At 42.6% G+C, this 71,445-nt stretch overlaps 4 protein-coding genes and 1 non-coding gene across 6 annotated transcripts in view; 3 read left to right on the top strand and 2 right to left on the bottom strand.

Annotated features, from left to right (window-relative positions):
* The window catches only part of Svs3a (seminal vesicle secretory protein 3A), a 2,234-nt gene extending 1,835 nt beyond the window's left edge, over nucleotides 1-399 (top strand). For both annotated transcript variants that reach the window (NM_001311114.1, NM_021363.2), the window contains exon 3: nucleotides 59-399. The gene's annotated coding sequence lies outside the window, so the exon portion shown is untranslated. The remainder of the gene's footprint in view (nucleotides 1-58) is intronic.
* Nucleotides 400-25,649: 25,250 nt separating this feature from the next.
* Svs6 (seminal vesicle secretory protein 6) lies at nucleotides 25,650-27,349 on the top strand. The gene is made up of 4 exons (NM_013679.2): nucleotides 25,650-25,742; nucleotides 26,205-26,251; nucleotides 26,341-26,557; nucleotides 27,175-27,349. Exons 1-3 carry the CDS (start codon nucleotides 25,667-25,669, stop codon nucleotides 26,515-26,517), a joined length of 300 nt encoding a protein of 99 aa, NP_038707.2. The 5' UTR covers nucleotides 25,650-25,666; the 3' UTR covers nucleotides 26,518-26,557; nucleotides 27,175-27,349.
* A 14,314-nt stretch (nucleotides 27,350-41,663) lies between these two features.
* Nucleotides 41,664-43,293, top strand: Svs5 (seminal vesicle secretory protein 5). Its single transcript, NM_009301.2, has 3 exons — nucleotides 41,664-41,754; nucleotides 42,199-42,537; nucleotides 43,123-43,293. Exons 1-2 carry the CDS (start codon nucleotides 41,685-41,687, stop codon nucleotides 42,495-42,497), a joined length of 369 nt encoding a protein of 122 aa, NP_033327.1. The 5' UTR covers nucleotides 41,664-41,684; the 3' UTR covers nucleotides 42,498-42,537; nucleotides 43,123-43,293.
* Nucleotides 43,294-62,968: 19,675 nt separating this feature from the next.
* Slpi (secretory leukocyte peptidase inhibitor) lies at nucleotides 62,969-65,406 on the bottom strand. The gene is made up of 4 exons (NM_011414.3): nucleotides 65,087-65,406; nucleotides 64,350-64,511; nucleotides 63,775-63,924; nucleotides 62,969-63,212 (listed from the first exon to the last, which is right to left on the bottom strand). The coding sequence occupies exons 1-3, from the start codon at nucleotides 65,169-65,171 to the stop codon at nucleotides 63,776-63,778; spliced, it is 396 nt and encodes a 131-aa protein (NP_035544.1). The 5' UTR covers nucleotides 65,172-65,406; the 3' UTR covers nucleotides 62,969-63,212; nucleotide 63,775.
* Mir7678 (microRNA 7678) lies at nucleotides 63,212-63,282 on the bottom strand. Its single transcript, NR_106143.1, has one exon. It is a non-coding gene; the product is annotated as a microRNA 7678 (primary transcript).
* Nucleotides 65,407-71,445: the final 6,039 nt, after the last annotated feature.

A 71,445-nucleotide genomic window follows, 5' to 3' on the forward strand; every position in this document is an offset into this window, starting at 1 on the left:
TGTCCCTGTCTGGCAGCCCTCACTGACCTGTGTTACCATCCATGTCCTTTCGCCATAGGAGTCACCTGACCTGTGTGGACTGTGATGTCCTGAAGATGCTGACCACTCTCTAGTCCTCAACACCTTGCACGGATGCCATGACCCACTCACACATTCCTTCCTGAGACTTTCTAATGTTGGAGCAACCTCACACAGGTGCTCTCTAATAAGCAGAGCCTTGCTGACATCATTTGCTTTTGACTGTTGAAATCTCCAAGTTCCTAGTGGTTTCGGTGCTTGGGTGGCACATTTTCAAATGATCAACTCACACTGAAACATCCGTACACTCTTGTAGTGTTACACATACTAGAAAACAAGTGTTTCCCAATAAAGATATTGCTTTGGCATCAATTGCTTTTTAATTTTTTAATATATTTTAATTTTGTGTCTATGTATGTGTGCGTGTGGGTGAATGCTCTTTCCCGCTGGAACATGCCTATGGAGTTTAGAAGATGACCTTTGGGAGTTGGTTTCTTTCCTCTCCCATGGGACACAGAGACTGAACTTGCGTCATCAGGCACTAAGAGTGACTGTCCTGTCTCACTCAGCCCCCTGTTCAAGCATCTATTCTCTTGCCTATATAGATCCTTTGGTTCCTACAAGTGTAGGGGTCTGGAGGGCATACCTCCCTGTGATATTCCAATTACAGATAATAGCAGTCCCAGCCTGTATCTAGATCTCTTTCTAGAAAAGCAACAACGGAAGTAGTAATGAGCTCTCCTGTTACTCTCCGCACATACTGAGTACATCTCCCCACCCTGAGACCCTTTTGCTAGTGGGATTTCAGAAACTGTGTACTCAGAAATGTCCTATGAACCGTATTCTGGCAGGCGATGCAGGTTTCTGTGCTACACTGGCACCCTTATTTGTATTGGCCAACAATAGCTTACTCTTGTTTCAAGAGCATTTTCTTCTATTCCAGCTATTCTATTCTATTCTATTCTATTCTATTCTATTCCTTTCAGAAGCAAATTTCTCATATACTGATATGTTAAGCCTCTACCACTCCAGTGAGATAGAGTGTGTTGATAGAGTCTATCACTGTGGACAGATAGAATGACAGACCAAATATAATAGTTGGGAGGGATGTCTTCTAAGTGGCAACTTCCTGCCTAAATGATCTATTTTCTGGTATCTTGGAAGCTTCCAGAGAATGCAAATTCTTTAGGAACAAAAGATAACATGGAAAAATAAAGAAAGCTTTCCAGTTCCAGGTCTGCCACAGGAACCACCTATCATCAGTAAAAGTTTACATCCTATCATTTGTATGCAGGAAAAGTTCAGGTAGTAACCTTCAGCCTCATTTCCTATCTGCTGGCTGAGATGAGGCAGGGCTTTCCTCATTCTGTGATTCTATGACAGGAATTAACTGACTTATTTATTCTTGAGTCTGTCTGAAGCTTTTGGAAAAGGAAAGAGCAACTCTCAGTGTGGTCAAATATCAACACACCTTCCTCTGACACCACAAGCCTGAAGTAATGTGACCAGGAGTCAGAGCCATCCCTTTGATTTTAGAAAGTATAATCCTTCTAGCTATGAACATAAGGCAGTGACCCCTTTGTTGGGCATTTACAAGGGGTAGCCCCATTTCTCTGTGCACAGCCAATAGGGAGAGCATGAAAATGGAGGAATACCCAAGTTTTAGAAGATAAGAAAATTGGTTTTTTTCTGAGGTCTGGCAATTTGGAGGCTATGAGTCTGTACTGGCTAGTTTTGTGTCAACTTGACACAGCTGGAGTTATCACAGAGAAAGGAGCTTCAGTTGAGGAAATGCCTCTATGAGATCCAACTGTAAGGCATTTTCTCAATTAGTGAGCAAGGGGGAAAGGCCCCTTGTGGGTGGGACCATCTCTGGGCTGGTAGTCTTGAGTTCTATAAGAGAGCAGGCTGAGCAAGCCAGGGGAAGCAAGCCAGTAAAGAACATCCCTCCATGGCCTCTGCATCAGCTCCTGCTTCCTGACCTGCTTGAGTTCCAGTCCTGACTTCCTTGGTGATCAACAGCAGTATGGAAATGTAAGCCGAATAAACCCTTTCCTCCCCAACTTGCTTCTTGGTCATGATGCTTGTGCAGGAATAGAAACCCTGACTAAGACAGAGTCCATCTTTCCTTTTAAGTTTCTCTTTCGAAAACTACAATCGGAAGCGCATTACATGTGTAGGTGACACCAAGATATTGTTAAGGTGCAGCCAAGGGTAGAATAAGGCAGACTTTTAAGGTTTAGTCATAGAATGAGCATATTTTATATGTGGTAAGGACAGATAGCAGAAGACAGAATAGATTGTTATAGGTTTAATTAGAGTCTCTGCCAAACACAGTATTGACTTCTAAGTCATGGACACTCTAAACGGGAGAGTATTTAGAAGTAGAATCCTTGAGAAAGTTTATCATCACTCAGACATGATCAGAGAGTGGTTCCACTCAGATCCAGTCATAACTGGTATCCTTGAATCTTCCTTTTTATTGATTTTAGCATTTCATACATGCTCGTAATACTTTCAACTGAATCCGTTGCCTGGTCCACTTCCTCCAGATTCTCTCCCATCTTCTCACCACTGTTGTTCCATCCCAACTCTATGTGTTGTTTCATTTCTTTTAATCTACTGAGTCTACTTAGTGTGCACTGGTGTAGGCCAATCTTCTGAACCGTGGGTTGACTCTCAGGGGTTACAACCCTGAAGACAACAGATTCTCCCTCTCCCAGCAGGCATAACGTGACAATAGTTGCTTGTATAGAGATGGCCATCATGACTCTCCCTGCCCCCATCCATGATGAGATTTGGGCTGGTTTGATGTTGTTCAGGTCTTATGCATGTAGTCACAGCTGCTGTGAGTTTGCGCGTGCAACAGCACTGTCATGTCTGGCAAAGACAACTTCTCTGCAGAGTCCACCTGACTCTCAGCATCCTTCCTCTTCCATCTTGAATGATGCTCCCTGAGCCTTGTGGGGAGGGAGTGTAATATTTGTTGGGAGTTGGTCTGGTCCTGCTATACACTCAAATGCTACATTCTAGCTCCCAAGATTGGGTTGCCCCCAATGAGCAAATCCTCCTATACACCAAGAAATGCTATGTAAATCCACTCCCCAATTTTAAAACTATTGGCTAAATAAAACTGGCAACAGCCAATTGCTGGGGGGTGGGGAATGGAGAGAGGTGGGGTTTGTGTTACCAGGCTGGGAGTCAAAGGTAGGGACCACAAAGAGAAAGGGAAGGGGAGATAGAGAGAAGAAGTGTGGAGGAGGAGGAGAAGAAGAGAACAGGAGGTCTTCATTAGCCATGATGAACCAGCAGCCTGTGCCCACGTGAAATGCCTCCCCAGGACACCCCACTGCTGAAGCAGGCAATTCCCAACAGCAAGTATTTGGGGAGCACAGTTGGAGAAGTAGTGAGACCAGTGTTAGAGAATTAAATGAGAGGTAATCTCCAATTGCACAGGGCCTAATAAATAAATCCTAGTTTTAGTCTCATTCATTTGCAAGTTAGGTGGGTATAAGCATAACTCGTATTAATTTACAGATATTACTTTCCCATTTAGAAATGAGTTCAACAATCTCTCTCCATTGTGGGTCTCTGCATGAATCATACCCTATGGTTAAAAAGGAGCTTCTTTGCTGAGGCTTGAGAGATGTGCTACCTATGCCAGAAAAGAAATTTGGGTGCAGTTTATGATGATGATGATGTTGATGATGATGTCCATTTAGCAGAATGAAGACGTTAGTTTCTTCTCTAGAGCCTATGATCTAGCCAGACATGGATTCTGAAAACAGTTAAGAATGCCAGGCATGAGCCTTCTTCCTTCACCCCACCCCTTTGTGCCAGCCACTAGTATACAGAGGCATACTCTACCCAGGAGCCCACTGGCCCTGCCAGTGTGGGAATCAGGCAGGTGATCGTCATTTTCCTTCCAGTTCTCCATTTTGAACTCCCTAGTCTCATACCCAGACCTGTAGCAGATGATTTTCATGGGGCTGTGTCCCCCCTCTAACTCAAATCCCTGCAGACTCCATCAAACATTGCAGTAACCCAGTTTTTCTCCTTTGGGTCAGTCCCCAAGACCTAGAAACCCCTAAGGACTCCACCCCACCCCAGTCTACACACCTAGCAGGGACTCACAAGCACTCTCAGGCAATCCACAGCCATTAAAATCTCCTAAGATCAGAAGGATCATAGAAAGACCAAGGAACAGAATACCCACTCAACAAAGACAGGACTAGATATCAACATCAAGGACCACAATCATGGGCTGGAGAGATGGCTCAGTGGTTAAGAGCCCTGACTGCTGTTCCAGAGGTCCTGAGTTCAATTCCCAGCCACCACATGGTGGCTCACAACCATCTGTAATGGGATCTGATGCCCTTTTCTGGTGTGTCTGAAGATAGCTATGGTGTACTCATATACATAAAATAAACAATTTTTTTTAAAAAAAGAAAAGAAAAGAACCACAATCATCCCAAATGCAGATGCCTAGATACCAGTGCAAAAACATAATCATTAACACTAACGGGACAATATGTCTCCACCAAAAACCCACAGTAGACCCTGAGAAATAGCTGAAGTACAAGACAAAGACTTCACAAGAGTGATTATGGATATGTTCAAGGGCCTCAAGGAGGATAATGCATAAACCCCTTAAGTCTGTGAAAACACATATAAACAGTGGGATGAAGCGAAATGTTAAATCCAAAATAATCCAGACACAAAACATTCAGGAAACTTGGGATACTATAAAAAAAGGCCAAATCTAGGAACAATAGGAAGAGAAGAATAAAAGTCCAAACTCACAGACAACATTGTCAACAAAATTACAAAAGAAAAATTTCCTAACCTAGAAAAGGAGATGCTTCATACACAATACCAAATAGACAGGACTGGAAAGGAAATTGTCCATTGCACATAATAATGAAACTCTAAATCTACAGAACAAAGAAAGAATATTAAAATATGCAAGTGAAAAAGGCCAGGTAATATATAAAGGCAGACTCATTACAAAAATGCCTCACTTCTCAATGCAGAGCCTTAAAGGCAGAGGGGGGTGAATAGATGTTCTTCAAACTCTAAGAGACCACAGATGTCAGCCCTACTAAATGCTACTCTACCCAGCAAAATATTGATCACAATAAACAAAGAAAAACATCCCACCGCTCCCCCAAACACACACACACACACACACACACACACACACACACACACCAAATTAACGAAGTATCTATCTACAAATCCAATTCTATAGAAGGCACTAGAAGAAAACTTTAATCTGAAGAGGTTAGCCACACCCAAGAATAAATAATCCCAGACCAGGAAATTAAAAGAGGGGAGCAAACCCACAGGACAGCATCTGTGAGAGCCCAGTCCAGTCTGTTTTTGTTTTTTTTTTTTTTCAGGTCCTCTCTTGAAGATAACCAAGGGGGAGGAGCATCTGTGGGGAGGGGCAAGACTTGAACTTGAGAGGTATTTAGGGCTGCCTTTTCTTTCTTTCTTTCTTTCTTCCTTTCTTTCTTTCTTTCTTTCTTTCTTTCTTTCTTTCTTTCTTTTATTGGGTATTTATTTCTTTTACATTTCCAATGCTATCCCAAAAGTCCCCCACACACTCCCCCACCCACTCCCCCACCCACCCACTCCCACTTCTTGGCCCTGTTGTTCCCCTGTACTGAGGCATATAAAGTTTGCATGACCAATGGGCCTCTCTTTCCACTGATGGCCGACTGGGCCATCTTCTGATTCATATGCAGCTAGAGACATGAGCTCCGGGGGAGGGGGGGTATTAGTTAGTTCATATTGTTGCTCCACCTATAGGATTGCAGATCCCTTCAGCTCCTTGGGTACTTTCTCTAGCTCCTCTATTGGGGGCCCTGTGATCCATCCAATAGCTGACTGTGAGCATCCACTTCTGTGTTTGCCAGGCACTGGCATAGTCTCACAAGAGACAGCTATATCAGGGTTCTTTCAGCAAAATCTTGTTAGTGTATGCAATGGTGTCAGCATTTGGAAGCTGATTATGGGATGGATCCCCGGATATGGCAGTCTCTAGATGGTCCATCCTTTCATCTCAGCTCCAAACTTTGTCTCTGTAACTCCCCCCATGGGTGTTTTGTTCCCAATTCTAAGAAGGGGCAAAGTGTCCACACTTTGGTCTTCGTTCTTCTTGAGTTTCATGCGTTTAGCAAATTGTATCTTATATCGTGGGTATTCTAAGTTTCTGAGCTAATATCCACTTATCAGTGAGTACATATTGTGTGAGTTCTTTTGTGATTGGGTTACCTCACTCAGGATGATGCCCTCCAGGTCCATCCATTTGCCTAGGAAATTCATAAATTCATTCTTTTTAATAGCTGAGTAGTACTCCATTGTGTAAATGCACCACATTTTCTGTATCCATTCCTCTGTTGAGGGGCATCTGGGTTCTTTTCAGCTTCTGGCTATTATAAATAAGGCTGCTATGAACATAGTGGAGCATGTGTCCTTCTTACCAGTTGGAACATCTTCTGGATATATGCCCAGGAGAGGTATTGCGAGATCCTCCAGTAGTACTATGTCCAATTTTCTGAGGAACCGCCAAAATGATTTCCAGAGTGGTTTTTCTATACTAAAATGTTTACCTTTTGTAAGTCTAAGTTACTTTGCAGTTGTAGCTGACCTGCCTGAGTTCCTCTGAGGCCACAAAGTGCAGTCTCTGGCATTTAGCACTTCCAAGTAAAACAGGGGGGTGGGGGTGGGGGGCTAAGTAAAAGGATTTATTGCTAGTGCTCCTTTCTCTGGTCAATCAACCAGAGGCCTGACTAAGCTGGTTAACTCTTTGTAAGCCAGAGAGGAAGGAAAGGAAAAGAATTAAGATGCTTTACAGGCAAATACGCAAAGGCATATATACACTCAAACCTTCACACACCCACACTCTGGCCGGGACCTACCGTCTGTCACAATCAACTCCACAATTATTCACGCATGCTTACATAAAAACACATACCTACAAACATATGTATAGAAAAACAGACATGCACATTTGGAGGGATGAGTGGAGGGCTGGACAGATGGATGGACAGATAGGACAAAGCTCCCGAAGCCAAACCATTCAGCCAAAACTTTATTGCTTTTCTCTGGTCTTTTTATACCTTCTTAGACAAAAAGTTCTTTAGAAAATTTTCTCAGAGGTAAAACGTTACATAGAATGGGAGTTACAGAAGGACACTGATATTAAGTTCAAAGCAGTGTTTCATCATTATGACATGCTTATTAGAAGTTCAAAGCAACATTTTTTTAAAAAAAGAAAATGGCCTTTATCATTCAGCCTTTACGTACTATTAGGAGGAGCAGAATTAAATTAGAATCAATCAATTCTATTATTGATTCTAACTTTATTACATATTTCTAATAAGGCAACTAAGATCATCTCTAAAAACTTTCTTCCTAAAACTATTTGAATCAAATCAGGAATGCTACAAAATCATTATCTATTTGTCTATATAGCATCACTACAAGATAGTACATCTTTGTAGGTCTGTAGAAATCTGCTCAAAAGTGTGGGTCAATACCTAGTTATTGCTATATATTTAGTGATAATAGGAAAAATATATTAATAGCAAGAATCTTTCCTCAAATATAATCTCCTCAGCCTTGCCTAAAGAAGCAAATCCATCATAGCTTTACAATCCATGGCAGAACCATCTCAGGAAGATGCATAATAAGAAATACAGGGAGCTTTCATAATTACACTAAAAAGAGAAACAGCCTTGGGAGACAAATTTCTGTGCGAGGAAAAACATTTAGGTCCAAGGATAAAGTCACAAGTGTGCACTATGATAAGGCTAGGCCATGTAAGCTGTTGTTCTTAGCATCTCTTAGATGGCTCTTAGCAAGCAACAAAATAAGAGAAATCAGTAAATGCTGCTTATTGATAACTCTCAATATTGATGGCCTCGGTTCCCCAATAAAAAGACATACTAACCAATTGTGTCAAAAATGGGATCCATCCTTCGGCTTCACCCAAGAAATACTTTTCCATCAAGGATAGTCATAGCTTCTTGGTAAAAAGACAGATGAAAATATTACAAGCAACAAACTGGTGTAGCCATTTAAAACCTGGCAAAGCAGACTTCATTCCAAAACTAATCAGAAGAGATAAGGAAAGACACTGCAGATTCATCAGTGGAAAAAAATCAACCAAGAGGACATTGCAATTCTAAGGATTTATGTACCAAACATGAGGGCACACATATTCGTAAAAGAAACACTAGAGCAACTAAAATTATATATTGATATTACACAGTGATACCCAGTGACTTTGATACCTGACTCTGTCCAATAGATATGTCATCTAGACAAATCCTAAACAGAGAAGTGATGAAGTTAAATAATACCATAAATCAAATTGGCCTAGCAAATATTTATAGAACATTTCACCCAAACACAAAATAATATACCTTCTTCTCAGACGCTCCTGAAACTTTCTCCAAAGTAGATCGTATCCTTGGACACAAAGTAAGTCTCAACTGAAACAAGAAAATTGAAACAATGTCCTGCATTCTATCTGGCCACCATGGATAAAAACTGAAGAGCAACAACAACATAAAGTGTACAACTTTATGGAAACTTATCAACTCACTACTGAACTAAAAATGGCTCAAAACAGAAATTAGGAAAAACTGAAAAACTTTCTAGAACTGAATAAAAATGAAACAGAATGTACTCAGAATTATGGGACACAATTAAGGTGGTTCTAAGAGGCAAGTTCATAGCACTAAAGGCCTAAAAAAATAATTGAAGAGATCTCATATTAGTAACTTAACAACACACCTGAAATCTCTAGAACAAAAAGAAGAAACATAATCCAAAAGGATTAAATGAAATAATCAACCTTATGACTGAAATCAATAACATAGAACACGCAAACAAACAAAAGAAATCCAACAGACAAACTATACAAGGAATCAATGAAATAAAGAGTTAATTCTTTTGAGAAAATTAGTAAGTCTAATAAAACTCTTAGTCCAATTAACTTCAAAATAGAAAGTGAGGATCCAAATTAACAAAACTAAAAATGAAAAGAGGGACATCACAACAAACACAGAGGAAACCTAGAGAATTATAAGAACATAATATAAAAAATGTGGTTGTCATCAAACTGGAAAACCAAAAGGAGGAGGAAGAAGAAGAGGAGGGGGAGGAGGAGGAGGGGGAGGAGGAGGAAGAGGAGACAAAGAAGAAGGCAAAGAATATATATACAATAAATATCTCAGTATATACTAAATTAATTTAAACAAACTTATAATACCTAGCAAAGTAGAAATAGTAATTAAAAGTCTCTTGACCAAAAAAAAAAAAAAAAAAAAAAAAAAGCTACAACAAGATGGATGATTCAGGGCAGAATTCTGTCAGACTTCTGAAGAGAAATTAGCAACATTATGACTCAAATTATTCTGAAATATAAAAACAGAAGAAATGTTCTCAAATTCTTTTTATAAGGCCATAGTTATCATGACTCCAAAACACATAAAGACAAAGAAAGAGAATTATAAAACAATTTCCCTTAAGATACAAAAGTTCTCAACAAAATATGTGCAAACCAAATCCAAGAACACATCAAAAAGTATATGCGTTGTGCCAACTAGGCTTCATCCAGGAGATACAGGGATGGTTCAACATATGCAAATGGATAAATGTAATCAATCATATAAATGGACTGAAAGACAAGAGCATATGATTGATTACATGCAGAAAAGGCTTTCGACGAAATCCAAAACCCCTTCATAATAAAAGTTCGGAACAGACTAGGGATATAAGGGACAACATAATAAAAGTAATTTGCAGCAAAACCACAGCCAACATGAACCTAAAAAGAGGAAAAAAATAAAAGCACTTTCACTAAATTAGGAACAACACAAGGTTTCCCACTCTCTCCATACCTGTTCATATTGTACTTGAAATCTTAGCTAGAGCAATAAAACAACTGAAGGAGACCAAGGGACTACAAACAGGAAGAGAAGGTGATATGATTGCATACACAAACGAACCTAAAAGTTCCACCAGAAAACTCCACAGCTGATAAACACTTTTAACCAAGCAGCATGGTACAAAACTAATACACAAATATTAATACCATTCCTATACACAAATTTAAAATAGACTGTAGAAAAATCAAGAAAACAATATCTTTCACAATAAACTCAAAAAATATTTTGGGGTAACACTAACTAAGCAAGTAAAAAACTACATAGTATGGACCAAATCAGTGAAGGCAGAGACTCTATGCTTAAGGTTTTGGACCACAAAGATCAGGCCCTGAAGCTCCTTAACAAGAATGGGACGCTCAAGAAAGTGTCAGAATTGAAGCGAAAGGAGGTGTAGACCTGAAAGAATCAGGACTTAGAAAGAGGATGTATGAAGAATGATGCTGCAGCAGGGGTGGGGGTGGGGGAGGGCTTTGCTACGTTGACAATGGAGCACTAAATGCAGGACTCTTTCCTTCATTCACTTGAGGAAGCAGATCTGATGGCACAGAAGGATCAGAACCGGAGTGACGTGCCAAGTCCTCCTTCCTCCAGGCACACGCCTATTACCCCTCAGTTTTCAGGAACCCCAGACTCTCAGTGACACAGATGGCCAGCTGAGTTTTCAGCCATTCAGTTCATAGACTGTATTCATCTGGTGGATTCCTGAGCTGAGCCTGGTGGTGTGATGCTGTTAATCATATGTACTAGGCATCTCCAAACGTGAAAAGGGACTAGAAGAGGTTTTTGTAAACAAACAAACAAACTTACATAATAAAACCCTTAAGACTTTGAAGAAAGAAACGGAAGAAGATATCATAGGATGGAAAGACCTCCCGTGAGCATAGACCAGTGGGGTTAATATAGTAAAAATGGTCATCCTACCAAAAGCAATTGACAGATTCAATGCAATTCTATCAAAATTACAGAATTTGAAATGGCAATTTTAAGCAAACAAAATATTAATTTAATTTTGTGTTATTTTTAACACAAAAAAAGCACATTAACTGAAATAATTCTGAATATTGACAGATCTGCTGGAGGTATCACCACCCTTAACCTCAAATTGTACTACAGAGCTGTAATAATAAAAACAGCATGGTATTGGCATAAAAATGGACACATTGATCAATGGAATCAAATCAAAAGTCCAGAAATAAGTCCATATACCTATGGATACCTGGTTTTTTTATAAGGAAACCAAAACACACACTAGAAAAAAACAAGACAACATTTTCAACAACAAACAGTGCTGCTCAGGCTGGAGAGCTGCTGTAGAAAAGAATGCAAGCAGCTCCAGAGTTCTCACCCTGCACCAAACTCAACTCCAAATGGATCAGGGGCCTCAGCATAAGATTAAACACACTGAATCTGATAGAAGAGAAAGTGGGGCATAGTCTTGAACTCATTGGCACAGGAAAAGATTTTCTAAACAAGACACCAACAGCACTGGCACGAAGAGCAGCAATTAATAAATGGGACCTTGTGAAACTGGAAAGCTTCTGAGTGGCAGAGGTCGCCATCATTCAGACAAAGCAGCATCCGAGAGAGGGCTAGTACTCAAAATACAGAAAGAACAACAATAACAACAACCAAAAAGCCCCACAAAACTGGACACCAGGAAAGTAAATAAGCCAATTTAACAATGAGATACACATCTGAGCAGAGAATTCTCCAAAGAGGAAACACCAGTGGCTGAGAAGCTCTTAAAGAAACGTTCAACATCCTTAGTCATCAGGGAAATGCAAATCAAAATGGCTTTGAGACTCCATTTTACACCAGTCAAAATGGCCAACCAATGCCAGCTCATGCTGGTGAGGACGTGGGGTCAGGGAGCACTCATCCATCGCTGGTGTGAGTGTGAACTTGTACAGCCACGATGGAAATCAGTGTTGATTCCTCAGGAAGCTGGGAACAGATCTACCTCAAGACCCAGCTATGTCTCTGTTGGGAAGATTCCCATAGGGCCTACATTTTACACAAGGGCGCTTGTTGCCGCTCCACCCTGTTCTTTGATGCTCTGTCATAATAACCAGAAAATGGAAACTTCCTAGGTAACCATCGACAGGTAAAGAAAATGTAGTGCATTTAGACAATGTAAATGTTTTTCTAAAAACTAAATCATGAAATTTGCATGTAACTAGATGGAACTAGAGAAACAACCATCCTGAGTGAGGTAACTACATTCAGAGAAATATGGATTGTATTTGCTCATGTGTGGGTGTTAGGTGTTAAGTCTTGAATACGTAAGCCACAGCCTGTATAACCATAGCAGCTTGGTATAGAGTGATGTGTTCATGGGAAGAGAAAGATCTTCTGAGGAAGGGAATTCGGAAACATAGTTATGGATGGATGGAGGGCAGGGAGACTGAAATAGGAAGAGAAAGGGAAAGGGATGATGGGGAAGAATATGGGGAAGGACAGCTAAAGCTTAATGTCCTTTGAGAGGTTCTATGGAAAGACAATTCAGTAGAAACTTCTTAAAACATATGCATATATGAAAGAAATCTAAATGAAGTCACCAAATAATAGGAGAGACAATGCCCCAACTAGACACCTCTCACCACCAAGCGAAGTATCCAGTGCTGGGAATGGCTAAATCTAATTGAATTGTTGGTCAAAGGACCCCATGGAAGCTCCCAAGCAGTCCAGGTGATGGCCAAGGCTTTCGGTTGCTCTCCACAAATGGGTGGATGGTGAGGCTCTGTTGCTGAGGACTGTACCTGCACATCTCACTGAACACAGAGAAGTCAAGCTGTTGCCTACCTAGACCCCTCACCTATACTGACTCCATTCAGTTAATGGTACTGTAAGGTGATCGGTGTGCTACTGAAGGAGAAAGGTAAACACTGACCGAGCTACAGCCCCTTCAGCCTATGATGGTGACCTGACTGCAGGATGTGCTTGTACAATAGTACCATGACAGATCTGGGCATAACCATCCATTTCTGACTGGATGTAAGGACCGCTCTAGGACATGTGCTTATCTCCAACACTGTTTGGGTGGCCAAGAACCTGAGACTACATTAGCCATGGATATAAGGGAAAACCAAATACTACCACGGCCAATAACTCATAACAAAAAATCTTGTGCCTGGCACTGAGATTTTAATTTAATAACTTATGTCTTCTGTGGACAGCTGTGTCCAAAAGTGCAGGGTACCTCTCACAGAGACACATACATATTGGTGAGGTTGCAGCACTATTTACAATAGCAAAAATGTCGAATCAACCCAGATGTCTACCAAAAATGATTGGATAGTATATAGTGCAGTTTTATTCAATCATAAAGAGAACAAAATTACAACATTTGTGTGTGATAGAGAATTGAACTTGATATCACTATGCTAAATGAAATAAGCCAGAGTCATAAAGATAGACATATTCTTTCTCTTGCATAAGAAATAGTGTGTGTGTGTGTGTGTGTGTGTGTGTGTGTGTGTGTGTGTGTGTGTGCATATAGACCCAGAATATGGACAACAGGGTGAAGGACAGTGAACAGTGAGAGGTGGAAGAGAGAACAAGACAAGATAAGTGGGGGGGATGAGTCAGAGCCAAGTACATGAAATGTCACATAAGGAAATGTCACAAGGAAATCCATTCTTTTGTACTGTGCTGAAGAAGAAGAAACATGGATAAAAATACCAGATTGTCAAGTCTGAGATAGGAGAGCTATGTGGTCTCCGAGAGTCTGTCTAATCCTTTTCCATTTCCCTCATGCAGGCTTCAGAGATTAGACTTTGAGAATATGCATCTGACATGGACCATTGTGCCTTGTGACCTCAGTGCTTTCCATATGCCAAGAACGAGGTCTTACTGAGCTTAATAATAAAAAGATATGGTAATGTCGATCTTATTTATGGGTCAAAGAAGAAAATCCATGTCCAATTCTCCGTATCAAGGACACGGATATCAAAAAGGAGATTAAGATTGGGGGTGGGCCTAGAGAGGGAGCTGGGAGAAGCAGCTCGAGTCAGTTGATCGGCATAGGCGGCAGGCAGAGCTAGTGAAGCTGTCTCCATGCTCATGCCAGCCGTAGAGGGAAGTGTGGTGAAGGGAAAGCTACCATTGGGAGTACCCATCTTAGTGGATCTTAGTGGGATGGCTTTGTTCTTGGATTTCTTAAAGACTTGTGGGTAAAACTGAACAAGTTTTACTATCTAATGTTTTGTTTCTAGATCTCAAACCTCAGATTCTTTAGAGCAAGTGGACCCTCATGCCACATACCCTCACTTTCTGCTACTGGGATTGTGGCCTCTTTTTGTCCCTGGCCTGATCAGATCTCTCCATAGACTCTCCTAGGAATTGATAGAGGCTGTAGGCAGGTCCTCCCTCCCCGCACCCCTTTCCAGGAAAGGTTCTAGTAGTTCTTACTGGACTCAGAAAATGTTAACTAATCTAGAAGCTGACACTAGCTCATGCGTGGCCACAAGCTGTTCACATGTGGCCTATTGTGTGGGAAAATTTTTGTTGACCACGACGTGGCTTAGATGTGAAGAGAACCTTTGTGTGATACAGAGGAGATACTGACATCATAGTTATGAGATTAGGAACCCTTTCCCACCTCTCCCCTCCACTTCCTGTAAGGGTGTGTAGAGGAGCCACACTTTTGTGGGTCTGGGAAGTGATTGCTTAGGAAAGTCCCTAATGCGTTTAATGCTGACCCTGGATCATTCCCTGGGTTGGTATGCTAAGGAAGCTCACGTTCCCTGTTCACCAAAGGGAATATGCAAAGTAAGGAGGGGTAGGACCTTATGCTGCAAGGAAGAAGGAGGTAAGGTGTTGACCGTGGTGAGGAACATGCATGCAGTCTGAGAGGATTAGTACAGACTGCTCTGAGCTTCCCTTGGTAGCATTGTGGGCACCTGCACTTGGCTTTCCTTGTTTCGCAGGGGTTTTTGGAAGCAGTGTGATGATGAGTTCAAGCACGGGTGGGATTGTTTTGGACACTGGGTCACTGTTCCCCAGATGTAGTGTGTTCTGAAAAATGAAGAGCCCTGAGTGTTTTGGCTCCTCAACAGGAGCTGCCTGTAGGAGGGAGAACTGTGCGTACTTCTTAGGTCGACCGTGACGTCTGTTCACCATCAGCCTCCAGTGCCCTCAGAAGGGGCAGCTCTGTCTTGCCAACGTTTGTTTGACTTTGTTGAAGGGAGGAAAGTAACTAATACCCTGACAAAACGCAAGACAGTTCTTACAAGTTACTTAAAGGTCATTTTTCATGTTGATATTTTAAAAAAATTCTTTATGCTGATTGCAACAGCTCAAAGCAAAGAAAATCTTTTAAAAATCTCTTGTGTATATTTTCAGTTCTAATAAAACACCAGGCACTTTCAATTATTTTGAAAGTTTTTACTAGGTTCAAAACACATTTTGACACACTCTGCTAGCCTGTATACAGTGCAAATCAAAAAGGAGCAAAAAACATGTCCTGACATGAGCTTGAGACATTGTGGTTAGCATTATTACACTCGTTGCTGTCGTGAAGAAAATGATTTTCCTGGGAGAGGTTGCAGTTGGAGGTTTGAATTCATGAACACATAACAGTCTGAGGCTACACTTTTATGGTTGAAGTGATTGTTGTCAGCAAAGCTTTTGTTGTTGGGTTTTTTAGTTGTTGTTGTTTGTTTTCCTGTTAGATTATCATGGCACAACTTGAGGACATGGGCATGTGGCTGAGGTGCTGAGTGTAGGTGCACACTTAAAGAATGACACAGCATTCTATGGAAGATAATTCATTGAAGAGGAAATTGAAATATATTGTAAAGTGGGGTTTGAACAGTAAGTAGGTTTGCTTAAGTTCACATATGCTTACTTAGCAAATTTGTTCCTGTTGCTTCAAGGAAGGTTCTAGAATTACTATAAAGACTGTACTTGCCATACTTGTGGTGGTTTCACCCATGTCCTATCATTGAGAGCCTTGGGTTTGTAGGAGTTGGCCTGATAGGAAGAAAAGGAGGAAACTGTGGTGGGTCTCACCTGGTTCCATATGCAGATGGATAGGAAACCTCTGTAAACCAAACCTACCACTTACCTCCGCTTCACCTCCAGCCCCAAGGACATGGCCCAGACTGGCCCAGACCAGCTCAGCCCAGACCAGGAGTAGCTCAGTCAGGGCAGAGAGTAGAGAAGGAAAGGCTGTGGGGGGAAGTAGATGCCCAGAGCTACCCCAACCTTGGTTTTTCAATATGGATTAGAAGAAATGTCAGGTGACATTTGACTGCAAAGATATTTCTAAACAGCCTTCTTAAATTTTAGTATAAAAGCTGTGAACTTCATAACTTTGTAAGTGAGATATAAAGCAAGTACAAGAAGAAAATAAAGTACTTTTACTAAGGAAAAAAAAAGATTGGGGGTGGGGAAGCAAAATGAAAGAAACAAACAAATCAAACATGAAACTAACTGCATAATATTATAGCAACAGAATTCAAGGAAATCTGGAAAAAGCATCTGAACATAGAAAGTTAATGTACTGATATTGATGAGACCCATGACAGAAAAAGGAACTGGGTATCAGCTGAAGAATGAGCTGCAAACATGCTGTCTTCATGCTGAAAGGAAGAGGTGATCCTGAAACAATGGAGAAAGGGAATTTGAGAAAGACTGAAAGTCAAGGTTACCAAGCGTTTGCCAAACTAAAATATTGTGATTGAAACATTAGCTGAAGCAATAATGTAAGCAGAGGAAATTAAAGGGATACAAACTATCCATGTTTGCAGAACACATGATACTATACATTAGAGATCCCCAAAATCCTACCAGAAATGTCTACTAATCATAAACTACCCTAAAACTAAGATGAAATCACAAAGACCCCAGAGAATCAAAAAAAAAAATTCTGAACCAAAAAAAGCTGTGCCAGAGGGGTTACAATTGCAGATCAGAAGCTATGTCGCAGAGCCTCCTTAATTACAGAAACACCACCATACAGCCACAGAAACAGAAAAGGAGACCAATGATACAAATCTGAGGTCCCATACACGAGTACCCATAACTGCAGCCACTTAATAGTTGACAAAGTTGTCAAAGCATAAGCTGGAGTAGAGAAAGCATCTTCAACGCTCGGCCCTGGGAAAACCAGAAGTCCCCATGCAGAGGAGTGAGGTCAGCTCCATCTCTGCCATTAAATGAGACCTAATTAAGATGTCAGCTGTGCATCATGGTTCCAAATTCCCCGGCACCACAGAGAGTGCTCTGTGTTTAGGAAAATTCTTCAGGTACCTCTTCTGGAACTTCATTTCCATCTTTTTCATTGTAGCGACATGGTTTCTAATAAAATCGAGTTAAACTTCCTCTTCTAAATTAGATGAAAAGCTGTGTGATACAGGCAGGGGCAATGTCCAGAGCTTGTGAACACCGAGTGCCCGATTTTACCTCCTAGTTCTACTGCATGTTTACCCTGAGTGGGCTTAGCAAGAGGGTCTGGGTAGAAAATGGATGTGGCGTCTGGTTCCAGGCAAGAGCTATGATTGAGAATCAGGTGGATGCCTATGGAGCCAGAAAGGAGCAGAGCGGTTCTGCAGACAATAGACCAGGTCCAGATGCTGCCCTATGGGTCCAGGAATGAAAGGTAAACAGGAAGTGAATATTTATATCCCGTTGCTACTGGATGCTGAGTGTCAGTCTCTGTGAAACTGGGAAACTCAAATGCTAACTTATGTGACATTTATCTCATGATGCTTTTAGACATAAAATCATAACTCTGCTCCAATTTCGGACTTTTTCCCCAATATTACTCAGTAATCAGAAGTGAGTTGCTGAGATGCCATTAAAAAATCCCAGGAAACTCGACGTTCTCTAGCCTTCTGATGTGCCTGAGGCTTAGAGAGAGCAGGGAACTTGGCCCCTTCCTTCCTTGTCCACGGAGAGTACAGATTTGGTCTGGAAGATGGTTCGCTGCTGTGATTTCCTGGAATCTAGAAGAGAGTCAGAACACAGGGTGCTTTGTAGTAGCAGGGGGGTGGAGACGCGGTGGAGATAAAGGCCATGCCTCCCTGCCCAGGTACACAGTCTCCTAGGTAAGCAAGACCAGGTCCACATGGGATCCAAAGACAGTGGACATTTGGTCTAAGGCCATGCTTCCCAGGGGCTCTCATAAAACTGTGATATGCTTATGTCTTTAAAGTACTACTATCTTTTAAAGCTATGACTGCAAAGTAACGGTTGGCTGTAAATAGTGAGAGATACAAGACTAGGTATGACATTATAGAAACCCTATGGCCAACAATCTGATGGAGTAGGTCATTATAATTTAAAGATAGAAGGAACCTGGACCTGGAGGTGTGGCAGTGTGGGGACCAGTCAGGTGTGTCTCTGAAACTGAGAAGACATTTCCCTTAAAGAGCCAGGAAAATTCTCATAAAGCAATGGGAGAGATTACATCTCTCAGTACTCACTTTCTTGTCATTTCTGCCCTTCAAGATCAGAAAAGGCTGTATATCACACTCCTGCCACAGGCTCAGGGGCTAATTGGAGAGAGAGGCTAGAAAGATTGTAAGGCCGAGGTAGTGGACATTCCCAGTGAGACAGTGTTTTCTGGGCACAGCAGGGCTGTCAGTCACACGAACCCACAGCAGCTGTGACCATGTGACTGAGTCACACTCAAGATCAAATTACTCAAGATCCCAGCATGGACAAAGAAGGTCTCATGAAGTTCCACCAGTACCTGAGGAGCCCTGGGCAATTGATGTCAGCTGGTGGGGTGGGAGTCAGTCTTCAGGAATGTGTTCCCAGAGAGGGCACATAAGCTCCAGGAGATGCTCCTACCCCAGGCTAGCAAGAAGGGAAGGAAAGGTGTCAGGGTAGTGAAGGAATTGGGAGGTAGGAAAAGTGTGTGGCTTTTGTCAGAAATACTGAGCACATTTCTAGACATTTCTTAGCCATGTTTTTCTTCTTTTTGAGAACTCTCTATTCAGGACCCAGGCCCACTTTTCAAATGGATCATTTTTTTAATTAGGTATTTTCTTCATTTACATTTCAAATGCTAGCCCAAAAGTCCCCCATACCCCCCACCCCCCTACCCACCCACTCCCAATTCTTGGCCCTGGTGTTCCCCTGTACTAAGGCATATAAAGTTTGCAAGACCAAGGGGCCTCTCTTTCCAATGATGGCCGACTAGGCCATCTTCTGCTACATATGCAGCTAGAGACACGAGCTCTGGGGGTACTGGTTAGTTCGGGTATCATCCTGAGTGAGGTAACCCAATCACAAAAGAACTCACATGATAAGTACTCACTGATAAGTGGATATTAGCCCAGAAACTTAGAATACCCAAGATACAAGTTGCAAAACACATGAAACTCAAGAAGAACGAAGGAGCTAAAGGGATCTGCAACCCTATAGGTGGAACAACAATATGAACTAACCAGTACCCCCCTGGAGCTCATGTCTCTAGCTGTATATATATCAGAAGATGGCCTAGTCGGCCATCAGTGCAAAGAGAGGCCCATAGGTCGTGCAAACTTTATATGCCTCAGTATAGGGGAATGCCAGAGCCAAGAAGTGGAAGTGGGTGGGTAGGGGAGTGGGTGGGGGAGGGTATGGGGAACTCTTGGGATAGCACTGGAAATGTAAATGAAGAAAATACCTAATAAAAAAAGAAAGAGAGAGGTGTACACACCAAATGGATCAAAGACCTAAACATGACTCTTAAAATGCCTAAGTGATATATGTGTATGAAGGTCTTCAAAAATAGGACTTCATTTGCCCAAGGATTAAGGCCAAAGGTTGAGAAGTTTTCATACAACTAAAAAGGCTATGCATAGCTAAAGACAAAAAATCACCTGGGTAAAGAGAAAGCCCACAGGATGAGAGCAAATTGTTGTCAGCTAGACATCAGACAGAGGCTTAATATTCAGAGTATAAAAATAATTCAAGAGATGAAGATACAAGAGAAAAGAAAAGAAAATCCACCCAAACAAATTTAGGGGTGGGAGAGATGGCTCTGTAATTAAAAGCAGTGGCTGCTCTTCCAGAGGATCCAAGTTCAATTCCTGGCACCCACTTGGCAGCTCACAACTGTTTCTTACAGTAGTCCCAGGTGATCCAATGCCCTCTGCTGGCCTCTGTGGATACCAGGCATGCATGTGGTAGACAGATTTACATTCAGACCAAACACTCATACACATAAAAATAAATAAGTTAAAAAAAATGATCCACCTATAGTGTTGCAGACCCCTTTAGCTACTTGGGTACTTTCTCTAGCTCCTCCATTGGGAGCCCTGTGTTCCATCCAATAGCTGACTGTGAGCATCCACTTCTGTGTTTGCCAGGCACTGGCATAGTCTCACAAGAGACAGCTATATCAGGGTCCTTTCAGCAAAATCTTGCTGGCGTATGCAATGGGGTCTGCGTTTGGAGGCTGATTATGGGATGGATCCCCGGGTGTGACAGTCTCTAGATGGTCCGTCCTTTCGTCTCAGCTCTAAACTTTGTCTATGTAACTCCTTCCATGGGTGTTTTGTTCCCAATTCTAAGAAGGGGCAAAGTGTCCACACTTTGGCCTTCGTTCTTCTTTAGTTTCATGAGTTTCACAAATTGTATCTTATATCTTGTGAATTCTAAGTATCTAGGCTAACATCCACTTATCAGTGAGTACATATCATGTGAGTTCTTTTGTGATTGGGTTACCTCACTCAGGATGATGCCCTCCAGGTCCATCCATTTGCCTAGGAATTTCATAAATTCATTCTTTTTAATAGCTGAGTAGTACTCCGTTGTGTAAATGTACCACATTTTCTGTATCCATTTCTCTGTTGAGGGGCATCTGGGTTCTTTCCAGCTTCTGGCTATTATAAATAAGGCTGCTATGAACATAGTGGAGCATGTGTCCTTCTTACCAGTTGGAACATCTTCTGGATATATGCCCAGGAGAGGTATTGCGGGATCCTCCGGTAGTACTATGTCCAATTTTCTGAGGAACCGCCAGACTGATTTCCAGAGTGATTATACAAGCTTGCAATCCCACCAACAATGGAGTAGTGTTCCTCTTTCTCCACATCCTTGCCAGCATCTGCTGTGGTCACCTGGGCTTTTGATCTTAGCCAGTCTGACTGGTGTGAGGTGGAATCTCAGGGCTGTTTTGATTTGCATTTCCCTAATGATTCTCTCTCTCTCTCTCTCTCTCTCTCTCTCTCTCTCTCTCTCTCTCTCTCTCTCTCTCTCTCTCTCTGCCTCTGTGTGTGTGTGTGCGCGCACGCGCGCACACTTGCTCGCGTGCACACGCAAGATGAAAATACAGGTCTAATCTCATTTTTCTATATGTGAACCTCCAGGTTTCCTGTCCAACACCTTCCATGACTCCCCAACTCCCTCTAAAACTTATAGCCTTTTTTAATTTATCTGATTAGATATAGATATAGACGTAGATGTAGATGTAGACGTAGACATAGATACAACCTGATGAGGCCTAACCACCTGGTATTGGATAACTACTTAGAGGGCTCATTCCTGGGAAGGAATAATTTTCCCTCTCTCAGCATCCCCCTTACAAGTAAACATCTCTATTGGCAGTGTCCTTGTTCAGGTCTTTTTAAGCAGCCATGTTGTTGACATACCATGGCGGAGACTGTCCTGCCGTTTACAGGAGACCCAGTCTCACAGCAGATTTTCCTGTCCTCTAGCCCTTGCAGTCCTTCTGTCTCTCCTTGGCAGTGTTCACTGAGCCTTGGGTGTAGTGTTATATTATGGATGAGTCATTTGGAACTGAGCACCCCCCCCCAGTCTCTGTGTGTTTACCAGATGTAGATTTCTGAAATAGTCTCCATACATTGCAAGGAGCAGCTTTGATGAGAGATGAGAATTACCATTATCTGACGATGTAAAGATAAGTACGTGGACCTCAGAATTCGGGTAGGACTCATGCTGGCTGAGGAGAGTGTCCACGGAAGGGTCTCCTCTAAGACCCACCCTCTCACTAGCCCGTGGTGGTTGGCTAGGTTTCCAGCATCAGGCATGATTGTTGAGTGGGCCTTAAGTCCATTTAGTCAGCTTTTGGTTATGGAAGGTAAAGATATACTGCATCCTTAGGTATATTTTGCAGTGCCAGTCATTTCTGTGACTCATGGGCATTACAGCAGGCAGTTCTTAGCAGCTTGCATGGCACATTTGTCTGGACTGTGTGCTTAGCTATGCTCATTGCCGCCTATTCATAATAGACAGGAAATGAAGACAACCCAAAGCCAACTGGCAAATGGACAATGAAAATGTAGGGTATAGATGCTATGCAATACTAGTCAGGTGTAAGGAAAATGAAATCAGTAGGGACTGGAAAGATTGCTCAGTGGTTAAGAGCACTGACTGCTCTTCCAGAGGTCCTGAGTTCAATTCCCAGCAACCACATGGTGGCTCATAACCATCTGTAAAGAGACCTGGTGTGTCTGAAGACAGCTACAGTGTACTTGTATACATAAAATGAGTAGATCTTTTTAAAAGAAAGAAATCATAGAATTTATAGGTAAATAGGTGGAACTAGAAAACCCAGGCTCAGAAAGACAAATGCTATGTGAGTTCCCTTAGCTGTGGTTCCTAGCTCTGAATCTTCAGGTGAGAGTGTATATCCTTGGGTAACCATAGAAATGAAGAAAGTGGAAAAAAGACAGCATTTTCAACAAATGGTGCTGGCACAACTGGCGGTTATCATGTAGAAGAATGCGAATTGATCCATTTCTATCTCCTTGTACTAAGGTCAAATCTAAGTGGATTAAGGAACTCCACATAAAACCAGAGACACTGAAACTTATAGAGGAGAAAGTAGGGAAAAGCCTTGAAGATATGGGTACAGGGGAAAAATTCCTGAATAGAACAGCAATGGCTTGTGCTGTAAGATCAAGAATTGATAAATGGGACCTCATAAAATTGCAAAGCTTCTGCAAAGCAAAAGACACCGTCAATAAGACAAAAAGGCCACCAACAGATTGGGAAAGGATCTTTACCTATCCCAAATCGGATAGGGGACTAATATCCAATATATATAAAGAACTCAAGAAGGTGGACTCCAGAAAAATCAAATAACCCCATTAAAAAATGGGGCTCAGAGCTGAACAAAGAATTCTCACCTGAGGAATACCGAATGGCAGAGAAGCACCTGAAAAAATGTTCAACATCCTTAATCATCAGGGAAATGCAAATCAAAACAACACTGAGATTCCACTTCACTCCAGTCAGAATGGCTAAGATCAAAAACTCAGGTGACAGCAGATGCTGGCGAGGATGTGGAGAAAGGGGAACACTCCTCCATTGTTGGTGGGATTGCAAGCTTGTACAACCACTCTGGAAATCAGTCTGGCGGTTCCTCAGAAAATTGGACATAGTACTACCGGAGGATCCCGCAATACCTCTCCTGGGCATATATCCAGAAGATGTCCCAACCGGTAAGAAGAACACATGCTCCACTATGTTCATAGCAGCCTTATTTATAATAGCTAGAAGCTGGAAAGAACCCAGATGCCCTTCAACAGAAGAATGGATACAGAAAATGTGGTACATTTACACAATGGAATACTACTCAGCTATTAAAAAAATGAATTTATGAAATTTTTAGGCAAATGGATGGACCTGGAGGGTATCATCCTGAGTGAAGTAACCCAATCACAAAGGAACTCGCACAATATGTACTCACTGATAAGTGGATATTAGCCCAGAAACTTAGGATACCCAAGATATAAGATACAACTTGCCAAACGCATGAAATTCAAGAACGAAGACCAAAGTGTGAACACTCTACCCTTTCTTAGAAATGGAAACAAAACACCCATAGAAGGAGTTACAGAGACAAAATTTGGAGCTGTGACGAAAGGATGGATCATCTAGTGATTGCCATATGCAGGGATCCATCCCATAATCAGCTTCCAAATGCTGACACCATTGCATACACTAGCAAGATTTTGCTGAAAGGACCCAGATATAACTCTCTCTTGTGAGACTATGCCAGGGCCTAGCAAACACAGAAGTGGATGATCACAGTCAGCTATTGGATGGGCCACACGGCCCCCAATGGAGGAGCTAGAGAAATTACCCAAGGAGCTAAAGGGAACTGCAACCCTATAGGTGGAACAAAAATATGAACTAACCAGTACCCAGGAGCTCTTGTCTTTAGCTGCATATGTATCAAAAGATGGCCTAGTCGGTCATCACTGCAAAGAGAGGCCCATTGGACTTGCAAACTTTATATGCCCCAGTACAGGGGAACACCAGGGCCAAAAAGGGACAGTGGGTGGGTAGGGGATTGGGGGGGTGGGTATGGGGGACCTTTGGGATAGCATTGAAAATGTAAATGAGGAAAATACCTTATTAACAAAAATGAAAAAAAAGGAAAAACCTATTTTCAATAAAGAAAAAAATAACAAGAAAAAAAAGACTGTGAAAGCAAAAAAAAAAAAAAAAAAAGAAAGAAAATTTGAACACTTGATATGCATGATTTTGTAAGGTTTTCTGGGTCAAGAGAGTAGCCAATCATTTCAAAGATCACCTCAGGCTACTTTAAAGAAGAGCCCTACCCACACAGTCTTAAGGCTCATTTGTTACATAAGCCATGGACTAGCTTGCCATACATTGTCTCATATTAACATCCACAAAATCCCAGAGTATTCTTATCCTGGCTAAGCCATAACTTCTGTGTGTCCCAGTTTCCTCCTGTATGAAGAGAGCAGAATAGTAACATCTTAAAGCAGTGTTTTCCAAAAGCATTGTCTTTGCCTTTGTTTCATTTCCTGTTTCTACAATAAAATACTATGACAGAAGCAAAAAAAGAAAAAAAAAAGAAAAAAAGAAATGAAGAAAGTAAACAAGATACAGTGTGAAGGAGCACTGAGTGGGGATTGGAAGGATATAAGGGATAAAAGGAAACTTTAACTAGAGAGTAAGGCCAACACAACACAAGAGATAAAGAAGAAAAAAAATACCACTAAGATGTTTGAAAGACCCATGCAAAATTAGATTATTTTTATCTGTTCATTTAAATGTTGTGTATGTATATATAGTCTAACTGAAGATATGCTGCTTGAGCTGACAATGATACCCCAAGTGTGATACACTATCCAACAAAGATACCAACACCAGGCACAAAAAGTTCACAATTCAAGTTGTTGGTCGGAGAAGTCCAAGAGATGCACAAAACAATATAGGCTGCTGGTATTGCTTTTGGTTGCCTCCAAGAGATTGAAAGACACATGCACTTCAACCACAGAGCTCCAGAAAGTCTAGCTGGGTCTGGTCTGAGAGCCTCTTCCCTGAAGACCTGGTTTTAGATGAGGGTTACTGTGAACTAAACAGAACATCAGAGCTGTATGCAGGATGAGGCAAGTCACTACTGTCTTGAAGGACATTGCATGATGGATAATGAAGGCATTTGTCCTGAAGAGTTCTGCAGCCTGCAGTCTCTTCCCCACTCTGAATTGAAATATGTTCAGGAAGCAGAGAAGTCACCATGGGATGTTCTCAAAGTAAAAGGGAAGATTCCTGGGCATGATCTGATCTTGTGTCCTTGGAGAGGTCCAGGGAACAGTACCAAGACTCCTACTGAGCAGGGAGGGTGAAGCTGGCATTTGCTGATAAGAAAGGTTGTCTGCCTTCAAACCTGAAGGCAAGGCCAGGCAAGGAAATATATAAAGGAGTATCTTAGCTTCACTCTCAGCCAAGTCCTTCCTGGCAAGATGAGTCCCACCAGCTTCTTTCTCCTTACAATGCTCCTTGTTCTGGTGACAGAAACAGCTGCAAAGAGGCCCCGTGGTGAGTGGCAATTTCGTTCTGTAGGAAAGATGTTTGAGAACAATGTTCTCAAAAGGGTCTGCCCAGAGTCTGCAGAATGCTGTCTCCCCAGGGCTTCTATCCTGAAGGAAACTGAGTCTTTTCAAGACTTAAACCAGAACCTTACCGTGAATACCTGTGACTTGACAAGCAAATTGTTGGTAGCCAATGGTTGAGGGCTGAGGGGGAATGTTAGCATCTGTATCAGGTAGCATCCTCATTGTCAGGTGTGAAGGGCTGTTTGACAAGTAGATCACTGCAATTTCTAACTAGGCTAAAAAGTCAATGGCTTTATAAACAACAAAACAGCAACAGGGTACATCCCCAACCCAGGCCCACAACCAGCGCTGCATGGCAGGCCCTTGACGGAGTCCTGATGCACCACTGACCCAGAGTACACAGAAAGACGGACATAGAGAATGAGACACGCTTTTCTCTCAACAGAAAGGTTCTCGCAAGCAATTGAAGAGTTTTCTAGTGAAAGTTCTGAAGTAAGTATAGTAGGGGGTGGGCAGTAGGGGGATCAAGTTCTACCCATGACAAACACGGCCAAAGTGAAAACTCATGGTGTTCCTTTAAGGCAAATAGTCCAAAAAGCATTGTCCATGAGGAGGTTTATGAGGAAAAGAAGTTTAAACGGAATATGGTCAATGGTGAAGATGGGGAAGACAGCAAGAGAGCATCTGCAGGGGAGATAGAGCGGTCTTACTTGCGGAAAAAGGAGAAGCAACAGTTTGCACAAGAAATGGATAAATAAAATGGCAACTAAGGAACTGAAAACCTGGACAGAAATGATGGTAAGGATCTTAGCAGGTATGGGGGAGGTCAACCCCAGTGTTAGAAGTTGTGGGTGGGTACTTCCTGGGCCATTGAGGGACTGAGCCCTACTATGCACACCAGGGGAGCTGTGGACTATGACCTTTGAGGAAGTGTAGAAAGCGCCTGGCAGAGCAGAAACTGGTACCTGAGGTGTGACCATGTCTTCAATTCCTACCCTTAGTGTGCTTTCAATGTATTTCACTTGTGCTAGCCAATAAATAAACAATTTTGGATACGAACATCCCCTACAAGCATATTTATCAGGCTATAATACAAGCTTGTTGCTTCTTAGAATTTTGTTTGTCCTAAGTTGACTTTGTGCTTCTCATGGAACAGAGTGTTATAGTACTATTCTCTTCCCATGTCCACACGTCCCTGTTAGGATGTATTTATCCCTTTCAAAGACTATAGGTCCAATAATTAGCTTCAATTTCCCTCTCAATAAAATACGAAGTATAAAAAAGAAAGGTCCCTATTTGTGACATGCTATTGGAGAATAGCGGTAATAAAACCCACAAGAACAAGGGCACCTCCCCCCCACCTTACCTTCTACCTGGCAGTGGCACACCTCACAGGCTGGCCCCTCTCTCCCTAGGAGTCACACAGTGTCGATGAAGCGCCTCATGTCCTGAGGATGGAGACTTCCAGGAGGTCCCAGACTGCGGTTCACGGATTTATTTCATTTGGTTCTCAAACTTGTTTTTGAGATTTCTAAACCCGTGGTTATGAGAATATCCTCTTTCCAATAAAAAGACAACATTTTGCATCGTTAAGTTTTGACTCTTGAAATCTCTTTATGCTGCCAAATTCAGGGACTGGGTGGGATTCCTGGAATTAACGGTTTCACAATGAAAGGAAGTGATCTTCGTGTGTCACCGTCGTGAAGAGTATTCAAAACACTTCCTAAACTCTGGAGAGAGATGCATCACTCAACAGAAGGCACTGGAATTTTACGAGTCACTGTACTCACCAATAACCCTAAATCTCCCCCCTTGACACTCTTCCTAGTTGAGTCTTCAAAGTGGCAACCTAGGAAATGTCTGAAAGCATGTGTACCAATAGACCATGGCAAATTTTTGGTCCACTGGTTCCTCCAGTCCCAGCAGTCCACATCAGCACATCCTTGTACTTGGTCCAACTCTCTTGCTCATGGTAGATAGTCTTTAAAGATTCAATGCCCCTAACATAATCTTCAAGGCTTTTCCCCACTTATTCCTCTATAGGTTTCAGTGTCTCTGGTTTTATGTGGAGTTCCTTGATCCACTTAGACTTGAGCTTTGTACAAGGAGATAAGAATGGATCAATTTGCATTCTTCTACATGATAACCACCAGTTGGGCCAGCACCATTTGTTGAAAATGCTGTCTTTTTTTCCACTGGATGGTTTTAGCTCCTTTGTCAAGATCAAGTGACCATAGGTGTGTGGGTTCATTTCTGGGTCTTCAATTCTATTCCATTGATCTACCTGTCTGTTGCTGTACCAGTACCATGCAGTTGTGTTTTTTTGTTTGTTTTGTTTTGTTTTGTTTTGTTTTAATCACAATTGCTCTGTAGTACAGCTTGAAGTCAGGCATGGTGATTCCACCAGAGGTACTTTTATTGTTGAGAATAGTTTTTGCTATCCTAGGTTTCTTGTTATTCCAGATAAATTTGCAAATTGCCCTTTCTAACTATGTGAAGAATTGAGTTGGAATTTTGATGGGGATTGCATTGAATCTGTAGATTGCTTTTGGCAAGATAGCCATTTTTACTATATTAATCCTGCCAATCCATGAGCATTGGAGAGCTTTCCATCTTCTGAGATCTTCTTCAATTTCTTTCTTCAGAGACTTGAAGTTCTTATCATACAGATCTTTCACTTTCTTAGAGTCACACCAAGGTATTTTATATTATTTGTGACTATTGTGAAGGGTGTTGTCTCCCATTGGAATGGACTCACTTACCCTGCATGTGCCCTGGAAATACATTGCTTCTCTGGTTTCACAGTTTATAAATAGAGAGTCCTCTTCATTTATAAACTGTCCATCCGGAGAATACATTAATTTAAAGGGAGTGATGGTTTCATTTCAATCTCAATGTGTAGAGGCTGGGGAGCCACTTTGGATAATTTTAGAATAGATTCAACATGGTTTATGTTGGGATAATGCATAATAGTTTAAGGAAGATGGCAAATATGTTTATCTTTGTAGCACTCAGTGTGGGGATATATGCAAAGAGGGTTCTTTTAAGTACAGTCACTCTCACCCAAGACCTACCCCAACTCTTCACTCTCCCATCATCTTCCTCTCAAGTTCACTATTTCTCCTCTTCATCTTCCCCTTCCTCATCTTCTTCTTCATCAGCATCATCAGTGTCCTGCTCCTCCTGCTTAACAACAATTGAATCCAATTAGTGTCTCCTGTATGCATGGTGATGGAGGACATCAGCCTACAGAGCATGACCAACCTATTTCAGGCAATACTGTTGCAGAAAATGGACCCCTTCCCACAGTGGCCATCAGCAGCCAATGGCTCCTCAGTTAGCTGTGCAACCCCCAAGCCCTAGTCCTCTCTGTGCTCTACTGTTGTCTGGTTTGATCTAGTTGGCTTCTACTGGCAAGCACTGCTACCATGAAAACATGAAGGCACTGGTCCTTTCATGTCCAGAAGCTTGACACCATTATTTTATGCTATTATTTTATAGCAATATTCCAGGACCTCTAATTCCAAAGCCTCGCGCTCTTACCATCTTTCCACCCTCCTCAGTGATGTTTCATGAGGCTTAACAAGACATGTGTTAGGGAGGGGGCAACATTTATACCCTGGTAAGCCACGGTGAACTTGCTCCCTATAATCAACTCCATATCAACACTTCCCATGCCTTCCAGTGCAAGCCTGTAGCCACTGTAGCCAGTGCCCCAGCTTTGAATCCTTCTGCTGTGCCCATGTGCTGTGCCCTTTCCCTTCTGGGTCAGCTATTCCTCTCTGACTTGACATTTTGACATTCTTTAGGTGTTTCTACTTCCATATTTAGTGCTTGTTTGCATGCCCACACACTAATTCAGACCTTTCTGTTTACAAAAATGTTTGAAATCCACTCATTATATAATTCTGGAATATGACAAGCTTATTATATGGAAGATAATGGTAGCTCTGCAAATGAAAGTAAAAAATTTCCCAAACCAACACTATGTCATATGTGAAGATAGTAATACATCATGAGCCAATAGAGGTTTGTTTCAAATTAATCTAAATGGGTTATTTTTAATTAGTATTTTAATTATTAAATTTACATGTTTGTGTATGTGAATTTTGAGTACATAATTTTACCTCCGAGTATTACTAGATGTTAACCATGAGTGGTCTTAGCATGACGATCTGAGTGCAAGGTAGATTGGTAACCAGTCCAAGCCAAGAGTCATGACCATGGCTCCAGCGGTTTCTCTATTGGTTTCTCTTCAGATGCCTCCTAAGATTGACAGGTTCCTACTGCAGACAACAGGCCATGTCCTGCTGTGGGATACACTTTGGACCCAGGAATGAAAGGCAGAAAGAAAGTAAATATTTGTATGTCATTGCTACTGGATGCTGACCGCCAGCTGTACACTTCAAGCCTCTGAGGAATTCCAGTGACATTTAACTTTCCTTAATCATGACAGTTAGACCTACGTTCATAATTCTGCTGCAGTTTCAGCCTTCCTCTCCAATATTACTCGTAATCAGAAGTGAGTTGCTGAGATGCCATTAAAAAATCCCAGAAAACCTGACGATCTCTAGCCTTCTGATGCGCCTGAGGCTTAGAGAGAGCAGGGAACTTAGCCCCTTCCTTCCTTGTCCACGGAGAGTACAGATTTGGTCTGGAAGATGGTTCGCTGCTGTGATTTCCTGGAATCTAGAAGAGAGTCAGAACACAGGGTGCTTTGTAGTAGTAGCAGGGAGGTGGAGACGCGGTGGAGATAAAGGCCATGCCTCCCTGCCCAGGTACACAGTCTCCTAGGTAAGCAAGACCAGGTCCACATGGGATACAAAGACAGTGGACATTTGGTCTAAGGCCATGTTTCCCAGGGGCCCTCATAAAACTGGTGATTCTGCCAAAAGTTCTTTTATTGTTGAGAATACTTTTCGCTATCCTGGGGTTTTTTGTTGTTGTTGTTGTTATTCCAGATGAATTTGCAAATTGCCTTTTCTAACTCTGTGAAGAATTGAGTTGGAATTTTGATGGGAATTGCATTGGATCTGTAGATTACATTCGGCAAGATGGCCATTTTTACTGTGTTAATCTGGCCAGTCCATGAGCATGGGAGATCTTTCCATCTTCTGAGATCTTCTTCAATTTCTTTCTTCAGAGATTTGACGCTCTTGTCATACAGATCTTTCACTTTCTTAGAGTTACACCAAGGTATTTTATATTATTTGTGACTATTGTGAAGGGTGTTGTTTTCCTAATTTCTTTCTCAGCCTGTTTATCCTTTGAGTAGAGGAAGGCCACTGATTTGTTTGAGTTAATTTTATATCCAGCCACTTTGCTGAAGCTGTTTATCAGGTCTAGGAATTCTCTGGTGGAATTTTTGGGGTCACTTATATATACTATCATATCATCTGCAAATAGTGATATTTTGACTTCTTCCTTTCCAATTTGTATCCCCTTGATGTCCTTTTGTTGTCAAATTGCTCTGGCTAGGACTTCAAGTACTATATTGAATAGGTAGGGAGAAAGTGGGCAGCCTTGTCTAGTCCCTGATTTTAGTGGGATTGCTTTGAGTTTCCCTGCATTTAGTTTAATGTTGGCTACTGGTTTGCTGTATATTGCTTTTATTATGTTTAGGTATGGGCCTTGAATTCCTGATTTTTCCAAGACTTTTATCATGAAGGGGTGTTGGATTTTGTCAAATGCTTTCTCGGCATCTAGTAAAATGATCATGTGGCTTTTTTCTTTGAGTTTGTTTATATAGTGGATACGTTGTTGGGTTTCCATATATTGAACCATCCCTGCATCCCTGGGATGAAGCCTACTTGATGATGATGGATGGTTGTTTTGATGTGTTCTTGGATTCAGTTTGCAACAATTTTATTGAGTATTTTTGCATCGATATTCATAAGGGAAATTGGTCTGAAGTTCTCTTTCTTTGTTGGGTCTTTGTGTAGTTTAGGCATCAGAGTAATTGTGGCTTCATAGAATGAATTGGGTAGTGTTCCTTCTGTTTCTATTTTGTGGAATAGTTTGAAGAGTATTGGTATTAGGTCTTCTTTAAAGGTCTGATAGAACTCTGTACTAAACCCATCTGGTCCTGGGCTTTTTTTTTTTTTTAACTTTGGTACCTGGTACTGTCTAGAAAATTTTCCATTTCATTCAGATTTTCCAGTTTTGTTGAGTATAGGCTTTTGTAGTAGGATCTGATGATATATATTTTTTTTAATATGTAGCAGAGGATGGCCTTGTCGGGCATCAATGAGAGGGGAGGTCTTTGGTCCTGTGAAGGCTCAATGCCCCAGTGTAGGGGAATGCCAGGACAGGGAAGCAGGAGTGGGTAGGTTGGTGATGGGGGTGATATAGCGGGTTTTTGGAGGGGAAACCGGGAAAGGGGATGATAACATTTGAAATATAAATAAAGAAAATATCTAATAAAAAAATGAAAGAAAAAAAAAGCCTGAACTAGAAATCTTCTGTAACCAGGCAACTGATACTAGTGAGAAAGGGATCCCAACCCAGCCACAAAACCTTCGACCTACAACCTATTCTGCTTGCAAGATATGCTGTAGCAGTGGAGGCACAGAACTTGTGGGTGTGGCCAACCACTGACTGATCTAATTTGAGGGCCATGCCATGAAATGGAGCCAATGTCCCAACACTGCCTGGATGTCCAATCCTGGAACTAGAGGTTAGATAGCTCAGAGATGTAGAATAGGAAAAAAAATCAATGAAATTATGTCTAATAATATTCTATATTCATAGATTGATGTCTAGCCCAATCATCATCAGAGAGACTTTCTCTGGCAGCTGATTAGAGATGATGCAGAGACCCACAGCCAAACATCAGCCCCCTCTTCTCAGAGTTCAGGGAACCCCATAGAAGAGGGGGAGGAGGCACCAGGACATCAAGGGCAGACACTAGGAGAACACAGCTTACAGAAATAACTAATCAGGACTCAGGGTCTTACAGAAGCTGAAGCTGCAGTCACAGAGCCTGCAGGGATCTGTGCTAAGTCCTCTGCAAATATGCTATGGTTATTAGTTTGGTGCTTTTGTAGACCTCTTAAGAGTGGGAGTGAGGTACCTCAGACTCTTTTGCTTGCTGATGGAACCCTTTTCTTTTATGAGTTGCCTCTCTCAAGCCCTGATGTGAGAGTTTGTGCCTAGTCTTATTGTCACTTGTTATGCTGTGTTCAGTGATATACTCACAAGGCCTGCACTCTTCTCAAGTGAAACAGAGGAGTGGATCTATAGAAGAGAGGAAGGGACTCGGGGAAGTGGAGGGAGGGGAAAGTGTGGTTGGAATGCATTGTATGAGAGAAGAATTTGTTTAAATCTAAGGTTTACATTAAACTTGTATCTTACAAACTATAAAAAGAAAAAGAAGAAGAAGAAAGAAAATGAAAATGTTCTACAGGCTTGAGTATAGCCTAATCTTAGGGAGGACTTTTCTCAATTGAAATTCCCTCCTCTCAGATGACTCTAGCCTATGTCAAATCGACATAAAATTAGCCAATACAAGGCCATGTTACAAAAAGCAATCTACATATTCGATGCAATTTCTATTGAAATTCTAAAACAATTATTCCCAGAAATTGAAAAAAATAGTCAACTTCATATGGAAACACACACACAGTAGGATAACTAAAAAAATATTGAATAAAAAAACAATTTCTGGAGTTATCACCATCCAAGATTTCAAATTTTATTATAAAGCTATAGTAATAATAAAAAAAAAAAAACACCAGCCAGGCAGTGGTGGTGCACGCCTTTAATCTCAGCACTCGGAAGGCAGAGGCAGGCAGATTTCTGAGTTCAAGGCCAACCTGGTCTACAAAGTGAGTTCCAAGACAGCCAGGTTTACACAGAGAAACCCTGTTTTGAAAAACAAACAAACAAACAAACAAAAAACCAAAAACAAACCAAAACAAAAAATACAGCATGGTGTTCACATAAAAACAGACGTGTTGATAAAATGAATCTAAGTGTAGATCCAGACATAATTTCACAGACCAGCCAACACCTGGTTTTTGAAAGAGAGACCAACGGTACACAGGGAGAAAAGTCAGCATCTTCAACAAATGGGGCTGGTCAGGCTGTGTGGCTGCATGTAGAAAAATGAAAATTAATCCGTATCTATCACCCTGTGCAAAACTCAACCCCAAGGACCTCAACATTAGGCCTGATACCCTGAATCTGATAGAGGAGAAAATGAGGAGCAAGCTTGAACTCATTGACACAGGAGAAGACTTTCTGAACAGGACACTGTCAGCTCAGCCACTGAGACCAACAATTAACAAATGGAACCTCGTGAACCGAAAAGCTTCTGTAAAGCAAAGGGCAACATTATTGGAGCAAAGTGGGAGACTAGAAAATGGAAAAAGACATTTACTAGGTATGCATCCGATAGAGGGTTAGTATCTAGACTATATAAGGAACTAAAGAAACCTGAACACCAAGAAAACAAATAAACCAACTAAAAACAGAGTACAGAGGTACACCGGTAATTCTCAAAATAAGAAATCTTGGACATATATCCTAAGGACTTTATCCTACTGCTGAGAGACTTATTCAACCACGTTCACTGCTACTCTGTTCCTAAAAGGCAAATTTGGAAACAGCTAGATGCCTATCCATTGATAATGGATGATGAAAATGTGGTACATCTACACACTCAAGTATTGTTCAACCAGTAAGAAAAAAGAAATTACAAAATTTGCCAATAAATGCATAGAGCTAGAAAAAGTCATTCTGAGTAAAATAACCCAGACCAAAAGACAAATATTGTACATTTTCTATTATATGTGGACTTTATCTTTTAAGCTTTCAATATGTAGGCTTTAATCCAAAAAGACCACAGACATTAGTTACCTAGTAAGGGACCACAGGGAAGGAGGAGACCTTCCAAGGAAGGGGAAATGGAATACAGTGTCCTAAGGAGATAAGGGGGATCTGAAGAGATGGCTAAGCTGTGGTAGGCAAGACCCACAACCAAAAAGGCAAGACAAATGGGAAACTGAATGTAAGGGTTAAATGGGGAGGAAGATGAAAGGGCAACATGAAGAAGGGACTATTGGAAGGGATAACTAACACTAAAGCCTTAGCAAAGCCATATGGAAACCTACTACTGTTGAAGCTTCCTAAATTTATACATGCAGGAAGGAAATTTAAATGAAATCACCATATGTGGTGGTGTGAATACATTTGTCCCAGGGAGTGCCTTGTTGGAGCAGATGTGGCCTCGTTGGAGTAGGAATGTCACTGTGGGCATAGGCTTTAAGATCCTCATCCGAGCTGCCTGGAAGTCAATCTTCTAGTGATCTTCAGATGAAGATGTAGAACTCTCAGCTCCACCTCCACCATGCCTGCCTGGATGCTGCCATGTTCCTGCCTTGATGATAATGGACTGAACCTCTGAACCTATAAGTCAGCCTCCAATTAAATGCCTTATAAGAGTTGCTTTGGATGCTCACAGGCATCCATTGGACTGAGCACAGGGTCACCAATGGAAGAGCTAGAGAAAGGACCCAAGGAGCTGAAAGGGTTTGCCAACCCCATAGGAGGAACAACAATATGAACCAACCAGTACCCCCAGAGCTCCCAAGAACTAAACTACCAACCAAAGAGTACACATGGAGGGACCCATGGCTCCAGCCACATATGTAGTAGAGGATGGCCTTGTCAGGCATCAGTGAGAGGAGAGGCCCTTGGTCCTGTGAAGACTCAATGCCCCAATGTAGGGGAATGCCAGGACAGGGAAGTGGGTAGGTTAGTGAGCAAGGGAAGGGAAGATGGGATCGGGGGGTTTGGAGAGGAAACGAGGAAAGGGGATAACATTTGAAATGTAAATAAAGAAATTATCTAATATATATTCTCCATATATATTTTTTAAAATATGGAGAGAGAGAGAAACAGAGACAGAGAGAGACAGAGAGACAGAAAGACAGAGTTGCTTTGGTCATGATGTCAGTTCACAGCAGTAAAACTCTAACTAAGACACCATATAATGGGGTAAACAATGCCCCAACTAGACATCTTATGCTACCAGATAAATCTTCCAGTGCCAGGAGTAGGTTACATCTTGTTACACACACACACACACACACACACACACACACACACACACACACACACACAGAGGCATCACAAGCTATCACAATGACTATTGACTAACCTTCATAACCCAACAGAATGCCCTATTGTTGAAAACACCGCCTACTTACATCATCGAACATGAAGAAATTGGTCTGGTTCCCATCCAGAAGCTTCATCGCTCCTGACTAGCACTCGTGGTGCTGAAAGGTACTCTGTGCACAACCAGAGGATACATGTCATCATCACTATCACTCAGCTAGACTCTGCAACCTACAACAGAGCCCTGTCTGCAAAACATTTTGATGCAATAGTGGCAGAAATTTATGGGTGTAACCAATCACTTTTGTGGGACTTTAATGCCTACTCCATGAGATGGAACCCATATCTGACACTGCTTAACTGGCCAAGAACCTGGGAATACATAGGCCATGATGGGTCTAGGTGAAAACTCACTGCTGTTACTATGCTAAAAGAACATAGCAATAAAGGAGTTCCTGAGGGCATATTACCATACCGATAGACCAGCCCCTCCCTCACTCAGTTCTCATCAGAGAATCTTCTACTTACAGTAGATAAGAACTAAGACAATGACCCACAATTGGACAATGTTCATATGGTACAAGACTATGGGGCACTAAGCCCTAAACGGGTGTCTTTATCAGAACCCTACGCTCGAGGCTCAGGGATCTATGTTGAAGAAGATGTGGAAAGATTCTAAGAGACAGAGGTAATGAATGACTCCAAAGAAACTGTCTTCGAAACACAACAGGGTTGGTACACATATGAGCTTGCAGAGACTATAGCAGCATGCACAAGGCCTGCACAGATTCAAGCCAGATGGGGTTTCAGCACTGAGAAGGGAGAGTGGACAGGGGATCCCACCCCTAACCAAAAAGCTGTTTGCAATTGGTACCTGGTTAGAAAGGGAAAACCAGTTTTCTGTAATGAGGTGTAATTGGCTATAGCAACCATAGTCTAGAGCAGTTCCCTTATTTAGGACAGTTTATCAACAGTAAAACTCCATAGTGTGTGTGTGTGTGTGTGTGTGTGTGTGTTGATACATTCATTTGGTTTTTAGTATTTTTTGTGTTGGGGGATTTATTTTGTGATTTTGTTTTTGTTTTCTTTCTGAGAAAAAGAGGGAGAAAGAGAACTAGGAGAGACAGACAGACAGACAGAACCAGAAGTTGGGTGGATAAGAAGGTGAGATGGATTTGGAAAGACATAGAGGAGGAAAAGGAATATGATCAAAATACATTGTATGAAAAATAATTTTACCTAATTAAAAAAAGGAGAAAAAGAAAAATAATTTAAATAAAAATAAAATAATTCTCATGAAATATATATAAATATATATGTATGTACATAAAAATATGTATAACCTAATAAATCTAGTTGGTGTTGCTCATATATATGTGTCTGTTTATTGCTGGACACCTTGGATTGTGTAACCTCTCAGGGATCTTGTCCATGGGGAAAAAGCTGGCTCTCCCTCTCTCAGCAGGTTTTGATTGTCTTCCTCTAGCATGTCACTTGCTTTAAGTCTCAGAAGAAACTTTGAGCTTTGGAATTTTACACCTTGTTGAGACTGTGATAAACTCTGGGGACTTCTGAAGTTGGACAAAATGACGCTTTTACAGTGTTTGCTCAGTTTATACTTTTTAACTATTCTTGGGATTCATGAGTGATTCTTTTTTACCTTTTAGAAGTTGCTAAGTGTTTTTTTAATAGAATTGAGGAGAACATTTAGTTTTTCTCATTTTTTCCTTAAACATGCTATTCTCCGATTTTATGGCAAACATTGCACATTTTAATATTCCTAATTTTTTTAGCAGCTCCATACGACAGAATGTCATTTATGTCACCTGCACAGGCTTTAATTACATAATACACTGGCTCAACACTCCTAGTGCTGACATTCAAACTGTGTGCCATTACTTGTTTTCAAAACAATTATACAGCAAGTTTTACTTATGCACCCAACTGGAACCAATATGAGCATCTGCTTATACGTGTTTGTCTCTGCCTCCTGGGTTGCTGCTCCTGGGTTACTGGCTCTTGCTCTCCTTCTGATGAAGGCTTATTTTAATGAGTTCTTTATCAATACCCCAGAATAACACTGTGTTCTGCAATTTCTGGACCTTTTTTTGTTTTTTTCAAATATGTTCCCTGGATTTTATCTGAACCTTTTGCACAGTAGATAACATAACAGATTAATTCTTTAATCTGAAAATGCAATTAAGCCTATCAGGTACACACTTTAACAATCTGTCTCTGCATGGAGCAGGTCCTGGAGGTTTTCCAAAAGAAAAGAAGAAGGAGGAGGAGAAGGAAGGGGAGAAGGAGGAGGAGGGGGAGGAGGAGGAGGAGGAGGTAGAGTGGAGGTATGAAGGAAGGGGAGAAGGAGGAGGAGGGGGAGGAGGAGGAGGAGGAGGTAGAGTGGAGGTATGCAGGCCCAAGAAACAATGTCGTGTCGGGAGGGTTCCAGTGTGATCTCCTAAGAGCTCTGCTGGAGGAGGAATCAGTACCCTAGAAAGAGAGAGCCATCATAGCAGGGCCACATAAAGGCCACAGTCAACGATACATTACTTTCATTTGTTTTCTTTTCCTAAAACCATGCTTCTCCTTTCTTTCCCCTCACCTTGAACACCACGTTCCCTTAGCAGATTCGAATTTAGGATGAGAGAAAAGAAAATAAACTCTACTTCTCTTCCCTTCAGAAGAACTCCTGTTGAGACCACACCCAGGCTCCTTGCAGGGATGGTCTTCCCTTCTCCCCTGTTGTGCCCACAGCATGGACTCCATACCTAGATGGAAAGACACGGCAGCCTGAAAGCTTCAGGGTGGGTACCTGACTACAGAAATGCAGACTTCCACAGAAGTGTGAAACCCTCACTTTGATTCCAACTTAGATATTTCACTCACTTTAGACCGTGTGGAGAACAGTCTCAAGAGAACATTGTAAGGGCAGCTGGTTGAAGCCATCATGGGGAGTTCTCCCCCTCACAAAATATGCTCTTCAGAAACTAGGGGTGGGGTGGGGACCATTGTGTGAGGAGTAGTAATGAAGGAAAGACAGGAGAAATGAGAAATACCTGGGGGGGGGCTTTAACTAGGGAGGAGATGCATACAGCAGAGGGGGGGGGTGAGGGTAACGTAAGTGTAAGGGTGTTTGAAAAGCTCTTAAAGAACTATATGGTTAATGATCGATGTAAAAAGTCATGTGACTCGGTGTATAAATGCACATATACAGTCTAAATGGAAGCTTCTGACAGTTCTCCCAAAGCCATACACTGTTCAACAAAGAACTCCAACACCAGTCAGGAGAAACTTTCTTTTGACTTCTTGATCAGGGCTGTCCAAGGAACTCCCTAAACATTATAGGGTCTTGCTGCTGTCTTTGGTTTCTCCCAGACGCTTGGAAGGTCAATCTCTATCGCTGAAGACAACATACATTTCAGACACGGGGCTTAAAATCCCCTGAGCTGGAACTGACCTGAAAGCCTCCTTCCTGAGGTCAAGTTTTCATGGTATGAAAGTGCCACGCAAGCTTCCAAAGGAATGAGGAAAAAAAGAACTAACAGACAAACAAAAAACAAAAAACAGTCTTACCCAGGATGGTGATGCCTATTAACCACCACAATGACCAGAAGGCAAGATTACCCTAAGGGCAGCAGAGCATCCATGACTTGGCAGTCACCAAAGGCTATCTAACTGGACTCAAGACCCACTCAACTAGACAGAATCACGACTTATACCACAAACCTAGAGTCCTTACCCCACTCAAGGAAACTTCTCTTTGCAACAGACAGAGAACATTACAGAAAACCACAACCACCCAGAACGCAAGTGTGGAGCCCAGTCCCTACTGATGCCTACAGCAGAACCCTCACACCTAAGCTCCAGTATCACTTTGAGAGAGTAGGCAGGAAGATTGTAAGACACAAATACACAGAGAGTTTGCTGTGAGACTGCATCTTCTAGAAATGTCAGAAGCTATTCCCACACAGTCTCATGAGCATGTCGACCTAAACATGAGCTGAACAGCACAAAAAACGGTAGGCATACCAAAGTGGACAGGGGAAAGGCCATGAGGCCCCAACCCTAGACAAAGAACCTCAGGCATGCAAGGAGTACTAGGACCGGGAGAAATCGTTTTCCTCAGGGAAAAGCATCCTAGTTGCTTATGCAATGCTAAGTGCTCAAAACTGGAAAGATATGCATACTAGTAACATTGTACAGACTGAACAGGTTGTAGTAGTGTATTTACGGACATGGATATAATAACAATTAATGAATAAATAGGCCATGTAATTGAGAGAGAGCAAGAAAGATATATGAGAAGCCTTGGAGGAAGGAAAGGGAAGTGGGACATGAGGTGATTATATCAGAGTCTCAGAGAAATCATTTATAAGAGAGATCAATGGAGTAAAAAGAATAGTATTTAGAAACCAAAATTCCAAAAATAAATTTTTTTAAGTTATGCTATTGTTACACATACAGCTTGCCACCTAAATCTTACTGATCTATAGGTATATGGAAATAACCATAATGTTACATGTAAAAAGCAAGCAAACAAACAAACAAAAACAGGCCGAGCAAACCATTGGAGCAAGCCAGTAAGCAGTGGTACATAGCATCTGCTTCACTTCCTGTCGCTAGGTGACCACTAGAGTTTCTGTTCTCATATCCTTCATTATAGAGTGTAAGGTAAAAGACGAAATAAACCCTTTCCTTCCCCCAGGTCTCTCTCTCTCTCTCTCTCTCTCTCTCTCTCTCTCTCTCTCTCTCTCTCTCTCTCTCTCTCACACACACACACACACACACTATTCTGCAGGTAGATGTCATGATGAAAACCTGTGAAGGAATCAGCCAGCATTCTTTCTTGCATTCCCAATACTCATTCCCCTAGTCATTCACAATAGCAGAGTCTTCACTCCTCTTCAAACATCTCAGCCTCTCTCCTCATACTCCAGGGAGCAGATCTTTTCCTCTCCCTCCACCACACATGCAAACATTTGAGAAGAGCATTGCTGTCCATCCTCCAGCTAAAAACACAACAAAACTTACTGGTCTGCTGACATCAAGGTTAGTAGAATTCACTGAACATGTAAGAAAGCGACAGTTCCTGGGTTGAGCCAACATCAAGTGTGGAAGAACACTGGACACATGTCAATAATTAGGATTATAAATTTCATGTCTGCATTCAGTGTTCATGTCTCTCCTTTTTTTTTCTTTTTATTTACTTATTTTTATGAGTCCATTCTGCAGTGTTCAGGACTAAAGGAAAGACCCCACTACTGTAAGATGAAGGCTCTGTTAGGGAGATGCTCTAGGCACTGTTCAAATTCCCTTTCTTTGGGTACTGTTTAGCTCCATCTCTCCCTGGGTCCTTCCACCCCTATGTTCACCCCTTTTCAAATAGAAGCTCTGTGCATGAGGACTGTTCTGAGAACACAAGCTCAGGGCAGTGTCTGTGACTGATTTCAGTGATGCTGTGTTGGAAGAGCTACCGTGCTAGGGAATGAAGGCCTGATCAAGTCCTGAAGACTTCTGCAGCCTGCAGTCTCTTCCCCACTCTGAACTGAGATATGTTCAGGAAGCAGAGAAGTCACCATGGGATGTTCTCAAAGTAAAAGGGAAGATTCCTGGGCATGATCTGATCTTGTGTCCTTGGAGAGGTCCAGGGAACAGTACCAAGACTCCTACTGAGCAGGGAGAGGAAAGCTGGCATTTGCTGATAAGAAAGGTCGTCTGCCTTCAAACCTGCAGGCAAGGCCAGGCAAGGAAATATATAAAGGAGAATCTTAGCTCCACTCTCAGCCAAGCCCTTCCTGGCAAGATGAGTCCCACCAGCTTCTTCCTCCTTACATTGCTCCTCGTTCTGGTGACAGAAGCAAGGGGAGCCCGTGGTGAGTGGCAATTTCGTTCTGTAGGAAAGATGTTTGAGAACAATGTTCTCAAAAGGGTCTGCCCAGAGTCTGCAGAATGCTATCTCCCCAGAGCTTCTAGCCTTCAAGACTTAAACCAGAACCTTACCTTGAATACTTGTGACTTGACAAGCAAATTGTTGGTAGCAAATCGTTGAGGGCTGAGGGGGAATGTTAGCATCTGTATCAGGTAGCATCCTCATTGTCAGGTGTGAAGGGCTGTTTGACAAGTAGATCACTGCAATTTCTAACTAGGCTAAAAAGTCAATGGCTTTATAAACAACAAAACAGCAACAGGGTACATCCCCAACCCAGGCCCACAACCAGCGCTGCATGGCAGGCCCTTGACGGAGTCCTGATGCACCACTGACCCAGAGTACACAGAAAGATGGACATAGAGAATGAGACACGCTTTTCTCTCAACAGAAAGGTTCTCTCAGTCGGCGGAAGACCCTTCTAGTAGTCACATGGGTATAAAGATTCGGGCGGGAGGCAGTGGATCAGGTTCTGCCATGGAGGAATACAGCGTAAGTGAGAACTCTTGGAGTAACTTTAAATCAAAGCATCCGAGCAGCATCAGCAGCGAAAGCTTCCACGAGGAAAGCAGTAGCAGCAGCGAAATGAGTAGTTCCGGCGGCCATTTTGGTCTCAAAATGAGAGGATCTCAAGCAGGAGGAGGAATGAGTTCCTTTAAAACCAGGGTCAAGAGCCGGATACTCAAATAACGTGTTCCCTGGCCATCTGAAGACTAGAGCCAGTATGCAGGTAAGTGGATCACGGGGTGAGGGGTTAGAAGCTACACATACCTATTCCCTGGGGGCATTGTGGGATTGTACACACCCGGAACGTTGCCGTGAGGGGAAGCAGGGAGAGCCCCTGGCAGAGCACACAATGATGCCTGAACTGTGACTGTCCTGAGGTCCTAGCCTCAGTACGCGTCATCCCCAGGGTTCTACGCAGTCTAGCGAGCGATCAAATCAAGCACGCACCACCTGGGTTAGAAGCTAGCATATATGCTAGCTTCTAACAGAATTTTGTCGCCTCTTGTGCTATGCTTGGTGGAAGTTCATTTCATGGTTATCGTAGTACCAAATGTTGTGGTCCGTGGCATCTCCTCATGTCTACACAGCGCTGTTAGGAGCAGTGATCTCTTCCCAAGGCTATAGCTTCCGAGAATTACCTTTCTCTTCCCCCTCAACAAAAGAAAGAGAAATGTTTCTGCTTGTGACACACCAGAGATGAAATATAGCAGTGGCCTGCGGTAAAGGGAGCCACAGAGTCCAGGGACCTGCACCATGTCACCCCTCCACTCTTCCCTGTCCTTCCTCACAGGTTGTCCTTGTTCCCTAGGTGTCACTGAACTGAGAGAAGCCGGTGATGTCTTCAGGATTCAAGTTTCCATGGGGCCTAGAAACAGTCCGGGGCCTCTCACTTCCTCCTCGTGTTTGTTTTCTTAAAGATCCCTAAACCTGACAATATTCAAATTCCATCTTTTCAATAAAAAGATACTATTCTGCATCATTATCTCCTGAAATCTCTTGCTTCTGCAGCACATGGGCTGGGTGGGATTCCTAAAATGACCAGTTCTGCGATTAACGGAAGTGCCCTTCCTTCTTGTGCCGGTAGGGTGAATTGTACCTAGAGGCACATTTCCTAGACACTGGATAGAAACTTGTTATTCAGTAGGAGGCAGGGTAACTCTGCCGGTCACTGCGTGTACCACTAATGCTAAGCCTCTTAATGGAGCTTCACACTGGCAACCTAGGAAATGCCAGAGAAGAGATGTCCCTACAGAAAATGAAAATATCTCATCTGCCAATGACTCCAGCTTCACCAGACCACAGTAGCCCATCATAATATAGAGTCCTTTAAGTTCCAATTTCCTTAAGTGCAGTACATCAAGTACCTACCACTTATGTATTGACTCAGTGCTAAACAATGTAATCTGGGAAGAAACACAACAGAGGTCCAGCTATGGTGGGAGAGAGAGATGTCTTCAAAGCACAAAACCTGATGCCCAATACTCTTTGAGTATTTAAGCGTCCCCCTTTCAGCTGCTCTGTCACCAGAATGAGGAGCAATGTAAGGAGGGAGACGCTGGTGGGACTCATCTTGCCAGGAAGGGCTTGACTGAGAGTGGAGCTGAGGTTCTCCATAAAGGAGAATGTTTCCTTGCCTGGCCTTGCCTGCAGGTTTGAAGGCAGATGACCTTTCTTATCAGCAAATGCCAGCTTCCCTCTCCCTGCTCAGTAGGAGTCTTGGTACTGTTCCCTGGACCTCTCCAAGGACACAAGATCAGATCATGCCCAGGAATCTTCCCTTTTACTTTGAGAACATCCCATGGTGACTTCTCTGCTTCCTGAACATATCTCAGTTCAGAGTGGGGAAGAGACTGCAGGCTGCAGAAGTCTTCAGGACTTGATCAGGCCTCCATTCCCTAGCACGGTAGCTCTTCCAACACAGCATCACTGAAATCAGTCACAGACACTGCCCTGAGCTTGTGTTCTCAGAACAGCCCTCATGCACAGAGCTTCTATTTGAAAAGGGGTGAACATAGGGGTGGAAGGACCCAGGGAGAGATGGAGCTAAACAGTACCCAAAGAAAGGGAGTTTGAACAGCCCCTAGAGGATCTCCCTAACAGAGCCTTCATCTTACAGTAGTGGGGTCTTTCCTTTAGTCCTGAACACTGCAGAATGGACTCAAAATAAATAAATAAATAAATAAATAAATAAATAAATAAATAAATAAATAAATAAATAAATAAAAAAGTGCCGAGGTTCTGCCCCAACAGTGTCTGGTGGTACTGAGGTGGAGTGAAGACCAAAGGCTGAGGACCTCTGGTCTTTAATTCTCTCTTACTGTTCTGAAGCTGATGGCTTCTGCCAATTTCTCTCTCTGTGTTTCTCTGTCTCTGTCTCTCTGTGTCTCTGTGTGTGTCTCTCTCTGTGTGTCTCTCTCTGTGTGTCTCTCTCTGTCTCTGTCTCTGTCCCCCCCCCCTCAGGAGGCCAAAAGCTGGTGGCTTCTGGCTATTAACTTCTGTTGATAGCAGCAGTGAATTAAGAAAAGAAACTACTTAGGCTAGGCTGTGGTGGTACAAGCCTTTGATCCCAGCACTTGGGAGGCAGAGGCAGATGGATTTCTGAGTTCAAGGCCAGCCTGGTCTACAGAGTGAGTTCCAGGACAGCCAGGGCTACACAGAGAAACCTTGGACTTCTTTCCCTTTGACTCATGAGCCATGGAACAGGCTCCATGAAAGTTTGTCTTCATATTGATCTGCAGGAAATTTGGCCAGTAGGCTATCACCCAGAAAGTCGTCACACCAGGCTATGGGCAGTGAGAGTCTCCCAGTGTCCACTCACACCAAGGCACATAAATGAGGAGTATGGCAATGACAAACACAAGAAAGCACATCAGTAGCAAGGAACAATCCTGAAACAAAGTTCCTGGGACTATGCCTCACCAGAGCGCACTCATCACAGCTGAGTAACAGGATGGGCCCTCTCCAGGGAGCTCACTGGCCCACTACAACTTTTCCTGCATGGTGTCTGCCAAAGTAGATAAAAAAAAAAAGTAGAGATACACCAACATTGAATGCAGACCTCAAGTTTATAATTCTAATTATTCACATGTGCCCAATACTCTTCAACACTTGATGTTGGCTCATCAAGAACTGTCGCTTTCTTACATGTTCAGTGAATTCTACTAACCTTGATGTCAGCAGACCAGTAAGTTTTGTTGTGTTTTTAGCTGGAGGATGGACAGCAATGCTCTTCTCAAATGTTTGCATGTGTGGTGGAGGGAGAGGAAAAGATCTGCTCCCTGGAGTATGAAGAGAGAGGTTGAGATGTTTGAAGAGGAGTGGAGATTCTGCTATTGTGAATGACCAGGTGAATGAGTATTGGGAATGTAAGAAAAAACGCTGGCTGATTCCTTCATAGGTTCTCATCATGATATCTACCTGAAGAAGGAAGAGAGAGAGAGACAGAGACAGAGAGACAGAAGCAGGCAGAGAGACAGAGACAAAGACAGAAAAGGAGGTAGAGAGAAACAGAGAATAAGATAGAGAGTTCTTTTACCTTACAATCTATACTGAAAGATATAAGAACAGAAACTCTAATAGGCACCTAGATGCAGGAACTGAAGCAGAGGCCATGGAGGAACACTGCTTACTGGCTTGCTCCCATGGCTTGTTCAGTCTGCTTTTTCTTGTTGTTGTTAGGTTTTTTGTTCCCATGTAACATCATTATTATTTAAATATACCTAAAGATAGGTGAAAAGTAGGTAGCAGGCTATATTCCCAACAATAACATGTGCATAACTAAAATACTTTATATTTCTCCTGTAATGTTGATTTCTGTAGACTATGTTTTTATTCACTACATTTTACTTCCCTTATAAATTATGATTTTCTCTTCCCTTTTCTCCCTCTGATCCTCCAATATATTCCTCCTTGTTCTCCTTCGAATTCACAGATTGCTTTTTCATTAATTTTTGTTACATGTATGTATATGCATATACATATATAGTCCTTAATACACAAATACAATCTGCTCAATCTATATAAAGTTACTTGTATGTACATTTTCAGGGATGACTATTTAAAATTGGATAACTAGTTGGTGTGCTCTTTCCTAGGGAAGGATGTCTTTAGTCTCAGCATACTTAGTTGATGGCGGTTCTTTGTATAGGCCTTAGGCTTCCTGGACCTTCCAAATTAACGTCTATTGTAGTTGTCTTTGTTAAGTTTATCTTTAGGCAGCCATGTTGGTGAGATTATGAGTGTAGCTTCTGGCATTACTAGAAGACACAGCAAAGTCCCTGATCCTCCAGTTCTTACAATCCTTTTGCCCCTCTTCCACGGTGTTTCCTAAATCTTAGATGTGAGAAGTGTTTTTTAGATGCACCCATTGGAACTGGGCTCCACAACTCCGAATTTTAATTGGTTGTGGGTTTCTGCAATGGTCTCCATATATCTCGAAGAGAAGTTTCCTTGCTATGGGGTGAGGACTACATAGTGGGCACAAGGACAAATATTTAGAGTGTAGTTAGAGTTTACGCTGGTTTAATACAGTGGCAGTTGTAGTTCTCCTCCATGATCCATGACATCACTAGTCCTGGGGAGTTGGTTGCATTTCCAGTACCAGGCATGGTTTTTCTTCTATTTGGTTCTCCAAACCAACTAGGAAAGTGTTGGTTACCACCAAGGTATGTGTGCCACTGTGCACCCTTAGGATTCCCATGTCATGCAGGCAGTGGCTGTGGCTCACAGGCATCTTAGCTGGGTCCAGCTGTTGGTTGCTTCCCTCCTTAGGAAATTTGCATGGTGCCTCTGTTACCATGAAACCTAGTCCTCAGAAAGGAGGCATTCAGGTCAGTTCCAGCTCAAGAGAGACAGAGGAAGAGGGAGAGAGAGAGAGAGAGAGAGAGAGAGAGAGAGAGAGAGAGAGACTTTTATTATAGAGATTTCTATGGGGTTAGTAGCTAATAGTATAATTCCTTGTGACTTTTATGACTTCTTCAGACATCTTTATTTCTGTTTTACCCACCTCTATTCTTTTTCTATATTTCTCTCCCTCCCTATTCCCAAATTATAGGTCCCCTCTTTTTTCCCATTTCACCAAAATATTGACTCCTGTATTCCTTTAAGTTTGATTTTCTGGATATAATTTTTTAGGCTGTTTATATCATGGAAAGTTTTCTTTCTTCTCAATTATGGCAGATAGTTTTGTAGGGTATATTTATAGCTTATATTTTACAAAACCTACTTTAATAAGTGTATTTCAATGCTTTCACCTCCCTTCTGGCCCACCATCCACCAGAGGTAGTGGAAAGGAAAGGTTAACAGGGCAAAAGAGGATGTGGACCTGTTTAGAAATAGTTCTTTGGGGGCAAATCCAATCTGCATTGTCAGGATAGCAGCAGTTCAGATCACACAAACCAGCAGCAGTAGCACAACCTACTTGCAAACACCATTTACACGTCAGCAATGGCAGTTTAATCCAGAAGAAACCCAAGGCTCTGCCAATCCTCCCGAGTCTGGAGAAGTGGCAAGAAACCACTAGAACCCAGAAGTTTTTGGTGCATTTCTCTCCACAGAGTCGCAAAAACAATGATCAATGAAGAAGGCCAGGCAAGCCAATGCCACAGCATTGACAACAAAGACCAGCATCAGCAAAGCTCAACAAGGACCAGCAGAGTGTCAAGATGAACCAATACCACACAGCCCCGACCACTGTCTGTTGGAGCGTATTTCTACCCTTTCCAAACATTACATGTTCTCTCAAGCATTTGCTCTGGCAAAACATCACATGCCCATTTTCCAGGTGGCTTCCAGAAAACACCACGTGTCTGTTCTCAGCAAAACATCCTCCCACATGTCTGCTTCAGCAAAAACATCCTCTTATGAAACAGTTTCCAGGAAAACATCACATGACACAACTGAGTCTCCAAAGAAACCAGACATTTCCACTTCATATATTAATCTAGGCTGTCTATTGTGGACATTTAAGACTTGGAATGCATTGCTCCAGGATCTTCTGGCTTCCAATGTTCCCACTGAGAAATCAACTGTTATTGAGATGGGTGTTCATTTACATGTGACTTTTGGATTTTCTCTTGCCACATTCAATGCACTCTCTTTGTTATGGATACCCTATGTTTTAACTATGATATGCTGTGGATATTTTGTTTTCTAGTCTTATCTTGGTGTTATGTGCTTCTTGTGTCTAGAGGAATGTGACATTCTTTAGCTTAGGGAAGTTTTCTTCTATGATCTTGTTGAAGATCTGGTCTGTGCCATTGACAAGATTCTTCTCCCTTATCTATGCCTATAATTGGAAGATTTTTGTTAACATAGCCCGCATTTCCTGTATGTTCTTTACCTGTTTGTTTGTTTGTTTGTTTGTTTTGTTTTTTTTCGTATTCCTTGCTTCTTTGGTCTAGATCTTCTCCTTTATCTCTGAGTGCTGATATTCTATTTTCTGCTTGACTCATTCTGCTTGCAAGATCTTTCTTTGAGTATTCTAGTTGAACTATTTGTTTTTTATCAATTCTGTCCTTGTTATGGCTTGACTCATTTTCAATGTGTTAGATGTAAATATTCCACACAAAAAAGTGTGTATCAAATTCAAGAACTCATCAAATAAATCTATTACCCACCATGACCAAGTGGCATGACCAAGTGGCTTAATTCTAGAGATTCAGGGAAGGCTCAATATGTGTAAATCAATGGACCACATAAATAGACTAAAGGATAGAAACCACCTGACCATGTCATTAGATGCAGAATATAGGGAAGACACAATTACAAAGAAAGCCCACTGTTGGTGACTCAGGAACGATGAACAGTAGACACAGGCGGTAGGAAGCATGGGTGTCCGTAGGGCATTTACAGTCAGGAGAGAACAGATAAATAACCAGAAGGAGAAGAATGTCCCTGCGGGTGTAAATTACCACTTCATCTACAGAGACAGCAAGTGTCAGGAGTCATGGGAGACAGATCGCTATTAGAGCCCTCATATTCCAATCTGGAATGGTTAACCCAGCTGGAACCAACCCCAGACCCTTTGCAGTACACATACCACTAAAGTCCTCCTTCCATAGGAATCATCTTCCTGAGTGAAGTCTGTAATGCTTTCGAGATACATGCTCCCAGATCTTTGCTCCATGAGCAACAACTCCTATTCACAACTGCTTTCCTTGGAATTTCTAAACTTCCTCATACACTTGGCCTCCAATAAAGAAATATCTTCCTGCATGAACTTCTCTGATCTACAATTTCCTCCACCCTCTATGCTGGTTCAGTATCCAAAGAAGATTCCAGAAAAAGCCAGTCCTCCAGAAACGTAAACCAGCATAGAGAAATAAAAATCACTGGCCTAGGGGTCAAAGTTTGTATTCCAGCTCAATGCACCACAGAAACATGTCTATCTTCAATGTAAACTTTTTTAAAAGTCAAGATGAAGTCCTCTGTTCCTACATGGAAATGCTAGTATATTAATAATGGACCTTACTTTATAGATGCTGGATGAATCAATTCTGTGATTCTACAGGTAGGATCTGAGCCAAAAAAAAAAGTTACTTAAGCTGTGCTTGTTTGATGAGAATGGTCCCCATAAGCTCATACATTTGCCTGTTTGACCCCAGTTGATAAACTGACTCAGAATCATTGGGAGGTGTGGCCTTGTTGGAGGAGGTGTGGACTTGTTGGAGAAGGTGTGTAGCTAGGGGTGGGCTTTGAGGTTTCAAAAGCCCATGCCAGACCCAATCTCTGTCTCTGTCTCTGTCTCTGTCTCTCTCTTTCTCTCTCTCTCTCTCTCTCTCTCTCTCTCTCTCTCTCTCTCTCTCTCTGTCTGTCTGTCTTTCTGTCTCTCTCTCTGCATCTCTCTCTGTCTCTGTCTCTCTGTCTCTGTCTCTCTCTGTCTCTCTCTCTCTGTCTCTCTGTCTCTCTCTCTCTGTCTCTGTCTCTCTCTCTCCCTCTCTCTCTCTCCCCCAACCCCTTCCCCCAGTTGTAAAGCTCTCAGCTACTGCTCCAGCACCATCTCTGCTTTCCACCATGGTGATCAGGGACTAAACCTCTGAAACTCTAAGGCTTTCTTTTGTAAGAGTTGCCATGGTATTGGTGTCTCTTCACAGCCAAGGGACAGAGACCAAGACATTAGTGCAGAAAATATCTGATGCTGGAGGAGAAAAAGAATCGAGACTCTGAACATGAGAAATGGCAGAAACCTTGTCCTTATCAAAATAGCTGAGAGAAAGATGCTCAGAGCCCAGAGACAATTACCACATTGATTATAGAAGTTGTGTCCATCTCTTTAGTTACAAACATTAGGTTTATTCTTTTTTTTTTTTTTTTTGAGTAATGCAATTTTTTCTTTTTTTGTTTTTTTTCCATTTTTTATTAGGTATTTAGCTCATTTACATTTCCAATGCTATACCAAAAGTCCCCCATACCCACCCACCCCCACTCCCCTACCCACCCACTCCCCCTTTTTGGCCCTGGCGTTCCCCTGTACTGGGGCTCAGATGTGTTGTCTACTCTCTCTGCATCTCCAGTGAATACAGCCATGATGCAACATGAATTTTTTTCTATTCATAAGATAATTGGCTCTTCCCAACTCTGGATATTTTTAGAACATGTGTCCATATTTCCTTACAATTTTTCCTGTTGAAATGGACATATATCTTACATCATTTACAACGTTAATATTCTCATGTTATATTAACTCTATGATAGCATAGTTCATATACAGAAAAGAGATATTTGATTTAGGTTGACTATGTCCTAACTAATATAACGCTACTTCGAAAATAAAAAATGAACCAGGCATGGCGATGCAAGCGTATAATCCCAGCACTTAGAAAGCAGATGCAGCGGGATACAGATGAGTTCAATGTTACCTTTGGCGACACTGTTGTGAAACAGAGCTAAGCAGAATCCATCAAGGCCAGAGTGACCTGAGAACACCTGTGCCAGCCAGTGATGGGCCCTGGAGCAAAAGATTGCTCCCAGAGGAGGCCTCTGTCGGGCCAAAGGACAAGATCTACTGAATGAATCACATTCAGAACTAGAAAAGCAGTATGGTAGAAGCAAGACAATGTCACCATGTCTACTCTGTCAAATGACATTCCACCCAGCTTTTGGTCTTTTCTCTGCTTTCATGGTTCCTGAAGCACTGAAGATTTTTCTCCTCCTTATTTTGGAGACTAGCTCCGGGAGGCAGGGGTGGGAGGCTTTTGTGTGACTCAAGATCAGTCACACAATGAAGGTGAATATTTGGGCAACATGCCTTCATTACCTCCCCAGATGACTTTAAATCTCTGTACTACAGAGGAACCTGTAGGTAAACTCCCACGACCTAGAAACAGAGGATGCCAAATGAACAAATTACCTAACAGTAAAAACACAGAAGGTGTCCCCCAATCTGAGAACGAAGGGCACACTCTCCTGCCCTGTTCCCACTCCAATCGGAGCCCCAAATATTTCGAAAATAAAAATCAAGAACAATTCTGATTTTCATGAATAGAGTATTCATTCACCAAGTGTAATAATGAGATAAATTGCTCATCACAGCTTAGAAGCAGCCTGTGGGGATTCTCTTGGCCCTCTATGAGATTGATACCCAATATCCACACCAATGGAAATGCTGTGTTGCAAACCTGGAGAGGATGGGGGTGGGGGGGGCAGTGAGCACCCTGGTGGAGAGAGCGAAAGCTGCCAGGCTCATTGTCACATCCCGAATCTCTGCCGTTAGTGCTTTCAATGGTCTCCATTTGCATCCACTTATTACCTAAAACTTTGTTTGTGTGTCATCTAAATAAACATATTTATAAATTTGTGGTGCAATCTGTAATCACACTATGAATTCGTAAAGCTCAGTTGCTTATTTACATTGCTGTAAAGTATAATTGTAGGGCGTAGAGGGAGCCCCAAGCCAGTGAGCTCCTGAATGAGTGGAGAGAGAGTATCCAAATGAACAAAATTAGAGCAGAAAAGGTCTGCACCTTTCTCTCACGGATTTATTACAGAAGTCTGTTTCCTGCAGCCTGGTCTCCATGATTCCAAAGCATACAATACACGCTGCCAAAGGTAGAAAGAAGCCAGTAAGCAGATCTACTCAGAAGCAACATCTATGCCAAGGCCATGACCAGCATAGAAAGATATCTGCAAAGATATGTGTAAGTGGCGCCCACGTGTCAGTTGCAACCAACACCTGTCAAACTGGATGTAAGGCCCAGCCAACAGGAGGGAATTCATGCCTGTACTAGAGACCTAGCCAGTTTCCTGGGACTAAGGAAGTCATGAATTTTAGTTAAGAGCACTGACTGTTCTTCCAGAGGACTCAGGTTCAATTCCCAGCACCCAAATTCTAACACCCTCACATTGACATACATGCAGGCAAAACATCAATGAACATAAATATTAAAAATTAAAATAAAGAGACTAGAAAAATGGCTCAGCAGTTAAGAGCACTGGCTGCTCTTCCAGAGGTCCTGAGTTCAATTCCCAATTAACCATATGGTGGCTTATAACTATTTATAATGTAATCTGGTGCCCTCTTCTGGCCTGCAGGCTTACCTGCAGGCATAACACTGTGTACATGATCAATAAATCTTTTTTTTAAATATTTTTATTAGGTATTTTCCTCATTTACATTTCCAATGCTATCCCAAAAGTCCCCCATACCCTCCCCCCCCCCACTCCCCTAGCCACCCACTCCCACTTTTTGGCCCTGGCGTTCCCCTGTACTGGGGCATATAAAGTTTGCAAGTCCAATGGGCCTTTCTTTCCAGTGATGGCGACTAGGCCATCTTTTGATACATATGCAGCTAGAGTCAAGAGCTCCGGGGTACTGGTTAGTTCATAATGTTGTTCCACCTATAGGGTTGCAGATCCCTTTAACTCCTTGGGTACTTTCTCTAGCTCCTCCATTGGGGGCCCTGTGATCCATCCAATAGCTGACTGTGAGCATCCACTTCTGTGTTTCCTAGGCCTCGGCATAGTCTCACAAGAGACAGCTATATCAGGGCCCTTTCAGCAAAATCTTGCTAGTGTATGCAATGGTGTCAGTGTTTGGAAGCTGATTATGGGATGGATCCCCGGATATGGCAGTTTCTAGATGGTCCATCCTTTCGTCACAGCTCCAAACTTTGTCTCTGTAACTCCTTCCATGTGTGTTTTGTTTCCAATTCTAAGAAGGGGCAAAGTGTCCACACTTTGGTCTTCGTTCTTCTTGAGTATCATGCGTTTAGCAAATTGTATCTTATATCTTGGGTATCCTAAGTTTCTGGGCTAATATCCATTTATCAGTGAGTACAAATTGTGTGAGTTCCTTTGTGATTGGGTTACCTCACTCAGGATGATGCCCTCCAGGTCCATCCATTTGGCTAAGAATTTCATAAGTCATTCTTTTTAATAGCTGAGTACATTGTGTAAATGTACCACATTTTCTATATCCATTCCTCTGTTGAGGGGCATCTGGGTTCTTTCCAGCTTCTGGCTATTATAAATGAGGCTGCTATGAACATAGTGGAGCATGTGTCCTTCTTACCGGTTGGAATATCTTCTGGATATATGCCCAGGAGAGGTATTGCGGGATCCTCCAGTAGTACTATGTCCAATTTTCTGAGGAACCACCAGACTGATTTCCAGAGTGGGTGTACAAGCTTGCAATCCCACCAACAATAGAGGAGTTTTCCTCTTTCTCCACATCCTCGCCAGCATCTGCTGTCACCTGAGTTTTTGATCTTAGCCATTCTGACTGGTATGAGGTGGAATCTCAGGGTTGTTTTGATTTGCATTTCCCTGATGATTAAAGATGTTGAACATTTTTTCAGGTGCATCTCTGCCATTCGGTATTCCTCAGGTGAGAATTCTTTGTTCAGCTCTGAGCCCCATTTATTAATGGGGTTATTTGATTTTCTGAAGTCCACCTTCTTGAGTTCTTTATATATATTGGATATAATCCCCTATCTGATTTAGGATAGGTAAAGATCCTTTCCCAATCTGTTGGTGGTCTTTTTGTCTTATTGACGGTGTCTTTTGCCTTGCAGAAGCTTTGCAACTTTATGAGGTCCCATTTGTCGATTCTTGATCTTACAGCACAAGCCATTGTTGTTCTATTCAGGAATTTTTCCCCTGTGCCCATATCTTCAAGGCTGTTCCCTACTTTCTCCTCTATAAGTTTCAGTGTCTCTGGTTTTATGTGAAGTTCCTTAATCCACTTAGATTTAACCTTAGTACAAGGAGATAGGAATGGATCAATTCGCATTCTTCTACATGATAACCGCCAGTTGTGCCAGCACCATTTGTTGAAAATGCTGTCTTTTTTACACTGGATGGTTTTAGCTCCCTTGTCAAAGATCAAGTGACCATAGGTGTGTGGGTTCATCTCTGGGTCTTCAATTCTATTCCATTGGTCTACTTGTCTGTCGCTATACCAGTGCCATGCAGTTTTTATCACAATTGCTCTGTAGTACAGCTTTAGGTCAGGCATGGTGATTCCACCAGAGGTTCTTTTATCCTTGAGAAGAGTTTTTGCTATCCTAGGTTTTTTATTATTCCAGATGAATCTGCCGATTGCCCTTTCTAATTCGTTGAAGAATTGAGTTGGAATTTTGATGGGGATTGCATTGAATCTGTAGATTGCTTTTGGCAAGATAGCCATTTTTACTATATTGATCCTGCCAATCCATGAACATGGGAGATCTTTCCATCTTCTGAGATCTTCTTTAATTTCTTTCTTCAGAGACTTGAAGTTCTTATCATACAGATCTTTCACTTCCTTAGTTAGAGTCACACCAAGGTATTTTATATTATTTGTGACTATTGAAAAGGGTGTTGTTTCCCTAATTTCTTTCTCAGCCTGTTTATCCTTTGTGTACAGAAAGGCCATTGACTTGTTTGAGTTAATTTTATATCCAGCTACTTCATTGAAGCTGTTTATCAGGCTTCAATAAATCTTAAAATAAAATTAAATAATAAATAAAAAGGAAAAGAATCTACTACCACTGCTTTGCTAGGCCAGCATAATTTCTCTGCATCTTGTTCTTATACCCAGAGATCAGTGTAGCTACCACCTCTCATCAGATAAGCCTCTCTCTACAGCAAACAGAGACCATCCCAGAAAACCACAACTGGACACAAAGCAGAGACCCACAGTATAAAGATCCCAGCACCCCAAAAATACATTGGTACCACAGCTCCCTCATCCGTAGCTCAGGGTACCATGCCAGAGGAAAGAGTGCAAAAATTGTAAGAGCCAGAGTAGGAGGAAGTCTGAAGTGAAACAGCCTCTCCTAAAATGGCTACAGAAACAAGACCAGAACAATAGCAATGTCGATCAGCATGTTAATGTAGGAGAAGAAAAACTGTGTGAAGTCCCACCCTTAAAGAAAGAACCACAAGCTACTCTAGTCTGCGGGGAGAAGAAGAATTAGCCTCTCTTGTGAATGAGCCCTCTTATTGTTTGTCCAACACAGTGGTCACCCCTGAAGCCATATCTATCACCCAATCAACAGATTAACTCAGCACTATATATTTATGTATTATATATGTTATATATTATAGAGAGAGAGGGGGGACTGGACTCTAACAAATTTTACTAGCTCTGCTTTATCTGAAAACAATAGACTTATAAACAAATTATCTGATTCCTTTAATGACTTATAGCTATACATCCAAATAACAGTTGGCCCTTATAAATAATACATTTTAATGGGCCAACAATTGCTGGTTTGACTGGAATCCATGGGTGACCACATGACTCACATATTTGTACATACACATGTATATATTTTGGGTATGTGTGTGCCTGTGTGTGATGAGTATAGTCAAAGATAAAGAGGATATCAATTGGAAGGTGAGAAGCCTGGGAAGCGTTCAGGGCGGGTGACTGAGATGAGCTTGAGAGAGAAAAGGGAGGGAGAAGTGATACAATTCTATTTCAATTAAAAAACATTTAATAAAAAGAAAACCCAAATAATGAAAAAACTTTTAAAAAACAAAATTAGATAGATGTGAGAAGGAAATAAATACAAACGGGAGCCTGGCCTGTGAATTCCAAGACAGCCAGGGCAACACAGAGATACCCTGTCCCAAAAAAACAGAAGAAGGAAGAGGGGGGAGAAGAGGAGGAGGAGGTGGTGGAAGAGGAAGAAGAGAAAAGACAAGACAAGAAAAAAATAAAACAGGACTACTTAATTTTTAAAGACCAGTGAAAAAGCCAAATATAGGGGCACTGGCCTTTATTCTCAGAAGGTGGATCTGTATGAGTTCAAGGCCATGTGGTCTACATAGCAAGTTCTAGGCTAGCCAGAGATATACAGTGAGATCTGTCTCAGTAGAAAGGGGGCTCTCAGCAGTTAAGAGCACTCCCTCCACTTACAGAAAAACCAGGTTCTCTTACACACACACACACACACAGAGAGAGAGAGAGAGAGAGAGAGAGAGAGAGAGAGAGAGAGATTGAGAGAGAGTAAATGACAGCTCACAGCCACCTGTAACTCCAGTTTTAGGTATTTTGGCACCCTCTTCTGGCCTCTATAGATATTGGACACAAGCAGTGCACTTATATACATGCAGATGAAACACTTGCAACATGAAAATAAAAACAGCCCAGAAACATAGAACACCCAAGATACAATTTGGAAAACACAAGAAAATCAAGAAGAGGGAAGACCAATGGGTGGATACTTCATTCCTCCTTAGAATAGGGAACAAAATACCCATGAAAGGAGTTACAGAGACAAAGTTTGGAGCTAAGACGAAAGGATGGACTATCCAGAGACTACCCTACCTGGGGATCCATCCCATAATCAGCCACCAAACCCAAACACTATTGCATATGCCAGAAAGATTTTGCTGAAGGGACCCTGTTATAGCTGTCTCATATAAGGCTATGCCAGTGCCTGGCAAATACAGAAGTGGATGCTCACAGTCATCTATAAGATGGAACACAGGGCCCCCAATGGAGAACCTGGAGAAAGCACCCAAGGAGCTGAAGGGGTCTGCATCCCTATAGGTGGAACAACAATATGAACTAACCAGTACCCCCAGAGCTCGTATCTCTAACTGCATATGTAGCAGAAGATGTCCTAGTCGGCCATCACTGGGAAAAGAGACCCCTTGGTATTGCAAACTTTATATGCCCCAGTACAGGGGAACGCCAGGGCCAAGAAGTGGGAGTGGATGGGTAGGGGAGCAGGGTGGAGGGAGGGTATAGGGAACTTTCGGGATAACATTTGAAATGTATATAAAGAAAATATCTAATAAGAAAGAAAGAAAGAAAGAAAGAAAGAAAGAAAGAAAGAAAGAAAGAAAGAAAGAAAGAAAGAGGGAGGGAGGGAGGGAGGGAGGGAGGGAGGGAGGGAGAGAGAGAGAAAGAAAGAAAAGAAAGAAAATAAGACCAAATAAAACAGTGAGGTAGAGTCACAATATTGCCCATTAATGAAAAGTGTGAGCAAGATTAAACATAAGTATGAAAGGAAATAGCAAATAATATAACATTTTAAAAATTGTTAAAAAGGGAAAGGAAGGAAGGAAGGAAGGAAGGAAGGAAGAAAGAAAGAAAGAAAGAAAGAAAGAAAGAAAGAAAGAAAGAAAGAAAGAAAGAAAATTTTAGAGTAATTCCTTTACTAAGGTACTCAAAAGTTGGGCACTACCAGTTTTGGCCATTGAGGTAAATGGGTCAGTGTAACCTATGGACCCATTCCCATACATGGTTAACTCTGTTGCTGAGCCTGTATGGATAAAGAGCCTGATGTTAAGCAGAGCCATCTTCACCCAAGTACTGGTCCTTCTTTGCACAATGGAGCCCTCTGCTGGCCACACTTAAATTTACAGTCTGAGGCCTATACAGCAACAGAGAGAAAATATTTATAAATCATATATCCAATGAGAGGTTGATATTCAAGCACATGAACAATTTAAATGACTCAACAGTTGTTGCGGGCCGACCGAAACAGCCTGGTTTGGGACTGTATTTTAAAATGTAATATACAATGTAATATTATTAACACGAGAACTTGGGCATAAGCAAGAAAGGAAAGGTTATGGTTTAACAGTGATGTGTCTGCACATCAATTTGACAAAGGGTCCATTTTCTGTTAACTTGGAACAACATAGAGCCACATGGGAAGAGAAAAACTCCAATCGAGAAGATGCCTCTATCTTATTGGCAAGTCTGTGGAATACTTTATTGATTCATGATCGATGTGGGAGGGCCCAGGTCACTGTGGAAGGCGCCACCCTTGGACAGCTGGACCTTGATTGTTGAAAAAGCCAAGCTGAGAAAACCATGGAGAACAAGCCAGTAAGCATCATTCCTCCATGATCTCTGCTTCAGTCCCTACTTCCCTGCTTTGGGTTTCTGTCCTGGCTTCCCTTTGTGATGAACTATGAACCAAGACATGTAAGCAGAATAAACCCTTCCTTTCCCTTCCCTCAACAAAAGTTAAACATAAACAAGATATCTGATCGTGTATATTTCCAAGAAAGATATATAAATGGTCAGCAAATCTATGAAGAAAGTATCCACTGGCACTAATGGCTATGGGTTCGCAGAGTAGAACACCAGCCCCACTGCACATCCATGGGAGTGACTGCTGGCAAAACGACGAGCCAAACATTGGTAAGGATGTGGGAAATACAGCAACCCCGAGCATGGCACTGATGAAGATGTAAATCGCTATGCCTGGTTTGGAAAACTTTATTCAGAGCTGTCCAAAAGTCGAAACCACACAAAGTCAGATGGGCAGGCACACTCCTGTAATCACAGCACTTGAGAGGCAGAAACATATAAATCTTCATGAGTTCGAGTCCCATGCCAGCCTGGGGTGCAGAGTGAGACTCTGTTTCGAAAGAAAGGAAGAAAGAAAGAAAGAAAGAAAGAAAGAAAGAGAGAGAGAGAGAGAGGGAGGGAGGGAGGGAGGGAGGGAGGGAGGGAGGGAGGGAGGGAGGGAGGAAGGAAGGAAGGAAGGAAGGAAGGAAGGAAGGAAGGAAGGAAGAAAGAGCACCCATTGTTCACATACTCAAAAAAATAAAAATAAAAGTTAAAAATCGAGCTATCATAAAGTCCAGTGATCCTCGCTTTCTGTATGTGTGGAAACTGATACAAAGTCAGTGTGGAGAAGAGCTGAATACACACGTATTTATTACAGCAGGAGGCACGGGATCAAGATAAGTGTCCATCAGTATGAGAGAAAAAGACAAAGGTCTGTGGCCTTTAAAATTAAATACTATCTGTAAAATGTATCGTTTTAATACAAGTGTAATCAGTGAATTAAACCAGCAGCTGTATTTCTTTACCTTTGCTAGTCCCCAATAACCACACAGAGAAACCAAGATGTATTTCAAGCGTCACGGCAATACCTCAGCAGTTTAATGATCTACCTTAACCCCTTATGCTAATCTGGTTACCTCCCGGCTCCGGTCCCATGATATGTTAATATTGTTCTGGCTCCCTCCGCTTCAGATGTTTCTTCCCACGGTGTCTCCTCGGACCTTCTCCCCGTGGCCGACTTGAATCTCCCTCGCTCGCTCTCTCTCCTTTTCTGGCTGATGGAACTTTCCACGCCATTCTCTCCTCTGCCCACTGACAAGGCAGAGAATAAACGGTAAGAATTGTTTACACAAACTTGAGTAGGGAGATTCTTGACCTAAGCACTACAACGCCGTGTCCGGATTGAAACAAGATGTGAGCACAGAGAAATGACCCCTGGATAACGCAGGGATAATCCTTACTCCGTGCAAAACCATTTACTCCTACGCCTACCCCAGGGATGGATTGTAGGTCAAAGGTTTTGTGGCTGGGCTGGTGTTTGTATTCCTCTTTTGGTTGCCTGCTCACACTGAAGACACTGGAATATACAGTTAAAGGCTCCACGTAGGCACCAGCCTGACTTCTCCATGTTCGTTGAGTTGTGTGGGTGTCGTCTTCAGCAACGTTTACAGAGAACAACCCATTGTCTTAGCAACCCAGGGGTGATTTGAGGGTTTCCATGGGACTCCCTTGGTCAACAACTCACTGAAATGAAAGCCATTCCCAGAACTGGAAGCCTGATTTGGGGACAAGAGATGGCCAGTAATGGTGACTCCATTACTGCCATGATTAGGAGACCTCATTAGGATGGCCCTCATATATTCTAGGAGGGTTTCCACTGCACCGGGTTTTCATATCATCCCTTAAATGCCCCCAAATTCTAGCTGTCTCTCCCCAAATTTCCTCCCTCAACCCTATTTCTCCTCCCATTCCCTACCTAATCTATAAAAATCAAAATCTATTCTATCACCCCCTCTCAGGGAGATCCATGTGCCCCCCTGCCCTGGGCCCTTCCTCTCTACCTAAACTCTCTGGTCATATAAGCTGTAGGTTGGTTATCATTTATTTAATGGCTAACATCCACATATAAGTGAACAAATACCATATTTATCTTTCTGGGTCTGGGTTACCTCACTCAGGGTGATTTTTGTTTTTTATAATATCATTTCTGATCTGCTAGAGAACCCTGACAATAGATATGTCTTCTATCTTAAGTTAATTATTCCATACTGTGTACCATATTAAAACATCACACCATCTCTATTAATATGAACAGTTATAACTTGTCAACTTAAAAAACCAGAAATTTTATTCCATATTATATTCCATAAATATACACAATTATAATTTGCCAATTTTAAAAGAGCAGATACAAATTAATCTTTTAATTATGGGGGGGGGACAAAAAATGAATAACTTCTAGAGATTACCATTCAAGTCAGTAGATATTGTCAAAACTTTATTGTTTAGAGATTTTTTTGCACAGTTTGTTTCTTTATGTCTGTTATTTCTTTTTTTAATATTTTTATTAGGTATTTTCCTCATTTACATTTCCAATGCTATCCCAAAAGTCCCCCATACCCTCCTCCCCACTCCCCTACCCACCCACTCCCACTTTTTGGCCCTGGCGTTACCCTGTACTGGGGCACATAAAGTTTGCAAGTCCAATGGGCCTCTCTTTCCAGTGATGGCCAACTAGGCCATCTTTTGATACATATGCAGCTAGAGTCAAGAGCTCCGGGGTACTGGTTAGTTCATAATGTTGTTCCACCTATAGGGTTGCAGATCCCTTTAGCTCCTTGGGTACTTTCTCTAGCTCCATGTGTGTTATTTCTTATTGTTAATTGGAATGTTCTAGAATTCTGTGTAGGCTGTATGCCCAGCAACTTTGATGAATCTTGGCTTACTAATGTTATTGAGTGTTATAAAATTGCCATATAAAATGATAATATTTAAGATAGGCAAAAATGGTGGCAGGCACACACCCATAATCCCAGCACTTAGGAGGTAGAGGCAGGAGCATAAAAAGTTTGAGGCCAGTCTCAGCTACATAAGACTTTGTTACACACACACACACACACACACACACACACACTTACACTTAAAAATAGAAATCAAACATGACCATTTTGTATGGTTTCCTATCTTATACATACTCTGTTAGTGCAGCATCCTGTGTTGCTTTAGGCATCTTGTCAGCTGCTGGGAAAGCGTCTGTCCCTATCTTACACACTCCATTGGCGTAGCATCCTGTGTTGCTTTAGATATCTTGTACATTGTTGGAGAACAGTGTTTCCCCTGCTGTTTCTGACCTCAGTGAGAAGTCTATTGGAAATTCAACTTAATATGTGTTTTAGAAACATCATTTCAGGTGCGTTTCCCTTCATGTTTATTTCTAGTCTTACTCTTTTTTCTTTTTTCGATTGTTATTTAAGTGTACTTTATGTCTAACGAGTGCTCTACCTGCATGTGCACCTGCATGACAGAAGAGGGCGCTATATCTCATTATAGATGGTTGTGAGTGGCCATGTGGTTGCTGGGAATTGAATGAACTCTGGAAGAGCAGCCAGTGCTCTAACTGCTGAGCCATTCCTCCAGCAGTCACACTCACAACAAAGTGTTGGAGATACTCCCAAAATGGGTGATTTCTCATTTTTCACATTTTACTTGCCATCATTGCAGCTACCCTCGGAGCACACACTGACTGGAACCCGTCTCTTCTTCTGCAGTGTATGTTTAGTAGAACTGTGAAGTGGGGCGGGGCACTGGGGAGATGGGTAGTGAACACGTCGTTCACTGCACAAGCAGAACTCAGTTCAAATCCCCGGAACCCACATAAAAAGCCGGGTGTGGTGCATTTTCCTGTAACCCCAGTAACCGGAGGAAGGGGATGGGCAGACCAGCGAACCCAGCCCTGATTGGTCGGCTTTTGGTTCAGCACAGAGATCCTGACTCAAGGTAATAACCAGAAAGTGACAGAGGAAGACACCTGGTGTCCTACTCTGTCCTTCAAAAACACATACAAGTAAGCACACTGCACATGTGTGTGCGTGCACACACATGCACCGCATTTTCATAACGCCGGGTAGCAATAAGTGGCCGTGGTGTGTGAAGGCACTCTGGTAAAGCACAGCTGTATAGCACACACACACTTTGCACCATTCTGCAACCTCTGGTGCACTACACGTTGTAAGAAAGCGGTCCCTGTTGCCACTTTGCAGATAAAAACATGATATTTGGAAGGTTCAAGCATGCCCAAGCCTGGAATTCTCATCCTTCTCCTCCCGGAATGTAAGAGGGAGGCCTCGTTCCCATCCTTCCTTTATTGGTTCCTACCACACCCATCTCATCCCCTCAGTGAATCAGAGTCACGGTGTGCATAGAGAAATGAATGCGTTTATTTATTTGCTCTCCAACAGCATTTCCCTAAAGATCGGTGAATGCTGAGCCAAAAGGAGATGTTAGTGGTAAAACAGTAACCCTGGTCCACAGGATCCAAGCCTGGGATACAGGGAGCCGGGAGCCATGGAACCCGGAGCAGGGACGCCTGGGAGCAGGGAAGTAGTTTCCAGAGCACACCGAGCACGAGTCCAGAGCCGGCGCCAATGTCAGGGATCAGGCTACAAGAGAAAGTAAGGAAAGACCTTCAACATAGGAACCAGCTAGATCATTCCTATCCAGCCCTTGTAAGGGAGCATGCTGAGAACGGTCAAAGGGTAAAGTGGGGCTGGACTTGAGAGGATCTGGGGTTTCAGGAGAACAGGTTCAAATCTCGTTGTCGTTGTAAAACTCAAAACGCAGAGCACTGAGCTAGACATTCCTCACATTATACCTATCCTTTGTGCTCTGACCAGAGAGACACCATGAAGTAAATAACATGGGAAGCAAATAACGTATACTGTGCCTCGCAAAACTTCAACTTCGGTATTTCTATTGTGCAGGCAGAGACTCTGAGAGCCATTCACCCGAGGCCCTTACCCTGACAGGCTGCCACAGGATCAAAGCCTCAGGCAATGCTAAGCTTTGCCCTAAGAAACAGGGGACAGTTCCCTTAAACGGCAAACAGACAGGGGCTCCTGATTAGAATAGAATCTCCTGGCGCATGTGCTTCGAGCTCCAGAACCTTGAAGCAGAAAAGGGCTGGAGAGAAATGAGCTCTGCCTACCCCAGCCCACTCCTTACCTCACATCGGGGGCAGGCAGACTTTCCCACATATACCCTCACAGCACTTGTATTTGCCGTCACACTGCCCGTCCCTCTGGCAGACATTGGGAGGGTTAAGCATCATACATCTTGCCTGAGTTTTGACGCACCTCCCAGGCTTCCTCCACACTGTTGAGAAAGGATTCACAGGGCCGATGTCTTAGGGCTCAGGCAACACATCTCCATGTCTTTAACCCAACATCTCCTTCCTGAGCGAGGAAGTTCGTCCCCATCCACCCATCACCTTTGTCACCTCCTCCCAAACACGCCTCCTGAAAGAGGACCTGCTTCCTCGCTACCATCTAGCCTCCAGCCAATGCAGGGGACCAGCTCTCCAGCCCCGAAAGGGCCGAATGGTTGTAAAGCCATCATCCTCACAGAGTGGCAACTGCAGGCAAATGGCTCTTCCTGCCAATGGCAGCAAGAGGCCTTGACTAACTGACATGTTGGACCCAACAGCTCTTAGAAACAAGGATGCCTGGGAGGGACTCTTCATTCACTCTGGGTGGCTCTTGACGTTGATTGTCCCCTCTCTGTTTTCTCTGCTGGCTCACCTGGTTTGCGAATGGGAACAGGATTCACGCACTTGGAACCGCAAGCATCTTGGCAGCACCTCTGCTTTCCCGGGCACTCCCAGTCAGTACGGCATTGTGGCTTCTCAAGCTTAAGGCACTGGGCAGGCTTTTTAGCAGGGCAGGCTCCGATTTTGATAGCATCTAAAGAGAAGCTCAAGATGTTAGGAGGGTACGGACTATCATCATTCCTAGACGAAGGTCCACATCTCAGAATATAGACCCTCATTCCAGTGGCCCACAACTTCAAAGAGAAATACCGGGCTGACCTAGGGAGGAAAAGTCAGACTTGGTCAACCAAGACATGTGACCAGGAAAAATCAGACTGAGGATAAAAGGTACCGGGCTCCCAGTCAAGGTTTTCTACCTCAGGGCTAAGCAAGATCTCACAAAGACAGAAGGTGGGAGCAGGAATAATGGAGACCAAGAGAAATAAATAGGAAGGGAACTAATATGTGAGATGCTGAGAACTAAAGCCAGAGACAGAAACAAACAGAAAGGCTAAAGGGCAGGGACAGAGCTGTGTGAGACCTGAGCTGACAGGATGGCTGCATAAGAGGAGCACCTCTACATGCCTTGAAACTTCATCAAGACCTCAGACCCCAGCGAGACACAGATGTCGCCCTGAGGTCAGAGTAAACTGAAAAACAGCCCAAACCATCAGGAGCCCCCACCTCTGATACTCCAGGCAATGTTGGACCAAAGCAACTCCAACTCACCATTTTTGCCTCCTTCCACAGTCCAGGGTGCCAGGATCCCCAGAGCAAGGAGCACCGTGAAAGGTAAAAGGCCGCAGGACTTCATGGTGAAGGCAGGGGAGCTCTGATGACCAGTCCCGAGGATCACTATTTATGTCTTTACCAGGAGGCGTGGCCCCAGTGGCATGCATTTGGCCCCTCCCTGTGGCTCTTGCACAGGCAGGAAGCTTAGCCACAGAACAGGAGTCTTGCTGCTACAGAAGTAGGTGGCAGACTTTCTGTTTCAGGCAGGACCATGAGGCCATCAGAGTAACCACCTGAGAGCTGAAAATGACAGAAGCTGTCTTGGAAGTTATCAGCAGAGGGACATTGCAAGTGATCACCTGAGCCCTGAGCATTGTGAAATCCCAAGACTATTGCTCTCACTAGTAGAGAAGAACCAGTCACAAAAGGGTTACCCTAACCTGAAGCTGAGACATCACACGTGGACTCTCGGCTGAAACTCTGCCATACACCTCTATTTTTTTTTTTTTTAATGTTCCTGGACTTTCTGGGATTTTGAAACTCTAACCTATTGCTCAATACAAATTCCTTCTCGAGATGAAGATGACGCATGGCTCAACCAACTGATGTTGATTTCTGCCAAATCATTTGCACCGCTGTTTGCCCGGTGCCCATTCCATGACTGGAACCTGGAAAGCAATCCCTAAACAAATGAAAGTTACACACAGAAGGGCCTTGCCTTCAGCCAACCTTGTTGGAGCTCAGTCTCTTAGTCGTGAAACAACTTGGGACTGGTTTTAAGATTAAGGGCTTAAAATGACCCTTAAAGTAATGAATGAATTGCATCAATGGCTAATAGAGATCACTGATGCGGACTGGAGGAAAGAGACAGGGCCTCTTACTCATCGCTGCAATCAGCGTGGAGCTGTGGTGTCCTTTGACTTGTTAAAGGAATTCATTCTTCCTACCCCTAAATCCTCCACAGGCTTCAGATGTCAGCCAAAAACTATGGCTGCCATGCATTCCGCCCACTATGGATGCTCCCTGGTGTGTGTTGATTGCATCCAATGATCAGAAGAGATATCGTTCTCTGTAGACTTCAACCCAAGATTCCCTTCCTACAAATCCCGAGCCTTCCTGCAAATCCTGAGCCTTACGTCAGCATCGTGGCACCATCTCTGTAGATTCCATATTTGTGCATTTATACCATTTGCCTCCTCTGTCTACCCCCTCCAATCTCACCCCCCACCCTCCTCCTTCTCAAGTTCTCGGCCTCTCTTGGCCTCTCTTTCTTTAATTATTACTGTTCTGCGTGTATATGAATAGATATACTGATACAACCTACTGAGTCAGGTTAGTGCTGCTCATGTGTGTATGTCTTTTAGGGCTGATCACTTGATATTAGATAGCCAACTGGGCTCATCCTTAGGAAAGACCCCCTCTCTTGGCAATCTTTAAGTACCTGTATTTTATCATCTAGGGGTGAAGCTCCGAGAGATTCCCCCTTCCACCATGGCATGTCAACTGGTATCCAGGTCTTATTGAGGCAGCCATGATGGATGTTGAGATGTCATGGTCCTTGTAATTTTCCCACTTGTTCCTCAAAGGAAGTTTGTAGACATTGAAACAGACACAAAAAGGCTATGTGTTAAGTACTGGGCTCCACAAGGTATTCTCTAAGCCAGGAGCCAGCTGTTAGCAGAGCCTTTTATGCAGAAATTATTCCATGGTTTCAATTTTGGTGCCAAAGAAAAGGGAAGAAAAAAATCAGTATGTACTGAGTTACTACAGCCAGTGGTGTGGACTGGCTGCTAACTAGCAAACTTGTAGAGGTTGTAGGAGAGAAATGGAAGGTCTGGCTTCCCACCTTGGGCAGGCTTACTGGTTGGATAAGGGTTTGTTCTCGCTTCCTCCCACTCCTCTCCACTCCTTTCCACTCTGTGTTCCTTCCTATCTTCCTCCGTGCCAAGAATTTTCTAAATATTTGTTTCTTAAAGAGTCGAGATGAGAACTCCACACCTAGATCTTTCTGTTTGTGATTAATGGTTGGTTGACTGACTATTTGAAAACAGCTCTTTTCATCAGAAAGAACCCTGTAACCAACAATATTTCTTATGAGCAGCTGGAACAAGATAATGATGAATGGTAAATCGCTACTCTCAACATCATGGATTCTAAATCTTTAAATCATACAGCGTTAGGGTTAGAGGGAGACGCTGAAGTTGTCTGGACCAAGGAGCATAACTACAGTCCCGGAGCCTGATCCAGAAGGCTGAGAGGTTTTTTTTTTGTTTGTTTGTTTGCTTGTTTGTTTAGATATATTTCTTTTAATGGGTATGTTGCCTGCATATATGTCTGTACACAGCTTGTGTGCCTGGTACCTGAGGAGGCCAGAAGAGGGCAGCAGATTTCCTGGAACTGAAGTTCCCAGTTAAGGGCCAGTGTGTGAGTGCTGAGACATAAACTCGGGTCCTCTGGAAGAGCAGCCAGTATAGGCTCTTTTTTCTTTATATACATATACATATACACATACACATACACATACACATACACATACACATACACATACACATACACATACACACACACACACATATACATACACATATACATATATACATACATATATATATATGTGTGTGTGTGTGTATGTGTGTGTATGTATATATGTGTGTGTGTGTGTATGGGATTTATTGGAATATTTATATTGTCTATTCATCCACTGTAACAACAGTGTGAAATAGTTGCAACAGAATCCTGAAACATTTACTACAAAATCTAAAATACCTAATGTTTGGCACTTCACAGAAAATGTTTTCTAGCCTCTGATGCAGGTCAAACTCTCAGCTTGTAGTAAAAGAAATAGGAGAGGGGATAAAGCACAAGTTACATCATGAGTCAACTCGAGAACTTAAGACAGCTTTTCTAAAGCACTGGAGTCAACCCCAGAGCCTGCTTAATGACAGGCTCATCCTCACAATCCTATCCTAACCTACAAATGATTCACTAAATTGACTTCCACACTGTCTTGGCATCCATTCAACTCTGTCGATCCATCCATTCATTTGTGCAAAAATTACTCAACAATTGCTTACCACATGCAAGGTGCTGTTCTAGGTCCTGAGGTTACATTGAAGAAGACACACTGGGCAGCACCGCACAGTCATCGAGAGCCTGAACTTTTGAGTCAGACATACCTTGTGGCTCCTGTTACTCAGCTGTAAATGGGAACGTTGCTTTCTCCTGTGTGGGAAAGATGTGATGAGGAGCTGAAAGCCCACAGCAGGAGACATTGCTTTATAGCTGAGGGTCTGTGGACACTAGGCACATGGGAAGCTCTCAGTTTCTAAGGAGAGACTCGATACTCAGGCATAGGCTTTGAGACAGTAGTCCATCTTGCTCTGACCATTAGATGCTTGACAGTATCTGGTTCTATCAGTGCTCTGGTTCTGTCTCTCCAGAGAACCCTGACTGTCACAACCGTTATGGCTCCATAGTTTCTAGTAGCAATGTATACACACACACACACACTCCTCATGAGACATTATCCATTGGGATTCAAAACACTGGCTTAAAAAGAATATGTCAGGGGTCAATCAATTGGTTCTTCCTCATGGTCTATCAATGCCAGGGCAGGAAGAGGAACCTGGCAGCAGAGTGGTGCCTGGGGTCAAAGGAGGTCATCCTGAGGCCTTCTCTTCTGAAAGTGTTCACATGCCTTTGGGGGAAGCAACACTACGTGTACTTTTAAAGATCCACGGTAGGGCCGGCTCTGGCGACACAGTCTGCAATCTCAGTCAGGAGGGGTGGTAGTGAGCAGTGGATCAGCCTGAGTTCTATAACAAGACTCTGTATCCAAGAAAATAAATAATCCGGGTGGCTCAACCCTGTAATCTCAACACGTGGGAGGCTGAGGCAGGAGGATTACCACAAACTGACCAGTCACAAGCTGCATAGTAAGTTTCAGGTTAGAGCTACAGAGTGAAACGTTGTTTCAGTAAGTAAATAGAGCTAAATAGAAAACGCAATACTTCGACTGACACCTTTTTTTGACAGTGTCACCTGTTCGTTTTACACCAGGTGTTGCTGTTGCAAATTAAGAAGCCAGTGAAAGGACTTATGGATAAAGAAAAGCATTTCATTTATGTGAAAATTCTCACGCCTCAACCACCACAGATCAAGACTGACACTGACGTGTCAATCAAAGATAAATCACGTGAGTACCAGCGAAAGAAAACAGGGGAAATCAAAACTGAACGATTAATCTCTGGGACAAACTAGAAGCTTGACCTGGTGAAGCAACTTCCCAAATCACTAGCATTTTGACACATTTTTGCCTGGATCCCAGGATGTTATTTGTCAATGAATATGAATGAGGGAGGGAGCGTGTTCTTTTGTGCATCTCTGTGGTTTTAGAACAAAAGGTGACAATGAGAAAGGCCTGTGGTTTGAAGTGCTGAGGTGGTTGCGGAAACCCTGGGTAGGAGATAGACGAAGCCACGCCCCCGCCACAAGGAACTCTTTGAAGGGACGACCACCCAAGGTGCCAGCACAGAAGCCAGCAATGGAGTGGAGTAAATGTCACACTGAAGAGTCAATCCCTGATCCGAAGCAAATTTCAGAGCAGGCTCTGCCCCCAAAGACACTGGCAGTCCTAGTTGAGCTCAGACGCTGAAAGGAAATATAAAAATTTGAGGAACTGGATATGAGTGGTTCTCTCTGTTAAATTCAAATAAAGGACCTTATCTTTATAGATGAGGTTACACCTAGAAGTTGAACCACTTCCAGTATGCCCAGTGCGAAATGTAAAAAAAAAATGTCAACAGAAAAACTGCAATGAAAACTCTGATGTCCCAAATGGAAGTGTGACAAGCAATCCGCATAGGGATCCCCAGCCCCGGGAACACATTTTATCCTGGTAAGTCAAGGATGTGAGCACTCCCTCCCTGGTGACAGAGGAGGCACTTCCTGGTCATGGCAATCTGGAAAGTCCAGTTCTGCTCTTGGAAGCCTCTCCCTTGCCTACACACCGCCTTCTCTGGTCACATCTCCGAGTGCAGCAATGCACCTTTGTTGAGAGCGGCAGGCAAGAGTGCATCTTTTCAGGAGCTGCCTTCCCAGGGATGAGTAGGACCTAGGAAACGCTGGGAGCAATCCGGAGCAGCTCTTGGCGAAGCTTGAATTGCTTGTTAAGTTGGAACCTGGTCAGTTTAATTCAAGTAAAGCATGAGCTAAGCAGCCACGGTCCGAAATTGTGCTGAGTCAGGTTTCGGTATTTCATCATCTTTGAGTATGAATGCGCACTTCTAACCTGGAGGTGTGCATCTTCCCTTATCTCTTGGAAATTGCTTCTCAGCTGTTTTCTTTGTTCTCTTTCTGAAAGCTCCAGTGGCTACGTATTAGCTCTTCTATTTCTGTTGTCCTTGTCCTGTCTGTCCTTGTAAGGTTTTCTTCTTCATCTCTAGGTGTTATGGACCCCAGTGAGTTTCTCAGTATTAGCTTCCAATTCACTAATTGTGCTTTCAACTTAATCTAGTCAAGATTTCTTTTCATTTGTTTACACAATTCTTTTTTTAAAGTTTATTTATTTTATTTATATATGAGTATACTGTAGCTGTCTTCAGATACACCAGAATAGGCCATTGGGTTCCATTACAGATGGTTGTGAGCCACCATGTGGTTGCTGGGAATTGAACTCAGGACCTCTGGAAGAGCAGTCAGTGCTCTTAACCACTGAGCCATCTCTCCAACCCTGTTTCCACAATTCTTAATATCAACTTGGCAATTTTTAATAATATGTATCTCTCTACTAATTCTTTTTAATGAATTAAGACTAACAATCGTTTGACCAATTGTTAGGAATACTTATGCCTTGAAAATTCAGCCTCCTTGTTTATTGTTTCTTTGTTTCTTTTTTCTGCTTTATATTTTTGAGACAGAGTCTCACTATGCAGCCTCGGCTCATCTAGAACTCACTATTGTAGATTAAACTCATAGAGATTTCCCTGATTCTTCTTCCCAAATTCTGGGATCAAAGGCATGGGTGACCATACTCCACTCATTCTTTTTAACATACATAGTTTATCCTCCTGTCTCAGTCTCCCCAGTGCTGAGACTCCTGGCATAAGTCTCTGCAGTCCTCCCTAGTCACCTGTACCTGTTTCTTCAGTCATCCCCCATTCACATGTCCAGGGGCATGGCTATGCCTTTAGAATATTGTCAAGCTCCTGTTGCTGGAATGCCTTTGAGGTTTGTGCATTTGCCCATGTTTCAGAATCTGTCTGTGGCTCATACCTCATCTAAGAGAACCATTTGATCATGTGTAAAGTATCTCACAGGAGAGGTAGGAATGACCTGGAAAGGTATTAAAATGAAAA

The sequence above is a fragment of the Mus musculus genome, chromosome 2 (genome assembly GCF_000001635.26).
Source record: "Mus musculus strain C57BL/6J chromosome 2, GRCm38.p6 C57BL/6J".
Taxonomy (NCBI): Eukaryota; Metazoa; Chordata; class Mammalia; order Rodentia; family Muridae; genus Mus; species Mus musculus.

What these genes read in the sequence shown, in the direction of transcription:
- Svs6 (NM_013679.2), top strand. Translation starts at nt 25,667, where the DNA reads ATGAGTCCCACCAGCTTCTTTCTCCTTACAATGCTCCTTGTTCTGGTG. An exon ending in AGCTGCAAAGAGGCCCCGTG is followed by an intron (nt 25,743 to 26,204) that starts GTGAGTGGCAAT and finishes TTCTCTCAACAG; the next exon opens with AAAGGTTCTCGCAAGCAATT. An exon ending in TTTCTAGTGAAAGTTCTGAA is followed by an intron (nt 26,252 to 26,340) that starts GTAAGTATAGTA and finishes TGTTCCTTTAAG; the next exon opens with GCAAATAGTCCAAAAAGCAT.
- Svs5 (NM_009301.2), top strand. Translation starts at nt 41,685, where the DNA reads ATGAGTCCCACCAGCTTCTTCCTCCTTACATTGCTCCTCGTTCTGGTG. An exon ending in AGAAGCAAGGGGAGCCCGTG is followed by an intron (nt 41,755 to 42,198) that starts GTGAGTGGCAAT and finishes TTCTCTCAACAG; the next exon opens with AAAGGTTCTCTCAGTCGGCG.
- Slpi (NM_011414.3), bottom strand. Translation starts at nt 65,171, where the DNA reads ATGAAGTCCTGCGGCCTTTTACCTTTCACGGTGCTCCTTGCTCTGGGG. An exon ending in TGTGGAAGGAGGCAAAAATG is followed by an intron (nt 64,512 to 65,086) that starts GTGAGTTGGAGT and finishes GCTTCTCTTTAG; the next exon opens with ATGCTATCAAAATCGGAGCC. An exon ending in TGTTCCCATTCGCAAACCAG is followed by an intron (nt 63,925 to 64,349) that starts GTGAGCCAGCAG and finishes CTTTCTCAACAG; the next exon opens with TGTGGAGGAAGCCTGGGAGG.